Source organism: Sorghum bicolor, chromosome 1 (assembly GCF_000003195.3).
Source record: "Sorghum bicolor cultivar BTx623 chromosome 1, Sorghum_bicolor_NCBIv3, whole genome shotgun sequence".
In the NCBI taxonomy this organism is placed as follows: Eukaryota; Viridiplantae; Streptophyta; class Magnoliopsida; order Poales; family Poaceae; genus Sorghum; species Sorghum bicolor.
In genome coordinates this window covers 54,759,185-54,831,273 of record NC_012870.2, presented here as the reverse complement: position 1 = coordinate 54,831,273, position 72,089 = coordinate 54,759,185, and positions in this window count along the sequence as shown.

Below are 72,089 nucleotides of genomic sequence, written 5' to 3'. Positions count from 1 at the left end.
GCGCACGGATATCGGTGAGCATTTCACCCGGGAGGTTATCCAGAGTTATCGTATTTATATTTTTACCACTGGGAGAAAGGGTGCATCTGACTAACCAAATCTATTGCTATTACCCCTTTAGGCTACAAAGAATGTTTCTCGATGTGAGTGATATATAGAGAAGACTGCAACCGTAGTCTCGTTCTAACCTTGGTAAGCATGATCTACTGTTCTATTGTGGAGGCTCATGAAATCTAGACAACACAAAGGATGTTCGACCCGCACCTATAAACCCTACCCGTCCTGCTAACAAGATATGGGGTACAAAGGTAACTCGGAAATGTCACGTTCCTCGCTACTACCACGGTCCAGCTAGTCAGGGGATATCTATGAGTACCCTAGCCTAAACACCACGTTTACGCTAGCAATGATTACTCTAATACTCAACCGGAAGAGGATTAAAGTAAACTCATAAACCAAAGAACAATAAAACAAGAACTTACTAGAATTAGAAGTCGAATTACTGAAGAATCTTAGAAGCAAGCCTCGGGTTAGGAGACTTGATCCCGTAGGTACAACTCGGAGTAGACACCGACAGGCCGGCCTTCCTCCGATCTACACCTCCACTCTATCTCTCTCAATCTAGTAGAAACTAGAAGATCTATTTCTACTTACATTGGTTGCTAAGCCTAAAAAGAAATATTATTTAGAGAAGAGGTTTTCCTTCGAGGGCACCCCTCAATCTCTATGATAACTTCTTGTCTTCTCCAGGGGCCAGGGGCCTTGCTTATATAGTCCTCCTCCTCTGTGTGTTTTTGGTTCTGCAGGCGATGTGGTGCTAAACTTTCCACCATATCTCATTAAAATGCACATAGGCCTTAATGGACCAAAATCTGATTTGGGCCCAATTAATCCCGCAGCTCTTTTATGTGGAGTCCTTCTTTTATTAATATCTCTTGATTCCGAACTCCAAATATAGCAAATAATATATGCATTTCGATCAGCTCGACGAGATCTTTGCAATGGTGTACTCCATTCTGTGATTGGTGGAAACACCTGGGCGGGCGCCCAAGGGGGGTGGGCGGGCGCCCTGCCCCCGGGCCCGTTTGCCTTCTCGTTCGTTCCCGTGGCTTCTGGAGTCTTCTAGATGATAGAAAATTGTGCGGCACATTAATATCTCTATGTAATCCCGACGTGTGGGTCTTTCTTCCATATTTCCTGATAACCCCCTGTAGAAATAGACAAACACCAAAACTCGTGGAATTCTGTCAGATAAAACCCTAAGTCTAGATGTTGATTTCATTTGGATCCTTTTCTTTGTTTATTTGATGATTATATTTGGTACTTAAGGACCGTCAACAGCCATCATGGGGATCAACAAGTCTCGGCTAAGAAATGACGCAGCACCATTCCACAGAGTGGTGCCTGGGCACCGAGCCCATCCCCTCGACCAGATCGACCTGCCTGTCTGTTTCGGAACCCCCAACAACTTCATGCGCGAGATCCTCACCTTCGACGTGGTCGGGTTCCCAGGGACCTACCATGCAATCTTGGGAAGGCCATGCTACGCCAAGTTCATGGTCATCCCCAACTACACCTATCTTAAGCTCAAGATGCCGGGCCCAAATGGCATCATCACCGTTAGCACGACAAGCCAGCACACCTATCAATGTGACATCGAATGCATTGAGCAGGCCGAGGCGATAGTCGAGACGGTGTCCCTCATCACCAGCCTCGACAACATTGATCAGGACATCCCCGACCCCGAGCATCACACCGGAAGCTTCGAGCCGGTGAAGGAGACCAAGCTTATCTTCCTCGACCCCGAGGCCACCGAGGGCAAGGTGTTGAGGATCAGCACGAGCCTCGACCCCAAATAGGAAGCAGTGCTCGTTGACTTTCTCTGGGCAAATGTCGATGTATTTGCATGGAGTCTCTCGGACATGCCGGGCATACCGAGGGAGGTTGCTGAGCACTCCTTGGACGTCCGAGCCAGCACCAAGCCCACGAAGCAACGCCTACACTGATTCGATGAGGAGAAACACCTGGCCATCGGGGAGGAGATCCACAAGCTATTGGCGGCTGGGTTCATCAAGGAGGTATTCCATCTCGAGTGGTTAGCTAACCCTGTACTAGTCAAGAAGAAGAGTGGAAAATAGAGGATGTGTGTAGACTATACTAGTTTAAATAAAGCATTTGCTAAGAACCCTTTTCCATTACCTCGTATCGATCAAATAGTTGACTCTACTGCAGGATGTGAAACTTTATCTTTTCTTGATGCATACTCCGGGTACCACCAAATCAAAATGAAAGAGTCCAACCAGCTCGCGACTTCTTTCATTACCCCTTTTGGAATGTTTTGCTACGTTACCATGCCATTCGGCCTTAAGAACGCAGGGGCAACATACCAGCGATGTATGCTCCAGGTCTTTGGAGACCTCATAGGAAGAACGGTAGAGGCATACATGGATGACATCGTAGTCAAGTCTAGGAAGGCAAGTGGCCTTGTAGCTGACCTAGATGAGACCTTCCGATGCCTCAGAGCCAAAGGAATCAGGCTGAACCCCAAGAAATGTGTTTTCAGTGTCCCCCAAGGCATGCTCCTCGGGTTCATAGTCTTTGAGCGGGGGATCGAGGCCAACCCCGAGAAGGTCTCGGCCATCACCAACATGGGCCCAATCTACAACCTGAAGGGGGTACAGAGAGTCATGGGATGCCTTGCGTCCCTCAGTCGGTTTATCTCTCGCCTTGGGGAGAAAGAGTTGCCTCTGTATAGGTTGCTTAGAAAATCTGAGCACTTTTCCTGGACCCCCGAGGCTTAGGAAGCGCTTAACAAGCTCAAGGCTTTGCTCACTAACCCCCTTATCTTAGTGCCCCTGCCGAGGGGGGGCCACTACTCCTTTATGTCACAGCCATCGACCAAGTGGTCAGCGCAGCTATCATGGTCGAAAGGAAGAAAGAAGGGCACGCCTTGCCGGTCTAGAGGCCGGTATACTTCGTTAGCAAGGTGCTTTCTGACACTAAGACCCGATACCCCCAAATCCAAAAACTACTCTACGCAGAAGTCCTAGCCCGGCGCAAGCTCCGCCATTACTTTGAGTCTCACCCAATCTCGGTGGTCTTGTCTATCCCTCTGGGAGAGGTGATCCAAAACCGAGAAGCTAATGGCAGAATTGCAAAATGGGTTATAGAACTCATGGGTGATGGAATCACCTACAAGCCTCAGAAGGCCATAAAATCCCATGTCTTCGCCAATTTTGTGGCTGAGTGGATGGGGACCCAGCTCCCTCCACCCTAGATCCAGTCTGAGTGCTGGACCTTGTACTTCGACGGGTCTCTGATGAAAACCGGGGCTAGTGCAGGCCTCATCTTCATCTTGCCCCTTGTAGTAAGGATGCGATACACAATCTAATTCCACCTCCCCGCTTCAAACAACTTGGTAGAGTACGAGGCCCTTGTTAATGGCCTCCACATCGCGATCGAGCTCGGGATCAAACGACTTGATGTCCGAGGTGACTCAAGGCACATCATTGACCAAGTCATGAAAGAGTCAAGCTGCCATGATCCCAAGATGGACGCATACTGCAAGGCAGTCCGACACTTGGAAGGAAAATTCGACGGCCTCGAACTCAACCATGTGTTGAGAAAATTCAACGAAGCCGCCGATGCACTTGCAAAGATGGCATCCGAGCGGGCTACGGTCCCCTCGGATGTCTTTGTCAGTGACCTCTACAAGCCCTCTGTCGACTACGAAGAAGACGGAGGCTCGAACCACCCCTAGCTGACCCAGCCTCAAGTTCCAAAGCCACCACGGCTCCCGAGCCAGAGGCTATGGACATCAAAATTGAGGAACCCGCACCAGATGACCTACCAGACTAGAACTTTCCTTTCCTACAGCGTCTTGTCAACGGGACCTTGCCCTCGGACCAAGCCCAAGCATGAAACTGGCTCACCGTGCCAAGGCTTTTGTTCTCATCAACAGCGAGATGTACAAGCATAGCCCCTCGGGCGTCCTTATGTGCTGTGGCACCCGCCATGAAGGAGGAAAATTCCATCAGGAGATACACTCGGGGGCTTGCGGTCATCATGCGGCACCTCAGACGCTAGTAGGGAATACCTTCCGACAAGTTTTCTACTGGCCCACCGCTATGGCAGATGTTGGGAATATGCCCTAGAGGTAATCATAGAGATGATGATATTACGATTGTATCCAGGACATATATTATGAGTTCAGTGAATATCCATTATAGACAAACTTGTATTGATTAAGAATTATGTGAATTGTTTGTGAAACTCTTTTACTTGTATGGTTATTCTAAAGTTGTCCCTGATCAGAGTTCATGTAAGGATACACATGAACACTAGGTTAGCCATGTATTAGTTGATGACTTTGTTTCACAAGTCATAGACATAGAGATGTCAAACTAATAATGTGGGCACATGTATGCCATGGGGCTAGACTAACCCAACATGAGATGTTCTTATAATCTCTTTATACATCATGTACGTTATGTCCTTAGACCTGAGATTGTCGTATGTTCTCAAGATGTGAAACGACCTACTTAGGGACTATTAAACGCTACTCCGTTATAGGGTAGTTATAAAGGTGGTCTTCGGGTTTGTCAGGGAACATGCTGTGAGACACAGATGATCAAGATGGAACTTGCCCCTCTCTATGTGAGAGAGATATCACTGGATCACTCAAGTGATTGGATCAACAAATGCTTGGCCGTGCTTGGGTTAAGTGTAACCCACGAGTTGAACCAAATATCGTGTGGCAAGGGAATAACATGTATATGTATGTAGTGGTTCGTTTGATATGATCTTTGCGTACGTATAGGAGTTGTCACGCCTTGCTAGAGACCGCTATCAACTATTGGGCGAGTAGGAGTACTCGGCCTATGTCTATATGCATGTGAACCCTGAGGGTCTCACGCTTAAGGGGCTGGAAACCTAATTTGGGTTGCACCTGAATTAGACAAGGCTTAGGGTTTCTAATTGGGCCCCCGATTTGGGGCTGATTGGAGGACACCTATATAATAGAGGGAGGGGGTGTGGCCAAGGTTAATCCCACGCCGTTAGGCAGCCTCCGTCGCTCACCCATGCTCGTGCGTTTTGCTCCTCATGGACCTAGCAGTCCGAAGGCGCAATGCTTCTTTCCTGCACGTGTGGGATACCTCAGAGGTGTTTCATCTGGAGCACAAGGATGAACCGTGGGAGAGAGATTGGTGTGGTGGACGACCACGCAACTGCACGACACTGCTACTACGCGCACAACTACACCGAGTCGCTTCCGCTGCATCTACGTGTCTAGTGGTAATCCTGTGATCTATAACTTGTGGTTGATCCTTGTTTATGAGGTCGAAATTTTTTGTTTCCTAGCTAGTGTAGTGTCCTCATAATCCTTCAGTAGATGCCACTAATATCATTCGGACCAGTGAGGGATGCTAGTTCTATGCACGGCAGATCCACCTCCCGGCCTAGGCTCTACAAACGATCCCCATTACCTGGCCCTTCGCTGTCTGGGGCCTCGACCTTGCCGGGGCCCTGCAGAAGGCCCTCGGAGGCTTCACCCACTTGCTTGTCGCAATCGACAAGTTTTCTAAGTGGATTGAGGTCCGACCCATCACCAGAATCAAGGCCGATCAAGCCGTGTTATTCTTCACAGACATTATCCACTGATTTGGAGTGCCTAACTCCATTATCACAGATAAGGGCACATAGTTCACAGGTCAGAAGTTCCTAGACTTCTGCGACAGACACCACATACGTGTGGACTGGGCAGCAGTGGCTCATCCAAAGACCAATAGGCAGGTAGAACGTGCCAATGGCATGATCATCCAAGGTCTCAAGCCTAGGATCTTCAACAGGTTAGACAAGTTTAGAAGAAGATGGCTCAAAGAGCTACCGACCTTCATCTGGAGTCTACGGACTTCTCAAAGCCGAGCCACAGGCTACACCCCGTTCTTCATGGTCTATGGGTTCGAGGCCATCCTCCCCATGGACCTTGAGTACGGGTCACCAAGGGTGCAAGCATATGACAAAAATAGCTACAAAACATTCCAAGAAGACACATTGGACCAGCTGGACGAAGCTAGGGATGCAGCCCTCCTACACTCGGCTAAGTACCAGCAGGCTCTCTGGTGCTACCATGCTCGACGAGTCCGAGGCCGAGCCTTCAGGGTCAGTGACTTGGTACTGAGGCTCAGATAGAGCAACAAGGGCCGCCAGAAGCTCACACCTCCCTGGGAAGGACCCTTCGTCAACGCCGAAGTTCTCTGAACCGGCACTTACAAGCTCGCCAATGAGGAAGGGGAGGTTTACAACAACGCGTGGAACATAGAGCAGCTACGTTGCTTCTACCCTTAAGTTTTGTAAAGAAATCATTTGTACTTACTTCGAAAAAGTAATAAAGATATGAACCATGCTTATATCAGTTTTTCTTAGAGAGCGAGCCTCGGCTCTACCACGCAGAGTCCGGGCCTCCCTCGGGGGCTACATGGGGGAACCCCCTATTGTCACAAACTTCTGCATAAGTTAGAGTTTCCCCGACCCGAGCCATATTTCCCTTCCTTAAGAAACTAAAAACCACAAACCGATCTCTTAGTCTTAAGTAGGGACGAGCCTGAAAACCGTCTACGCCCATGGGCTAAGACACTTTCTACTCACCCCTTAGGATCGAAGATAGGTTCGTTTGGATTTTAGAAAAAGTCCATTATAGGGTCTAAAAAACATTAAGAAATGGGGAAGAAACTTGGGCTCGGAACGCTCTAACCAAGAACTCAGACCCTTAATGGCTCGCCTCACCTCGCGCTGTCGAGGCCAGGTCGGCCCCAAGGAAGAAGAGAAGTGCAAAAAATTCTTAAGAAAAACATTCATATTTCATATAGATATTAAGTTTACAAAGTAAGGCCCTACTAGCCTTCAATGTTTACAAACTACACTAATTATTTACAAGGGCTCTATGGCCCTGCGTTGTTAGGCTCTTGTACACCAAGGGGGGAGCTCGACTTCAGCGTCAAAGAAGGCGACTAAGGTATCTCCTAGGGCCTCCACAGCATCGGAGAGCTTCTAGACTTTCTCTCGGGCCTCCTCCTCGTCGTCGGGGACGACATAGCCCTCACTCACCGCCGGCAGGTTAATGCCGACTTAGTAGGAGCTCACCACAGCCAAGGCCTTCTTCACCCTGGTGTGGAGGGCGTCCCTCAGCCTCTCTCCGACCTGGGAGTATAGAGCCTCGACGCGCCCGCGCAGGGAAGACCCTGACAGGCATGCCTCGACCCCGAGCCCCTCGCATGCCGAGGCAACGACGGCCTCTAGAGCCGTGCGTTCCGCCGCCTCAGCATCAAGGGTCTTCTATAGAGTGTCGGCCACAGAGACCGCCTCGGCCACCTTACCCTCCAACTCTACAGAAAAAAGTCAAAAATAAGATGCAGGTCTACACGCTAACAAAGAAGGTAAGGTTACAACCATTACCTTCCGCTCGTTTCATGCTTTCCTCCGCCCGATCCCGCCACTGAGAGGCCTCGCATTGAGCCTCGGGGTGAGCAAGGTCTCCACCCGGATGACCTCATCCTTATATCTCTCGGCGGCGGCGCTCTGATCTTGAGACTCTTTGACAAGGTCGCTATTGACGGTCCTTAAGTATCAAATTTAATTATCAAATAAATAAAGAAAAGGATCCAAATGAAATCAACATCTAGACTTAGGGTTTTATCTGACAGAATTCAACGAGTTTTGGTGTTTGTCTATTTCTACAGGGGTTATCAGGAAATACGGAAGAAAGGCCCACACGTCGGGATTACATAGAGATATTAACGTGTCGCGCAATTATCTTACATCTAGAAGACTCCAGAAGCCACGGGAACTAAGCAGAGGCAGAACGGAGCCTGGCCCAGGGCGCCCACCCTGGAGACCAGGGCGCCCGCCCCCCTCTGGAGTCCAATCAGGACTCTCTTTCGGGATCAAGCTCCACCGACCTAAAGGATCAAGGATAACCGTTCAATCAATGTCGGTTTGATCCGACGGCCCATATTCACTTGAAAGGACTATAAAACCAGATCCCCTGGCCCCTAGAAGAGAGGACCTCTCAACCCTAATTCATTATTCATCAAGGGAGAAGAAGCCTCTGATCAAGCCTAGAGCCACCACATAAATTAGATCTCTAGATTAGCATAGCTACATAGGATTAGAACTAGAAGGAGTCAATCTTCGATTGGTTTCCGGATCTGTCAAGAGGATTCTTGGTAATTCTCTATTGTTCTTCAATTGTTCATCTTTGTTCTTCAATATTATGAATATGACTTTGTTCTACTTCAATATATTGATTATGACTTTGCTCTACTTGTTTATATTCGCAATTATATTGTTCTTAGTTTATCATAGTTATATACTTGTCTTAGTTAGATTGGATCTATATACATGTTTAGGATCGTATAGCGTTTATCCATCGGATCCATGGGTAAATGATAGATATTGTATAGGTGTGGTGCTTATACCGTATTTATCTGCGATTGTACCCTATATGCCAGATCGTGGGGTAGTTCGTGGTAGTGACAGCTCCATTGATTCTTATATAGTCCCCCTCTCGTGTATTGGGCTGGCAGAGCAACATTATTACAGGGGAGTGATTACGATGTTTCTCATATTCCTTGCTAATATCACTATGCATGGGCGTAGTCTTGTCTCACAATGATTGCTAAGTATAATTGCACTAACTATGATATGCTAGACTGTATAGTTAAGAATAACTTAGGAAATATTCTTGTAGTTCGTCCTAATTCCATGCTAATGACTTGCTAGAATATCTAATTGAGGTGCTTATCATATTTATATGTGGCTAAGTTATGCTTATCAGATTAATTATCTTTGTCACTATTCATTACTTTATATATCCTTTAATGTGACACTTATCCCTGTATGAAAGAGTTAGATAAATGTTCTCAATTATACATGCAATGATAGATACTCAATCTTATATTCCATTCTATAATCAACATTGATGATTACTAATCCCTTCCCAGTGGTAAAAATATAAATAACGATACCTGGAATACTTCCCGGTTAAAATGCTACATCGGTATTAATCTGTGCGCTTGCAGATCCCATTTGTTATTTATTTAGATGAGCAATTGCATATTTCAATACCGCATCTCTCATGTCATGCTGGGGGTGACAACTTGGCTTAAGTGGTATGAGGGATAGGTTTGGCATTTTTGGCGCCGTTATCAAAATTAGGAAACTAAGTCTACTTTTGGTAATGACGTTAAGAATACCCAACAAGCATTTTTGGCGCCGTTGCCGGGGAAGGTTGATTACTAATCAGGAATGAATATAGGATTTTGAGTTATCATTCGCATCACTAATATGATTGAGCTTATCAATTCTCTCATACAGTTTTACCCCGATATTTTTCTATTTTTATCTTATGCAGGGTAATGTATGAATAGAAGACATCTTCGAGAAAATTTTATTGACAATCTCGAAGCGTTATTCAGAAAAACAAGAGCCAAGCTCAAGAAGAGATCATCAACACTACAGCAAGAAGCTTCATCCAATCAAGAAGATCACCGGAACTTGTCTTCAGAGTTCGAAGCCATGGCGAGCAAATCGATCCGTGAGTTCTCAGCTCCCACTACGGACAACATCCGCACTGGACCTGCTGCAGAGATCGACGGCAGCTTTGAGCTCAAGCCTGAACTTATCAACATGGTGCAATCCAACCAATTCTATGGGAAGGCACATGAAGATGCTAGTGCTCATCTTCAACACTTTCTGGAGATTTGCAGCACATTCACCATATCAAGAGTCCCCAGAGATGCTATACTACTTCGCCTCTTCCCATTCTCACTGTTAGGTAGAGCGTTACAAAGGAGAAGAATACTACGTGGGCACTCTGCTCCACGAACTTTCTGGCTAAGTTCTTTCCCATGGGCAAGACCAATGCTCTCCATGGGAAGATTACAAGTTTTCAGCAACAACATGATGAATCCGTTCCAGAAGCATGGGAGCGCATCCAAGACTACATCCTAGAATGTCCCCGTCATGGAATGGAGAGTTGGCTACTAATGGAGACATTTTATCATGGGCTCGGCAATAATGCTCGAGAGACCATGGATGCTGCAGCTGGAGGAGCATTCCTATCACTCACCATATCACAAGCCACAACTCTTGTGGAGAAGATGGCGTCCAACCAAGGCTGGAATGAAGAAAGGACCCAGACACGCAAGGGAGGTGGAGGTATGCATCATCTCAAGGAGGTATACATGTTGTCTGCTAAGCTAGACCTGCTCATGAAAAAGCTCGATGATAGAGCTGGAGATAAGAAAGAAGTTATGCACATCTACGACTCTCACATGACTTGTGAGGAGTGTGGAGATACTGGACACTCAGGCAATCACTGCCCTGAGATGCTTGAGGATGTGAACTACATCAACAACAACAACTACTACTACTACAATCGTCCTCAACAAAATCAAGGTTGGAATCAACAAAGACCTAACTACTCAGGTAATTATCAAGGTAACAATTCTTACAACAATAATAATAATTTTCCACCTCTGAGAGAGTTAGTGTCTAATCAAGGAAAGCTAACGGACAATCTATCTAAGAAATTGGCATCTAATGATAAAATGTTAGAAAATATAAATAATAGAATGGATAATTTCTCTACTGCTGTTGACACCGTTTTTGGACACGTATCTTTTGACACGTACCTGGGGATTAGTAAAGCATAGATCGGCAGATGAAGCAACGGTAACTAATCTGCAGGGAAGTTGCCGATGAAGGTGGTTGCCGATGAAGAGGCAATTGAATGTGACTAAGTCCAAAGGTGGTGACGTGTTCGTGCCGATGATCAGTATTAGTGTTTGCCGATGGCCACAACAGGAGGTCTGCCGATGACTATGAAGGAAAGCGTGGAGATTGTCGATTGATCTGTGGCGGTGCCCTGGTCGGTTACAAGGGGTAGTTTTATATTTTCCTTAGTTATTAGAATTCGTTTTGTGTACGGGTTTCGTTTAGTTTGAAATTTGAGTCCTAGTCATGTCTGGTTGTAGCTCTTCAGACAGGGTATAAATATAGACCCTAGGGCAATGTAATGAGACAATCTATCAATCAATCAAACACAAGTTTTTACTCATATTTCCGCATCTACTTTTTCGACGACTTCATCATATTTTCTTTTTACTACGAGTTCTTTGGAATTCGTCGACTTAAGCTCGGTGTGTTCTCAAGTTCCGCGTGATCACCTCTTGGCCGTGACATCCGGGCGCATCGCTGTTGTCGGGACCAAAGTGGTCGAGTTACCACCTTTGTCGATTGTAAGGTCAAATCGGCTGGCACGCCTTAACGTTTAAATCGGGTATTAGCCCTTTGTGTTTGCAGATTAGTTTTGCATCAACACATCTTTTGGCACGCTCGGTGGGACCAGATTCAAGATCAAGATCGACATGGCGAATACCGAGTTCGATCTGGAGAACGTCATCCCTGTGACGGAAGCCAATCTCAGAGATGAGCAGAAGCAAGCTATTGCAAAAGCTATGGAGGACTACAAGCAGCAATGTTTGAAATCATTCAGCATCAACAGGAGTGGCGAGGTGATCCAGAAGGAAGCACTGCCGGCACCTCGGCAGATTACTTTTGAAGCCAATCCTAGTAAACTTCAAGACATGGTTGACAATGCTATTAACCGTGACTTGATCAATCAAGCTGTTGTGCTGTCCAATACGGTTTTCAATGCCGTGGCTAGAACTTTCAAAGAAGGACAATTGCCACCCAATTATGTGGGCCCTGCCTATCATCAGCCAGGATCACCAGTGGTCACAGCACCATCGGCTACTACGGCCGCTGTGGGTATAGAAACTACTACTCCTCCAAGCACACTAGGACTCACTAATGTGCAATCTACGCCGATGACGACCAATCCATCAACTTCGGATGAGCAAATCAAGCTTGCCACAGATCTATTGGCATCGGCAATGTCGGGATCTGTTCCTCCTAATTGGTGGGGTTACGGTATGCCCCCTGAGATGATGTTGAAGACTCCTGGAACATCTCAAGTGGCTGACTTGACAGGCAAGGCTCCTATGGCATCGGCACCTCCAAATCCGCCGATGAATCAGAGTCCCCGGTATACTACAACTACTACCGCAAGACCTTACACCGGGAATTCTCAAGCTCCAACGTTCCAGATGCCTAACGCATCGGCAGATTCAATGCCGACGCAACAGAGGTTTATGACACAACCAGGGTATGTCAATTCAATGATGATGCCCAATTTCTAGCCATCGGCAGGGTTTGTGCTGATGAATGCTCACAGTGGATGGACGGGGCAGTTAGTCTTTCCACAGATGCCTCAGTAGAATCATCAGGCTCTAGGGTTTCAACAAGGCCAAATTCAACCCGGGTTTCAGAATCAAGGGTTGGCCAACCAGCCGATGAATCTGGGTCAGTAGATTGGTGGTCAGATGGTTAACCCCATGTTCCATGCAGATCGTACACCCCAGAGACATGTGGAAGCATATCAGCAGGTGCCGAATCCGCAACCACCTCATCGGCAAGACGCCGATGCTTATTGGGCCGATAAGATAGCTGAAGTAATGAGGGACCAATTTGGGATAAAACCCAAAGTCAACACTTACTCTTATTGGACACCGTATCCTCCTGCATACGATTTAATTCCACTTCCAAATCGGTACAAGGTACCAAATTTCACTAAGTTTTCTGGACAGGATGATACATCGACTATGGAGCATGTCAACAGGTTCATCATCCAATGTGGGGAAGCTGCTAACAGAGATGAATTGAGGGTTCGTCTGTTTTCATCATCTTTGTCTGGATCGGCTTTTACCTGGTTTATTTCGTTATCTCCCAACTCAGTGATCACTTGGGCTGATCTAGAGAAGCAGTTCCACAAGTACTTCTTCTCTGGAGTTCATGAGAAGAAAATTACCGATTTAGTCAGGTTGAAGCAACGCAATGATGAATCGGTTGAAAGTTTTGTGCAGAGATTGCGGGAGATCAAGAATAAATGCTATAGTCTGGTTCTAGATGATCGGCAGCTTGCTGATTTGGCTTTCCAGGGACTGTTGCCACATATCAGAGACAAGTACGCTTCTCAAGAGTTCGAAAGTCTGAGTCACTTGGTGCAAAGGATTTCTGACCAAGATATTAAGCCTTTTGAGCCTAAGAGAGCATGGAATAAAAAGGTATCATTTGTCGATGAAGCAGCAAGCTCAGATTCTGATGAGGAGCCAGTCATCGGCTTAGCAGAGTGGGTGAAGAACAAAAAGCCGATGTCTTGCCCTTTTGGGCATAAGGAGCCAGAAAAGTTTGCATTTGACATTACCAAGGCCGATAGGATATTTGACTTTTTACTTCAGGAAGGGCAAATCAAATTGTCGCCTAATCATGTGATTCCATCGGCTGAAGAGTTAAAAAAGATAAAATACTACAAGTGGCATAATGCAACCTCTCACAGCACCAATGAGTGCAAGGTTTTTAGGTAGCAGTTGCAATCGGCTGTAGAATCTGGGAGAATGAAGTTTGATAATTCCAAAGCTCAGAAACTGATGAAGATCGACCAACATCCTTTTCCAACAAATATGTTGGATGCTAAGGGAAAAACCAAGGTTTTGACGTCGTAAGCAGCTGAAAGAAGTTCATCGGTGGATCCTCAGCATCAGATTACTGCTGTCGATGCCAAAGGAAAGGGTTTAATCTAGGAAGGAACGAGCTCAAGAAGGCCTCCCCGATTTGGCATTGTGATAACTCATAGAAGGCATCGGGAGACTTGGCAGCAACGTGAGGATCGGTATCGGCGCAAGGAGGAAGATTATCGTCGGGAAGAAGAAAAACGCCGACAGGAGTGGAATCGGCACAAGGATCACTGGAACTGCCCATTCTTTATCCATTGCTGGGAGCAGAACATTAAATTGCCCACTGTTAGGGATTGCCCTGAGTGCAATGGTTATGATCGGTATGACAGATCTAATCGGCAATATCAGAATGATGATCGACGTTTTGATGGGCCGATTAGGGAAAGAACTTCAGTCCATGATCGGTTGGGGGGCAGGCTCAGTGTGCATGACAGGCTTGGTGATCGTGTGGCATATTTTCCCAGGAACCAAGAGGAGCTTGAAGAGATGGCCAATGCTCGAGTTCCCGATGAGTTCATATTCTGCAGAGATGCCAATACCTATCGGGTGGAGTCAAGGGAAAGTCGTCGTCCATCGGTAAGGCAGCCACAGCTTCCTCCATGGTGTCCAGAGGGGTTGACTAGGACACAGAAAAGGCGGCTGCAGCGCGAAAGACGAGAAGAGCTAAACAAAGGCGAGAATTTTGTCCAATCTGGAGATCAGCAGCAACCAGATCCTAAGGGAAAGGGGTCATCGGCAGATGTTAACATGGTATTTATGTTGCCGATGGAGTTCCTTGCGCCATCCAGTGATGATGAGGAGCTGGATTTTTCCGACCAGATAGCTCAGTTGTCTTTGGATCCGATGACAGCTATCTTTGAAAAGTCTACCGACAATGAAAGGCAGCATCTTAAAGCTCTGTTTGTCAAAGGAAGAGTTGATGGGAAGCCAATGACCAAGATATTAATTGATGGTGGGGCTGCTATTAACATCATGCCGTATGCAGTCTATCGGAAGCTTGGGAAAGGAGATCAAGACTTGACCAAAACCGATATGATGCTGAAAGACTTTGAAGGAAATGTGTCTCCGGTTAAAGGGGCAATATGTGTTGAGTTGACCATCGGCAACAAAACCTTACCGACAACTTTCTTCATGATCAGTGGAAAATGTGCTTACAATTTGCTGCTAGGGAGAGATTGGATTCATGCCAATTGTTGCATCCTGTCTACAATGCACCAATGCTTGGTTCAGTGGGTAGGTGACAAGATTGAAATTGTCCCGGGAGATTCTTCTTATGTCATTGCATCGGCAGAGGCGGACACTTATGAAAGGACCAGGTGTATCTCAGGAGAAATTTGGGAGAAGAATTTCCTCAAAGTTGCCGATTATGAAATTCCACCGATCCAAGCAGTCGGTTCTGATGAGGAGTTTTAATGGATAGGTTCACCGATGATGGAAAATTAGGCCAGGGGTTTACATCGGCTGATGATTTAGTAGAGGTAGATATAGCTAATGGTGATAAGCCTAGACCTACTTTTATTAGTTCTAAGTTAAATTCTGAGTGTAAGCAACAGTTAACTGATTTGTTAAAGGAATATAAAGATTCCTTTGCTTGGGATTATACCGAGATGCCTGGTTTAGACCGATCTATTGTTGAACATCGGTTGCCCATCAAGTCTGGGTTTTGGCCACATCAACAGCCAGCTTGCCGATGTAATCCTAATATTTTTCCTGATATTAAGGCCGAAATAACCAAACTTATCGAAGCTAAATTTATTCAGCAGTGTCGGTATGCCGATTAGATTTCCAATGTTGTTCCAGTTTACAAGAAAAATGGGAAGCTTCGAGTTTGCATTGATTTCAGGAATCTCAATAAAGCTACCCCGATGGATGGTTACCCAATGTCGGTTGCCAATTTACTAGTTGATGCTACAGCTGGGCATCGGATCATAAGCTTTATGGATGGCAATGCAGAATATAATCAAATATTCATGGCTGAAGAAGATATTCCAAAGACTGCATTTAGATGTCCTGGTCATGTTGGGTTGTTCAAATAGATAGTCATGACCTTTGGCTTGAAAAATGCTGGTGCTACCTATCAGAGGGCTATGAATTTTATCTTTCATGAGTTCATCAGCAAGCTGGTGGAGATTTATATTGATGATGTGGTGGTTAAGTCTGGAGATTTTATAGAGCATCTTGCCGATCTGCGAAAAGTGTTAGAATGTACAAGGAAACATGGCCTAAAGATGAACCCTAACAAGTGTGCATTCGGCGTATCGGCAGGGCAATTTCTTGGTTTCATGGTGCATCAAAGGGGAATTGAAATTAGCCGAAGATCCATTGATGCTATTAACAAGATAGTTGCTCCTACCAACAAAACTGAGCTCCAATCTCTGATCGGCAAAATAAATTTTATCAGGCGGTTTATTTCTAATTTGTCTGGTAAAATTCGTGCTTTTAGTCCTTTACTTAAATTAAAGGCCGATCAAGAGTTTATATGGGGAAAAGAGCAACAGTTGGCTCTGGATGAAATCAAGAATTATCTAACAAATCCTCCAGTTTTAATTCCACCTCAGCAAGGAAAGCCTTTCAGATTATATTTGTCTACCGATGGGATGGTCATCGGTTCGGCTTTGATTCAAGAATTTGAAGGGAAGGAGCGTGTGATTTACTATTTAAGTAGAAATTGATTGATGCTGAGACCAGGTATTCGGCCATTGAAATTATGTTTATGCCTATATTTCTCATGCATTAAGTTGAGGCACTATTTATTATCGGCCGAATGTACTGTTATATGCAAAGATGATGTGGTCTGATATATGCTATCTATGCCGATTATGAGTGGCAGAATCGGTAAGTGGATTTTGGCGCTGTCGTAATTCGATCTGCGGTACGAATCGGCTAAGGCGGTTAAAGGACAGATCATGGCCAATTTTGTGACTCAACATCGGAGTACAGTGGAAACTTTGGAAATTGTACCTTGGACGCTCTTCTTTGATGGATCCACGTGTGACCGGGGGGCAGGGATCGGCATAATGTTAATTTCCCCTCAGGAAAGGAAGTATGAATTCTCTTTGCCGATTGTTGCCACGTCAACAAATAATCAAGCCAAGCATCAAGCTTTAATCAAGGGATTGGAGTTGTTAAAAGAAATTCATGCTGATGCTGTTGAAATCTTCGGGGATTCTATGCTGGTTATAAATCAATTGGCTGGAAGCTATGAATGCCGAAGCGAAGTTCTGATAACTTATTACGAAAGGAGTATGCAACTGCTAAGGGAATTCAGAGATTTCCGATTAGAGCATGTTCCTCGGTTACATAATGAGGAGGCTAATCGTTTGGCGCAGCATGCTTCAGGGTATCAACCCATTTTGAACACGTTATCGGCAATCAGTGCCGATGATTGGAGAAAGGAAATCATTGATTATTTAAAAGATCCATCTAAGAAGGTTGAAAGGCGTGTTCGGTTTCAAGCTACTAAGTATGTGCTCCTCGAGGATGAATTATATTATCGGACAATTGATGGAGTTCTTCTCAAGTGTTTAGGTGATGATGAAGATAAAAGTTTGATAGGAGAGATCCATGAAGGAGTGTGTGGAGCACATCAGTCGGCTTTTAAGATGAAATGGATGATTAGGAGGAACGGGTATTATTGGCCAACCATACTCGAGGATTGTTTTAAATATTTCAAGGGATGTCAAGGATGTCAGAAATTTGGTAACGTTCAAAGGGCACCTGCATTGGCCATGAATCCCATTATTAAACCTTGGCCGTTCCGGGGATGGGCTATTGACTTGATCGGCCAGATTTATCCACCATCTAGCAAAGGACATAAATTCATCTTGGTTGCTACTGATTATTTCACCAAGTGGGTTGAAGATATTCCTTTGAAGAAAGTTACATCGGCCAATATGATTGATTTTGTAAAAGAGCATATTATTTACCGATTTGGTATTCCTCAAATAATTACTACCGATCAGGGTACTATGTTTACATCAGGTGAGTTTGATGAATTTGCAATCGGTATGGGGATTAAAGTGTTGAATTCTTCTCCTTATTATGCTCAAGCCAATGGACAGGCCGAAGCATCCAACAAAGGAATTATTAAACTCATCAAACGAACGATTGAAGAAAATCCTAGGAGATGGCATACGTTGTTGAATGAAGCTTTATGGTCGTATCGGATGGCTTGTCATGGGTCGACCAAAGTTTCGCCTTATCAGTTGGTGTATGGACATGATGCTGTGTTGCCATGGGAGATTAAGACCGGATCTAGGCGACTATCTTTTCAAGATCAGCTGACTGCCGATGACTATGCTACTTTGATGAAAGATGAGTTGGATGATTTAGCAGGGCATCGGCTGAGAGCTTTGATGAGTATAGAAGAAAATAAAAAGAGAGTTGCCAGATGGTATGATAAGAAGGTGAAGGCTAAGGAGTTTGCTGATGGAGACTTGGTATGGAAAGTAATCTTACCGATCGGGACTAAAAGTTCAAAGTTTGGGAAGTGGTCTCCCCATTGGGAGGGTCCCTATCGGATAAATCGATCTGCTCCCGGCAATGCCTATATTTTAGAAACTCTTGAAGGAGTTGGATTTCCCAGGGCATTGAATGGCAAATATTTAAAGAAATATTATCCTTGCATATGGATTGATGCATGAAAGTTTAAGTGCCGATAACATTCCTATCGGCTGGATCAAAGTGTATCTGGGGCCGAACTCAATGTTTTAAAAGGGTGTCGATAACAGTCCTATCGGCTAGACCAAAATAATCAGGAGTGTTTGAAAGAAAGGGGCAAAACACACCGCCGATGAAGAGTTCATATGTTTAGCAGATCCTGAATCGTCGATTTGGCGCGCAGACGAATCTGATTGGCTTCTTCTATCTCCTTCATGTCTTCATCGGTAGAGCCCGCCACTGGCTTCAGTTTCTTCTTCATCTGCAGTGTCTTACGGGCTTGGACGTTTCGCTCTTGTTCAAGTGTCTTGATCATCTCGGGCAGCTGGCTTTCTTCCTGTTGAGCTTGGGACAGAGCTTCTTCTACTTGCTTAAGTTCCGCTAACAGAGCTTCCCTCTTTGCCGATAGGTCAGAGATCTTCTGTTTCAGCGTGTCTCTGGAGGATTTTAGAATGTCGATGCTTTTATGCTTTTCATCGGCAAGATGCTTCACTTTCATCACCTCCTCTGAGAGCTGGGCGTAAGTGGCTCTATTGGCAAGGCGCTGAGCGACCTTTTGGTACTGCAGCTGACGACTCTCTAAGTGTGCAGCCTGAAAAAGAATCTCCTCGGCATCGGCAGGGATTTGACCTCTAAGAGCCTTAAATAGAGCCTTGGCTGGATCAGATTCATCGACCAATTACGCTGTATATTGATGAAGCAGGGCTGACAAATTCTCCAGCTTTGCTCTGATCTCTGCCGATGAGATCCCAATCGCTTGGGAAGAACTTGCTTCTTCGCCTTCGCCATCGAAAATTTCAATAGCGAAGGAGAACAGACTGTCAGGAGAATCTTGTTCCTGAAAGAGGACATGAGATGGGTTATTTGATGACAAAATATTAGTAAAATACAGAATGATAATCAAATAACTTACTTGCTTCATAGCGATGTCTCGCCTCTGGCTAGTTGAAGCCGACGATACTATGGGTTGATCGGCTGGAGTTGCCGATGTAACAATGTCAGCTGAAAATTAATAGAGGTAATTATAAAATGGAAAAGTAGGTTTATCGGTAATAATTTCATAGAGAGTATGTTACCTTGAGGGGGTGCAGTACTTGTCTGAATCGAGGAGACTACCGATGCTATGATCAAGCTTGCTGGATCGGCGGTCTGCTCGTGTACATCAGCCCGATGTTTCTTCTGGCTGAGGTTCTTCTGGCTAGAGTTCTTCTGTTTGGGATTCTTCTTGTAGCTGAGGAGGAGATGATGCTTGTTGTATCTGAGCTTCTAGAGAAGAGGGGGATGATTCCACCGGGATCGGTGACCTTGGAGGAGGAGAAGGCGTTGCTGTTCTCTGACGCTTCGCTTGTGTTCTGGTACTCTTGGAACCTTTTCTCTTTGGTTGGCAGGACTGGGGGGCATTGGCAGTCGTACTTCTAGTCTTTGCCGATTTTCCAGTATGCTGATACAACAATGAAAGTTTTATGAGTACAAGTGTAACAGGGTATCGATGAGGTTCTGATTGGAATAATAAAGGTTACCGATGAAGTTCCCATGCTAGCCGATGTGTCCTAAAAAATTGTGTGAATGTAAGAATGGAATCGATATAAGTTGAGCAATTTAGAAATTTACCTTGAAAGCTTGTGCCAAAGCGGTGGCAGCTAACGACGGGGATGTTTTCGTTCGCTTGGTGGTGATTTTCTTGAGACGCGCACCCCAGTGCATTAAAGCAGCCAAGCTTGGAGCATTGTTGCTGATCAAAGAGATCGGGCCCAATGGAAGGAGTTCAATCGGCCTGCCACTTTTGCTAACTAATGGTGGCGTATCATCAACCTATACAAAACAAAGAAAGTAAGTTACCGATAGAAAATAAGAGTGAAAGGATTGAGACATCGGTTAAAATGGTTACAGTATTATCGGGGACCTTGTATTTGGGGTCGATCATACCACGATATGTGAGGGCCGATCTGCAGAACAGATGCTCTTTCCACTCTTCCCACCATTGTTTGTATGCCTGAGTAATGAAGAGAGCTGGGATCCAAGCTGATAGATCAACATCTGTATCAGCGTTTGGCGGAAGTTGAGCTATCCTGATCCATTCAAGATTGCTGGTGATGGTCTCCCTTGGTTTTACCACATCGGCGTAGCAAAGTGCAATCGGCAGTTGGCCAAAAGCCAGTTGGCGAGCTAGTGCCGATGGGTTATAAAACTCATAGGTCAGGTTGGAAGCTTTCCCACTACCAAAGAAATTCACTGGTATGGCCCTTGGGGTGATAATTGCCATTATCACATCACGGTCCTTGTTGAGAGCATCATTGAAGGGATGGAAAGTCAAGGGAAATCTGGTGTCTGGATCTTCATAGGGCATCCATGCCCCCTGTTCCCTAGTCAGACCTTCATAGAGAGTTTGAAAGAATCGGCTAATCTGGTCTTCATTACCACCAGTGCCGGGTAAGACTATGGCAGCTTCGCCAAAGTTTAGAGGGGAACGAGTTGCTGATTCTTCTTCATCCAGTTCATAATCCTCGGCTATGTCCCTGGGGAAGCGCTGTGCAAAAAGGTCGAATTCAAGGCGCTTGTGCATATGGAGACTAAGCCACATGTTGATAAACCACCAAGGACCCCCTAAGTTGCCGATGGGTTGACTGAGCAGAAGTTTCTTGGCTACCTGGTGGAGAAGGTGATAAGTAGAGCCAAGCAGGTATCGGCCAAGAGGAAATCGGCCGCCATTGGCTAATCTTTCTGCTGCCGATAAGTAAACAGAGGTTGGTCCTGCCGATCGGCCACAGAACACAAACTTGTCCAGCCACATATTCAAGAAAGTGGTCTGTTCTTTTGCACTGACGGGTCCTGTTTTTCGGTACTTCTGAATGTACCCAGACCAACCGCTGATAGTGCAAGTTTCCACCTTAGCGCTCGGTTTGGTGTCAAATAGATGACTGTTATCGGCAGTGGATATATCTAAGCCGGTGAGCATAAGTACATTGGCAAGTGTGGGAGAAGCAGGGCCATGGCCAAACACAAAAGCGTTGAGCGTGTCTGACCAAAAGTATGAGGCAGCAATTAGCAGTGACTCATTCCTCTCCATATCGGCAAGGGACAACCTGATGCACTGGTCTAATTTTCGCTCGTCCCATTGAACCTCATTTCAGTGGCTGACTCTCAAGAACCAATCCTTCCATCCCTTGGTAGGACTGGGCCAGGAACAGAAGGCATCTTTCCATAGATCTAGGGAGAAGTTTTCGGCTCTAAAGGGAATTCTGTTTGTCTCTGCGTTTATCAGATCGGTGGGATCTGGGTTTCTTAGCGGGCCAAGACATTGGAAGTGAGGTTGATCGGTAGGAATAACGATTTTATCGGCCAAATCCTAGAAGTTTTTAAGGATAAAAAGAAGAACAAAAAGAAAAAAGGAGTATTCAGTAGGACGAATTGCGGATGAACAGGAGTACAGTAAAAGTGCAGGAGAAAGGGTGGTAAGCTGACCTCAGGAACAACGAAGTTGATGGCCATCTCCTCGTAGGGAAGAAGATCGAAGACTTGGGGGTTGGTGAAGAAAGGCCTTTGTTGAAGTTCTTGGAGTCCTCGGGTAGCGCCGCTGCCAGGAAAGTAGATTTTTGGGCTGTAGAATGATGAGATGAAGGAGTACCGAAGAAGGAAGTATTTATAGGACAAATCGGGTAGGGGCAAATCTGACTTATCTCTTTGCCGCATCCGTGAAATCCGAGGGTATTCAAGTGGATATGGTAACTGTTCGCACGGTAATCGAGGGATTGCGCAGGTGATTTGACAGCAAGCGGTCATGATTTTGGAGATATTTCACTCTACAAGATCTCCTGGTCGGTCCATCGGCAGTTCTCTCTAATGGTAATGTTGCCGATGGGCGCATAAAGTGGAGAGATTCGGTTCGAGAGGTTGAGGAGTTCGAGGAATATGCAAGAGAATCGGGCCAAGGTTGTTGGGATTTGACGAACGGTTACCAAATTGGGAGAATTAATTGCGGAAAGGCACCATTACTGCAGAGAATTTTGGAGCATTAATGATTTTATACTCCGAAATTGGGGGGCATGTGTTGACACCGTTTTTGGACACGTATCTTTTGACATGTACCTGGGGATTAGTAAAGCATAGATCGGCAGATGAAGCAACGATAACTAATCTGCAGGGAAGTTGCCGATGAAGGTGGTTGCCGATGAAGAGGCAATTCAATGTGACTAAGTCCAGAGGTGGTGACGTGTTCGTGCCGATGATCAGTATTAGTGTTTGCCGATGGCCACAACAGGAGATCTGCCGATGACTATGAAGGAAAGCGTGGAGATTGCCGATTGATCTGTGGCGGTGCCCTGGTCGGTTACAAGGGGGTAGTTTTATGTTTTCCTTAGTTATTAGAATTTGTTTTGTGTACGGGTTTCGTTTAGTTTGGAATTCGAGTCCTAGTCGTGTCTGGTTGGAGCTCTTCAGACAGGGTATAAATATAGACCCTAGGGCAATGTAATGAGACAATTTATCAATCAATCAAACACAAGTTTTTACTCATATTTCAGCATCTACTTTTTTGACGACTTCGTCATATTTTCTTTTTACTACGAGTTCTTAGGAATTTGTCGACTTAAGCTCGGCGTGTTCTCAAGTTCCGCGTGATCACCTCTTGGCCGTGACATCCGGGCGCATCGCTGTTGTCGGGACCAAAGTGGTCGAGTTTACCACCTTTGTCGATTGTAAGGTCAAATCGACTGGCACGCCTTAACGTTTAAATCGGGTATTAGCCCTTTGTGTTTGCATATTAGTTTTGCATCAACAACTGCCATCAAAAATCAAATTAGCTTTAATAAAATGATTGAATCTCAATTAAATCAAATAGCTGCTGCTGTTCCTACTACTAACCCCGGTATACCATCACAACCGGAAGGATTAGAATCTGCAAATCTTGTAGACATGTTTGATGCAGGTAACTACTGGAGTAACCCCGTCACTGAAGTTACTACTGACCTTCTGCCGGTAAAGAGAGGCGATCCAGGACGCCTCGTCATCCCGATCTCCATCGGCATGGTGGACTTCCCAGAAGCACTCTGTGACTTTGGCTCTAGTGTCAACATTATGCCTAGGGTACTCTATGAAAAAATCTTTACATATCCTTTATCAGAAACAACCATGTGTTTGAAGTTTGCAGATCAGGCGTTAAGTTTCCCAAAGGGAATATTGAAGAACCTCTATGTCTGAGTTGGTACCTTGTACGCCCCAGTAGACTTCGTGGTGATAGAGACCGGTAATGATGAGAGGGCACCCATCATCTTAGGAAGGCCATTCTTAAACACCTTGGGAGCTGTCATCTACGCTAGTGCTGCCAAGATCAGTTTCTACATCAAAGGGAGGAAGGAGACGTTTTCCTTCAAGAACAAGACTACACAAATCCCAAATCAATCTCGACATGAACCAAGGAAGAGGACCAACAGGAGGAAGAGGAATAAGCAAGTATGGACCGAGTCAGCTAAGATGGTCACTGCAGTTCATGAAGGACAAGATCATCGACTTAAGTCATCGTTTCTGACCAAGAAGGACGACCCAGGAATGTCAAGCATCTATTGCTCCATTAATGGGTACAACTTCTACAAGACACTTTGCGACACCGGATCGGGCATCAACATAATGGCCGCAGTCACCTATCGGCTCCTGTTCGGAACCATGCCCCCAAAACCAACATACATTCAACTCCAGATGGCAGATCAGACGTTTCGAGAAGTTAAAGGAATAGTAACTGATGTCTCTGTCAAAATAGACGATCATTTTGTCTACACAGACTTTTAGGTTATTGACATGGGAGAAGACGAGTACGATCCACCCAACATCCTTGGAAGACCGTTCCTCAGCACCGTTAAAGCAATCATCTTCATTGGAACTGGAGAAGTCCATATGCCTTCCCCTCAGAGAAGGTACGCCGCTATTTTACTGACCCTAACTATATCGTTGAAGACTCTAAACAGGTCAGAAAACGACGCAACCGCAACCAGAGGAGGCAGATCATCAAGGATGGATGGGCAGATTACGAAGGAGAAGTGATAAGGTCAGAAGACATACAGTTTAAACAGAATTATCCAGAGAAGACCGTAGCACCGAGTTAGGTATGGAAAGAGAAGATAACTATAAATGAAGAGGAGGCGCTGCCAGAAGCACCGACTATGCCACCCAATGAATCCTAGGACAACTAGAAAACGGAGAGTCCCGTTCGGAGGACTTAAAAACACCGAACGCCTTGCCAAGAGGTAAACTTGGTAGCTATCCTTTCCCTTTCAATTATTTAAACAGTTTACTTAGTTAATCATGTTCATACTATCTTAAAAAGAAAATAAAAATATTAAAAAAATAGTAAGCCCCATGTGAGTATACGAGTGGCATGAAACCCATAAGTACATTCACTGTGGTGGCATAAAAATAAAATAAATATTTCTTTCCTGCCTTATAAAACAAAAATATAAAAATAGAGAGTAACATTTATTGAGGAGGCTCAACATGATAAAGGCTAGATATTTATGCTAAAACTTACTCAGTTCCACAAAGCTTTGTTGTTTATTTGAGCTCCACAAAATCTAAGAATCGAGAAGACTAGCAGACGGAGGACATTCTAATCGCTGTCAAGATACTGCCGACTTTCAAATACACCTCTGCCACCTGCTAGCTACATCAAAAGAAATTACGTCAAAATTCAGCTTGGGGGAGAGCACCCCCATTTATCCTGCTAAGTATTCCTATCTATCTTTATACTTATACTACATTATAATATAAATATACATAACTATGGAAAACCAAATAAAGATTTTATGCTTATATATATATATATGTCTTTTGCTTAGTGTGTTTAGTAAATAAATAAAGTGGCTATGCTAAACTGAATCTTAATAATAAAACTCTAGCATGATGAATAGTTGCTCTGCCTAATTTTCAAATTTAAAGATCTCTCTCAAGTTTAGACATAACTGTTATAATTTAAAGCTTGCTCTAAACCAAAACTTGTGGGAAGAAAACTTGATCTGAAGTCTAAGTTGTTAACGGATATGATATGGGAAGATTGAGGTGCTGTTTATCTGTTCCTAGAGATGCTAGAATTCTGAAGAATTTTATCTTTGAAAATCTTTAAAATATTGCATGATGAGTTCCTGTATGATGAGAGTTTAAATTCCTACCACAGCCATATATACATGCTTGCTAGACTTTGAGCCACACATTTACTTTTTACTACTTATGAGCATTGAGTGTGGTCAAGCTGTGTAGACCCTTAGGAGCTTGTCATGTGGTTAAATCAAGATTCACTTACACGATTCACTCACACATGCTGCTTCTACTCCGGAAGTACGCATCCACATATATCCACCCATTTCCATCTCCAGAAACACCCAAAAATATTCTACTCCTAATCTGAGAGAGAATAGCCAAAAATATTTATGTTTTTCCCCTGTGAAATAAATGCTCCAATTATCTTGGTTACTACCACTTGCTATATTATTTCAAGAGATGAGTGCTCTATAAAAGAACGAGGAAATAAAAAGGAGCAAGTGCCCGGAACCTCAAAAGAAAAGAAAAAGTGAGACGAGAGGTAAAAATGGACAAGTGTCTGACAGTAGAATTAAGGGTACAAGATACCCACCTGAGAGGAAAGAAAAATAAAAGATAGAGCATCTCATTCTCCTAAAAAAGTTTCAAAGAGCAAGAAAGGTATGTATCCCCTCAAAGAGCAAAAGTAGAATTAGACTTTCACCATTGTTATCACCATCATCACCATACGCCATTCATTCGCCACACATGCACATCTTGATTTGACTTATTGATTTGTTTCTTTGGATCTATGGTTTGATTATACAATAAATATCTTGTGAGTATGTATACTTTATCTCCCACCTATGAGCTCCAGATATTAAAGCCTTATTAGAGTAGGATGAGAGAGAAGGCAATGTCATTATGCCTTATACCACAAATACTACTGTTGGTGCAAAAGTAGATCTGCAAACACAAAGGGCTAATACCCAATTCAAACGTTGAGGCGTGCCAGCCAATTTGACCTTACTATCGGCAAAGGTGATAACTTGAATACTTTGGTCCCGACAATAGCGATGCGCCCGGATGTCACGGCCAACAGGTATTCACGCGGAACTCGAGAATACGCCGAGCTTAAGTCGACGAACTCCTGAGAACTCGTAATAAAAGGAAAATATGACGATTGTGTAAAAACTTGTGTTTGATTGATTGATAGATATCTCCTTACAAGGCCCTAGGGTCTACATTTATACCCTGCTCAAAGAGCTACAATCAGACACGACTAGGACTCGAATTCCAAAATAAACAGAATCTGTATACAAAACGATTTTAAATAACTAAGCAAAACATAGAACCACCACCTCGTAACCGACCGGAACACCGCCACAGGTCAATCGGCAACTTCCACGCTCCCCTTCAGAGTCATCGGCAGTCTTCTTATTATGGCCATCGGCAAACACTAATATTGATCATCGGCAAGAACACGTCACCACCTCTGGACTTAGTCATATTCAATCGTTTCTTCATCGGCAACTATCCTCATCGGCAACTCTTCTGCAAGTTAGTTACCGTTGCTCCACGTACCGATCTATACTCTACTGGTCTCTGGATACGTGTCAAAAAACGGTGTCAACACATGCCCCCCAATTTCAAAGTATGAAATCATTAATGCTCCAAAATTCTCTGTAGTAATGATGCCTTTCCGCAATTAATTCTCCCAATTTGGTAACCGACCGTTTAAATCTGAACAACCTTGGCCTGATTTTCCTGCAGGTTTCTCGAATTCCTCAACCTTCCGAACCGGATCTCTCCACTTTATACGACCATCAGCAATATTACCGTTAGAGGGAACTGCCGATGGACCGACCAAGAAATCCCGCACAGTGAAATATCTCCAGATCATGACCGCTTCCTGTCAAATCACCTGCGCAATCCCTTGATTACCATGTAAATAGTTACCATATCCACCTGAGTATCCTCGGATTTCACGGATATGGCGAAGAGATAAGTCAAATTTGCCCTTGCCCGTTTTGTCCTATAAATACTTCCTTCTCGGGTACTCCTTCTCCATCGCATCATTCTACAGCCCCAACTCTGCTTTCCTGACGGCGGCACTATTCGAGAGCTCCAAGAACTCCAACAAGAACTTCCTCCAACAACTCCCAAGTTCTCGATCTTCTCCCCTGCGAAGAGATGGCCATCAACTTCGTCGTTCCTGAGGTCAGCGTACTGCCCTTTTTCCTATACTTTTATCGTACTCCTGTTCATCCGCAATCTGTCTTACCGAATCCTTTTTCTTTTTGTTCTTCTTTTTACTCCCAAAAATTTCTAGGATTTGGCCGATAAAATCGTTATTCCTACCGATCAACCCCATCTCCAATGCCTTGGTCCACTAGGGAACCTAGATCCCACCGATCTTATAAACGCAGAGACAAACAGAATCCCTTTCAGAGCTAAGAATTTTTCTTTAGATCTATGGAAAGACGCCTTCCGTTCCTGGCCCAGTCCTACCAAGGGATGGAAGGATTGGTTTCTGAGAGTCAGTAATTCAAATGAAGTCCAATGGGGTGAACGGAAATTAGATCAGTGCATTAGACTGTCCCTTGCCGATATGGAGAGAAATGAGTCGCTACTGATAGCTGCCTCATACTTTTGGTCAGACACACCCAATGCTTTTGTGTTTGGCCATGGCCCTGCTTCTCCCACACTTGCCGATGTGCTTATGCTCACCGACTTAGATGTATCCACTGCCGATACCACCCACATGTTTGATATCAAACCCAGCGCTAAGGTGGAAACTCGCTCTATCGGCGGTTGGTCAGGGTACATCCAGAAGTACCGAAGAACAGGCCCTGTCAATATAAAAGAACAGACCACCTTTCTGAAAAGGTGGCTGGATAAATTAGTATTCTGTGGACGATCAGCAGGACCAACTTCAGTTTACTTATCGGCAGCAGAAAGATTAGCCAATGGCGGCCGATTTCCCCGTGGCCGATACTTGCTTGGCTCGGCCTATCACCTCCTCCACTAGGTAGCCCAGAAACTACTACTTGGTCAACCCATCGGCAACTTAGGGGGTCCCTGGTGGTTCATCAATATGTGGCTCAGTCTTCACATGCACAAGCGCCTTGAGTTTGACCTCTTTGCACAACGCTTCCCCTGGGACATAGCCGAGGATTATGAACTGGGTGAAGAAGAATCGGCAACTCGTTCCCCTCTGAACTTTGACGAAGCCACCATAGTTTTACTTGGCACAGGTGGCAACGCAGACGAGGTTAGCCGATTCTTCCAAACTCTGTATGAGGGTTTGACCAGAGAACAGCGGGCATGGATGCCCTATGAAGATCCAGACACCAGATTCCCTCTGACTTTCCACCCCTTTAATGACGCTCTCAACAAGGATCGTGAGGTGATGATGGCAATTATCACTCCCAGAGCTATACCGGTGAACTTCTTCGGCAGTGGAAAAGCTTCTAATCTGACTTATGAGTTCTACAATCCATCGGCACTAGCTCGTCAACTGGCTTTCGGCCAACTGCTGATTGCACTTTGCTACGCCAATGTGAAAAAGCCGAGGGAGATCATCACCAGCCATCTGGAGTGGATCAGGGTAGCCCAGCTTCCACCAAGCGCCGATACAGATGTCGATCTATCAGCTTGGATCCCAGCCCTCTTCATTACTCAAGCATACGAACAGTGGTGGAAAGAATGGAAAGAGCACCTGTTCTGCAGATCGGCTCTTACATACCGTGGCATGATTGACCCTCAATACAAAGTCCCCGATAACACTGTAAGTATTTCTAAACCGATGTTTCAATCCTTTCACTCTTACTTCCATCGCTAACTCACTCTCTATGTTGTATTACAGGTCGATGACACACCCCCATTGGTCAGCAGGAGTGGTAAGTCGATTGAGCTCCTTCCATCGGGTCCGATTTCTTTGATCGGCAATAAAGCTCCATCCTTGGCCGCTATAATGCATCGAGGTGTGCGTCGCAAGAAAGTCACCACTAAGCGTACGAAGGTATCTCCATCGGTAGCTGCTTCTACTTTAGCACAAGCCTTCAAGGTGAATTTCCAAATTCTTTTACTCATACCGATTCCACTCTTATACCTATCACACTTGTACTCATAAATTTTCACTGTTATATCAGCACACCGGTACATCAGCAAAGACCAGAAGCACAACTTCCGATGCCCCCTAGTCCAGTCAACCAAAGAGAAAAGGTGCCAAGAGTACCAGATCACAATCGAAGCGCTAAAGAACAGCAACGCCTTCTCCTCCCCCAGTATCTCCGATTCCAGTAGAGTCATCCCCTTCTTCTCCAGAAACCCAGACTCAGCAGATTCCGTCTCCCCCTCAGTTACAAGAAGAACCCCAAGTGGAAGAACTCCAGCCAGAGGTACCTCAGCCAGAAGAAATACCGACTGATGTACACGAGCAGACCACCGATCCAGCAAGCCTAATCATAGCATCGGTAGTCTCCTCGATCCAGACAAGCACTGCAACCCCTCAAGGTAATATACTTTCCATTTACTACCTATGAACCTATTTTTCCACTTTATTAATCACTTCTATCAATCTTTCAGCTGACATAATTTCATCGGCGATCCCAGCCTATCAGCCCGTGGTTCCATCGGCGTCATCTAGTCAGAGGCGAGAGATAGCCCTAAAACAAGTGAGTTATCCAATCTCTACTTTCATTGTCATCAGTACTTAATCATGGAATAACTTATTTTGTTTTCTTCCTAAGGAACAGTATTCTCCCGACAGCTTGTTCTCCTTCGCCATCGAGATCTCTGAAGATGAAGGCGAGGAGGCAAGTTCTTCTCGAGCTATTGGAATCTCATCGGCAGAAATCAGAGCAAAGTTAGAAGAATTATCAGCCCTTCTTCACCAAGACACGGCCCAATTGGTCGACGACTCCGATCTGGCCAAGGCTCTATTCAAGATCCTCAGAGGCCAAATTCCTACCGATGCCGAGGAGATCCTTTTCAAGGCTGCTCACTTAGAAAGTCGGCAGCTTCAATATCAAAAGGCCGCTCAGCGCCTTGCTGATAGAGCTAATCACGCCCAACTCTCAGAAGAGATGATAAAAGTGAAGCTCCTTGCTGATGAAAAGCACAAGAGCATCGGCATCTTGAAATCCTCAGGAGATGCGCTGAAGCACAAGATCTATGATCTATCGGCAAAGAGAGAAGCCCTGTTGGCAGAACTCAAACAGGTAGAAGAAACTTTGTCCCAAGCTCAACAAGAAGAAAACTAGCTGCCTGAGGCGATCAAGCTCCTTGAACAAGAGCGAAATGTCGAAGCTCGCAAAGCACTGCAGATGAAGAAGAAGCTGAAGCCAGTGGAGGGCTCTGCCGATGATGACATGAAGGAGATAGAAGAAGCCAACCAGATCTGTCTACGCGCCATATCGACGATCCAGGCTTTGTTAAACATGTGAATTCTTCATCGGCGACATATTTGCTCTTTTCTTTTAAACACTCCTGATATTTTGGTCTAGCCGATAGGATTGTTATCGGCACCTTTTGAAACATCAATTCCGGCCCCAGATACACTTTTGATTCAGTCGATAGGAATGTTATCGGCACTTCAACTTTCATGCATCAAGGCATATGTTGGGGTAATATCTCTTTAAATATTTGCCGTTCAATGCTCTGGGAAATTCAACTCCTTCGAGAGTTTCTAAGATATAGGCGTTGCCAGGAGCAGATCGATTTATCCTATAGGGACCCTCCCAATTGGGAGACCACTTCCCAAATTTTGAACTTGTAGTCCCGATCGGTAAGATTAGTTTCCACACTAAGTCTCCATCGGCAAACTCCTTAGCCTTTACCCTCTTATCATACCATCTGGCAACTCTCTTCTTATTTTCTTCTATATTTATCAAAGCCCTTAGCCGATGTCCTGCTAGATCATCCAACTCGTCTGTCATCAAAGTAGTATAATCATCGGCAGCCAATTGATCTTGAAAAGATAGTCGCCTAGACCCAGTTTTAATTTCCCAAGGTAGCACTGCATCATGTCCATACACCAACTGATAAGGCGAGACTTTGGTCGATCCATAACAAGCCATCCGATACGACCATAAAGCTTCATTTAACAACGTATGCCACCTCCTAGGATTTTCTTCAATCTTCCGTTTAATAAGCTTGATAATTCCTTTGTTAGATGCCTCGGCCTATCCATTAGCTTGAGCATAATAAGGAGAAGAATTTAATACTTTAATTCCCATACCAATTGTAAACTCATCAAACTCCCCTGATGTAAACATAGTACCCTGATCGGTAGTAATTGTTTGAGGAATTCCAAATCGGTAAATAATATGCTCTTTAACAAAATCAATCATATTGGCCGATGTGACTTTCTTCAAAGGAATAGCTTCAACCCACTTGGTGAAGTAATCGGTGGCAACCAGGATGAATTTATGTCCTTTGCTTGATGGTGGGTAAATTTGGCCGATTAGATCAGTAGCCCATCTCTGGAACGGCCAAGGTTTAATAATGGGATTCATGGCCGATGCGTGTGCCCTTTGAACATTGCCAAACTTCTAACATCCTTGACACCCCTTGAAATATTTAAAGCAATCTTCAAGTATGGTTGGCCAATAATACCCATTCCTCTTAACCATCCATTTCATCTTAAAAGCCGACTGATGTGCTCCACATACTCCTTCATGGATTTCCCCCATTAAACTTCTAGCTTCATCATCACCTAAGCATTTGAGAAGAATTCCATCAATTGTCTGATAATACAGTTCATTTTCAAGGAGCACATACTTGGCGGCTTGAAACCGAACACGTCTCTCAACTTTCTTGGATGGATCCTTCAAATAATCAACGATTTGTTTCCTCCAATCATCGGCACTGATTGCCGATATTGTGTTTAACATGGGCCGATATCCCGAGGCATGTTGAGCCAACCGATTGGCCTCTTCATTATGCAGTTGAGAAACATGCTCTAATCGGAAATCCTAGAATTCCTTTAACAGTTGCATACTCCTTTCGTAATACGTTATTAAAACCTCAATTCAGCATTCATAACTTCCAGCTAGCTGATTTATAACTAGCATAGAATCCTCGAAGATTTCAACAGTGTCAGCACGAACCTCTTTTAATAACTCCAACCCCTTAATTAAAGCTTGATACTCAGCTTGATTATTTGTCGATGTGGCAACAATCGGCAAGGAGAATTCATACTTTCTTCCCTGAGGGGAAATTAACACTATGCCGATTCCTGCCCCCCGGTCACACATGGATCCATCAAAGAAGAACGTCCAAGGCACAATTTCCAAAGTTTCCACTGCACCGCAATGTTGAGTTACAAAATCGGCCATAATCTGTCCTTTAACCGTCTTAGCCGATTCGTAGCGCAAATCAAATTCCGACAGTGCCAAAATCCATTTACCGATTCTGCCACTCATGATCGGCATAGATAGCATATACCTGACCACATCATCTTTGCATATAACAGTGCATTCGGCCGATAGTAAATAGTGCCTCAATTTAGTACATGAGAAATATAGGCATAAACACAGCTTCTCAATGGCCGAATACCTGGTCTCAGCATCAACCAATCTCCTGCTTAAATACTAAATCACACGTTCATTCCCTTCAAATTCTTGAATTAAAGCCGAACCGATGACCATCCCATCGGTAGACAAATATAACCTGAAGGGCTTTCCTTGCTGAGGTGGAATCAGAACTGGAGGATTTACCAAATAATTCTTGATTTCATCTAAAGCCAACTGTTGCTCCTTTCCCCATACGAACTCTTGATCGGCTTTCAATTTGAGTAAAGGACTGAACGCACAAATTTTACCAGACAAGTTAGATATAAATCTCCTGATAAAATTTACCTTGCCGATCAAGGACTGGAGCTCAGTTTTGTTGGTAGGAGCAACTATTTTATTGATAGCATCAATGGATCTCCTACTAATTTCAATCCCCCTTTGATGCACCATGAAACCAAGGAATTGTCCTGCCGATACACCGAATGCACACTTGTTAGGGTTCATCTTCAAACCTTGCTTCCGTGTGCATTCCAACACCTTTCTCAAATCGGCAAGATGTTTTGTGAAATCTCCAGACTTAACCACCACATCATCAATATAAATTTCCACCAGCTTCCCGATGAACTCATGAAAGATAAAATTCATGGCCCTTTGATAAGTAGCACCAGCATTTTTCAAGCCAAAGGTCATGACTATCTATTTGAACAACCCAACATGACCAGGACATCTAAATGCAGTCTTTGGAATATCTTCTTCAGCCATGAATATTTGATTGTATCCTGCATTGCCATCCATAAAGCTGATGATCCGATGCCCAGCCGCAGCATCAACTAGTAGATCGGCAACTGGCATTGGGTAGCCATCCATCGGTGTAGCTTTATTAAGATTCTTGAAATCAATGCAAACCCGAAGCTTCCCATTTTTCTTGTAGACCGGAACAACATTGGAAATCCACTCGGCATACCGACACTGCCGAATAAATTTAGCTTCAATAAGTTTGGTTATTTCGACCTTAATATCGGGAAGAATATTAGGATTACATCGGCGAGCTGGCTGTTAATGTGGCCGAAATCCAGACTTGATGGGCAACCGATGTTCAACAATTGATCGGTCCAAACCAGGCATCTCAGTATAATCCCAAGCAAAGCAATCTTTATATTCCTTTAACAAATCGGTTAACTGCTATTTACACTCAGAATTTAGCTTAGCACTAATAAAAGTGGGTCTAGGCTTACCACCACTACCTAAATCTACTTCTACCAAATCATCGGCCGATGTGAATCCCTGGCCTAATTTTCCATCATCAGCGAACCTATCCAATAAAAACCCTCATCAGAACCGACTACTTGGATCGGTGGAATTTCATAATCGGCAACCTTGAGGAAATCCTTCTCCCAAATTTCTCCCGAGATACACCTAGTCCTCTCATACGTATCCGCCTCTGCCGATGCAATGACATAAGAAGAATCTCCCGGGACAATCTCAATCTTGTCACCTACCCACTGAACCAAGCATTGGTGCATTGTAGATGGGATGCAACAATTGGCATGAATCCAATCTCTCCCTAGCAGCAAATTATAGGCACCTTTTCCACTGATCACAAAGAAAGTTGTCGGTAAGGTTTTGCTGCCGATGGTCAACTCGACGTAGATTGCCCCCTTAACCGGAGACACATTTCCTTCAAAGTCTTTCAGCATCATATCGGTCTTGGTCAAATCTTGATCCCCTTTTCCAAGCTTCCGATAGACTGCATACGGCATGATGTTGATTGCAGCTCCATCATCAATTAATATCTTGGTCATCGGCTGACTATCAACTCTTCCTTTAAGATGCTGCCTTTCATTGTCGGCAGGTTTTTCAAAGATAGCTGTCATCGGAACTAGAGCCAACTGAGCTATCTGGTTGGAAAACTCCAACTCCTCATCATCACTGGATGGCGCGAGGAACTCCATCGGCAACATAAATACCATGTTAACATTTGCAGATGGCCCTTTCCCCTTAGAATCCGGTTATTGTTGATCCCCAGACTGACCAGAGTTCTCGCCCTTGCTTAGCTCTTCTCGTCTTTCGCGCTGCCGTCTCCTCTTCTGTGTCTTAGTCAACCCCTCTAGACACCATGGGGGAAGTGGTGACTGCCTTGCCGATGGACGACGATGTTCCCTTGACTCCATCCGGTGAGTATTAGCATCCATGCAAAATATGAACTCATCGGGAACTCGTGCATTAGCCATCTCTTCAAGCTCTTCGTGGTTCTTGGGAAAATATTCAACACGATCACCAAGCCTATCATGTACACTGAGCCTGCCCCCCAGGTGATCATGAACTGACGCTTTCCCCCCTAATCGGCCCATTAAATCGCCGATCATCATCGTGATAGCGCCGATCGGATCTGTCATACCAATCATAACCATTGCACTCAGGGCAATCTCTAACAGTTGGCAACTTGATGTTCTGTTCCCAGCAATGGATAAAGAATGGGCAGTTCCAGTGATCTCTATGTCGATTCCACTCCTGTCGGCGTCTTTCTTCTTCTCGATGATAGTCTTCTTTCTGACGTCGATACCGATCCTCACGTTGCTGCCAAGTCTCCTGAGGCCTTCTATGAGTTATCACAATACCAGATCGGGGAGGCCTTCCTGAGTTAGTCCTCTCTTGGATCAATCCTTTTCCTTTGGCATCGGCAGCAGTAATTTGATGCTGAGGATCTACCGATGCACTCCTTTCAGCTGCTTCCGACGTCAAAACCTTGGTTTTTCCCTTAGCATCCAACATATTTGTTGGGAAAGGTTGTTGATCGATCTTCATTGGCTTCTGAGCTTTGGGACTATCAAATTTGATTCTCCCAGACTCAATAGCCGATTGCAGCTGTTGTCTAAAAATCTTGCACTCATTGATGCTATGAGAGGTTGCATTATGTCACTTGCAGTATTTCATCTTATTCAACTCTTCAGCCGATGGAATTACATGATTGGGTGACAATTTGATTTGACCTTCCTGAAGTAGAAAGTCAAATATCCTATCGGCTTTGGTGATATCAAATGCGAACTTTTCTGGCTCTTTATGCCCAAAAGGGCAAGACATCGGCTTCTTATTCTTCACCCACTCTGCCAAGCCGATGACTGGCTCTACATAAGAATCTGAGCTTGCTACCACATCAACAAATGACACCTTTTTGTTTCAAGCTCTCTTAGGTTCAAAGGGCTTAATATCCTGGTCTGAAATCCTCTAGACCAAGTGACTCAGGCTCTCGAATTCTTGAGAAGCATATTTGTCCCTGATATGTGGCAACAATCCTTGGAAAGCCAAATCGGCTAGCTGCCGATCGTCCAAAACCAGACTATAGCATTTATTCTTGACTTCCCGCAATCTCTGAACAAAACTTTCAACCGATTCATCATTGCGCTGTTTCAATCTGACCAAATCGGTAATCTTCTTCTCATGGACTCCAGAAAAGAAGTACTTGTGGAACTGCTTCTCTAGATCGGCCCAAGTAATCACTGAATCAGGAGGCAATGATATAAACCAGGTGAAAGCCGATCCAGATAAAGATGATGAAAACAGTCGAACCCTCAATTCATCCCTGTTAGCAGCTTCCCCACACTGGATGATGAACCTGTTGACATGCTCCATGGTCGATGTATCATCCTGTCCAGAAAACTTAGTAAAATCCGGCACCTTGTACCGATTTGGAAGCAGGATTAAATCATATGCAGGAGGATACGGTGTCCGATAAGAGTAAGTGTTGACTTTGGGTTTTATCCTGTCGACACCGTTTTTGGACACGTGCGAGAGGGACTAGTAGAGTACAGATCGGCAGGAGGAGCAACGGTAACTAGACTGCAGAAGAGTTGCCGATGAGGGAGGTTGCTAATGAAGGGACGATTGAGTATGGCTAAGTCGAAGAGTGGTGGTGCGTTCCTAACCGATGACTAGTATCAATGTTTGCCAATGGCTATAGCAGGAAGATTGTCGATGGCTCTGCGGGAGTTGCCGACTGACCCATGGCGGTGTCCTGGTCGGTTACAAGGGGATAGTTTTGTGTTTTCCTTGGTTATTTAAATCGTTTTGTATACGGATTCTGTTTAATTTGGAATTCGAGTCCTAGTTATGTCTGATTGTAGCTCTTTGAGCAGGGTATAAATGTAGACCCTAGGACCTTGTAATGATCTATCTATCAATCAATCAAACATAAGTTTTTACTCATATTCCAGCATCTACTTTTCGACGACTTCGTCATATTTTTCCTTTTTATTACGAGTTCTTAGGAGTTCGTCGACTTAAGCTCGGCGTATTCTCAAGTTCCGCGTGAATACCTGTTGGCCGTGACAGCTGGGCGCATCGCTGTTGTCAGGACTAAAGTATTCGAGTTATCACCTTTGCCGATAGTAAGGTCAAATCGGCTGGCACGCCTTAACGTTTGAATCGGGTATTAGCCCTTTGTGTTTGCAAATCAGCTTTTGCACCAACACATCTTTTGGCACGCTCGGTGGGACCTGAAATCAAGACCAAGGTCAACATGTCGACTACCGAGTTTGACTAGGAGAATGTCATCCCCGTGATGGAAGCCAATCTCAAGGATGAGCAGAAACAAGCTATTGCAAAAGCCATGGAGGACTACAAGCAGCCATGTTTGAAGTCTTTCAGCATCAACAGGAGTGGCGAGGTGATCCAGAAAGAAGCACTGCCGGCACCTCGACAGGTTACCTTTGACGCTAATCCTGGTATACTTCAAGACATTGTTGATGGTGCTGTTAACCGTGCCTTGATCAATCAAGCTGGTGTGCTGTCCAATACGGTTTTCAATGCCGTGGTTAGAACTTTCAAAGAAGGACAATTGCCACCAAATTATGTGGGCCCTTCTCATCATCAGCCAGGATCACCGGTGGTCACAGCTCTATCGGCTGCAGCGGCCGCTGCAGGCACAGAAACCACTGTCCCTCCAAGCACGCTAGGAGTCACTAACGCGCAATCTACACCGATGACGACCAATCCATCGACTTCAGATGGGCAGATCAAGCTTGCTACAGATCTATTGGCATCAACGATGTCGGGATCGGTCCCTCCTCCTAACTGGTGGGGTTATGGTATGCCCCCAGAGCTAACATTGAAGACACCTAGTACATCTCAGACGGCTGATGTGAGAGGCAAGGCTCCTATGGCATCGGCACCTCTAAATATGCCGATGAATCAGAGTCCCCAGTATACCACAACTACTACTGCAAGGCCTTACACTGGGAATTCTCAAGCTCCAACGTTCCAGATGCCTAATGCATCGGCAGATCCAATGCCGACACAACAGAGGTTTATGACTCAGCCAGGGTATGTCAATTCAATGATGATGCCCAATTACCAGACATCGGAGGGTCTATGCCGATGAATGCTAATAGTGGATGGCCTGAGCAGCAAGTCTTTCCACAAATGCCCCAATAGAATCATCAAGCTACAAGGTTTCAACAAGGCCAGATCTACCCTGGATTCTAGAATCAGGGGTTGGTCAACCAGCCGATGAATCTCGGTGGTCAGCAGTTTGGTGGTCAGCAGATCAGTGGTCAGCGGATTGGTGGCCAGATGATTAACCCAATGTTCCATGCAGATCGCGCACCACATAGACACGTGGAAGCATATCAGCAGGTCCCAGATCCGCAACCGCCTCATCGGCAAGATGCCGATGCTTATTGGGCCGATAAGATTGCTGAAGTAATGAGAGACCAATTTGGGATAAAACCCAAAGTCAACACTTATTCTTATCGGACACCTTATCCTCCTGCATATGATTTGATCCCACTTCCAAATCGGTACAAGGTACCAGATTTCACCAAGTTTTCTGGACAGGATGATACATCAACCATGGAGCATATCAATAGGTTCATCATCCAATGTGGAGAAGCTGCTAACAGGGACGAGTTAAGGGTTCGCTTGTTATCGTCATCATTATCTGTATCGGCTTTCACTTGGTTTATATCATTACCTCCCAACTCAGTGATTACTTGGGCTGATCTAGAGAAGCAATTCCACAAATACTTCTTTTCTGGAGTCCATGAGAAGAAGATCACCGATTTGGTCAACTTAAAGCAACGCAATGATGAATCAGTTGAGAGTTTTGTGCAGAGAATACGGGAGGTCAAGAACAAATGCTATAGTCTGGTTTTGGATGATCGGCACTTAGCCGATTTGGCTTTCCAGGGTTTGTTGCCACACATCAGAGACAAGTATGCATCTCAAGAGTTTGAAAGCTTAAGTCATTTGGTGCAGAGAATTTCTGATCAAGATATCAGGCCTTTTGAGCCCAAGAGAGCATGGAACAAATAGGTATCATTTGTGGATGAAGCAGCAAGCTCGGACTCTGATGAGGAACCAGTCATCGGCTTGGCAGAATGGGTAAAGAATAAGAAGCCGATGTCTAGCCCTTTTGGGCATAAAGAGCTAGAGAAGTTCGCGTTTGACATCACTAAAGCCGATAGGATATTTGACTTTCTACTTCAGGAAGAGCAAATCAAGTTGTCACCCAATCATGTGATCCCATCGGCTGAAGAGTTGAAGAAGATGAAGTACTGCAAGTGGCACAATGCAACTTCTCACAGCACCAATGAGTGCAAAGTTTTCAGGCAACAGCTGCAATCAGCTATTGAATCCGGGAGAATCAAATTTGATAGTTCCAAAGCCTAGAAGCCGATGAAGATTGATCAACACCCTTTTCCGACAAACATGTTGGATGCTAAGGGGAAAACCAAGGTGTTGACATCGGAAGCAGCTGAAAGAAATGCATCGGTGGACCCTCAGCATCAAATTACTGCCGCCGATGCTAAAGGAAAAGGCTTAATCCAAGAAGGAAATAGCTCAGGAAGGCCTCCCCGATCTGGTATTGTGATAACTCATAGAAGGCCTCGGGAGACTTGGCAGCAACGTGAGGATCGGTATCGACGCCAGCAAGAAGACTATCATCGGGAAGAAGAAAGACGCCGACAAGAGTGGAATCGGCACAGAGATCATTGGAATTGCCCGTTCTTCATCCATTGCTGGGAACAGAATATTAAATTGCCTACTGTTAGAGATTGTCCTGAGTGCAATGGTTATGATTGATATGACAGATCCGATCGGCGCCATCACAATGATGATCGGCGATTTAATGGGCCGATTAGGGGGAGAGCGTCCGTTCATGATCGGCTGGGGGGCAGACTCAGTGTACATGATAGGCTTGGTGATCGTGTTGGATATTTTCCCAGGAATCAGGAAGAGCTTGAAGAAATGGCTAATGCACGAGTTCCCGATGAGTTCATATTTTGCAGGGACGCCAATACACATCGGATGGAGTCAAGGGAATATCGTCGTCCATCGGCAAGGCAGTCGCCACTTCCCCCATGGTGTCCAGAGGGGTTGACCAAAACACAGAAGAGGAGATTGTAGCGCAAAAGACGAGAAGAGTTAAGCAAGGGCGAGAACTCTGGCCAATCTGGGGATCAGGAACAATTAGATCCTAAGGGGAAAGGGCCATCGGCAGATGTTAACATGGTGTTTATGTTGCCGATGGAATTCCTGGCGCCATCCAGTGATAACGAGGAGTTGGAGTTTTCCGACCAGATAGCTCAGTTGGCTCTGGATCCGATGACAGCCATTTTTGAAAAGCCTGCCGACAATGAAAGGCAGCATCTTAAAGCCCTGTTCGTCAAAGGGAGAGTTGATGGTCAACCGATGACCAAGATATTGATTGATGATTGGGCTGCTATCAACATTATGCCATATGCAGTCTATCGGAAGCTTGGAAAAGGAGATCAGGATTTGACCGAGACCGATATGATGTTGAAGGACTTCGAAGGAAACGTGTCTCCGGTTAAGGGGGCAATATGCGTTGATTTGACCATCGGTAGCAAAATCTTGCCGACAACTTTCTTCGTGATCAGCGGAAAAGGTGCTTATAATTTGCATCCCATCTACAATGCACCAATGCTTGGTTTAGTGGGTAGGTGACAAGATTGAGATTGTCCCGGGAGACTCTTCTTATGTCATTGCATCGGCAGAAGTAGATACCTATGAAAGAACTAGGTGTATCTCAGGAGAGATTTGGGAGAAGGATTTCCTCAAAGTTGCCGATTATGAAATTCCACCGATCCAAGCAGTCGGTTCTGATGAGGAGTTTTAATGGATAGGTTCGCCGATGATGGAAAATTAGGCCAGGGATTGACATCGGCCGATGATTTGATAGAAGTAGATATAGGTAGTGGTGATAAACCAAGGCCTACTTTTATTAGTGCCAAGTTAAATTCTGAGTGTAAGCAGCAGTTGACCGATTTGTTAAAGGAATATAAAGATTGCTTTGCTTGGGATTATACTGAGATGCCTGGTTTAGACCGATCAATTGTTGAACATCGGTTGCCTATCAAGTCTGGATTTTGGCCACATCAGCAGCCAGCTCGCCGATGTAATCCTAATATCCTTCCTGATATTAAGGCCGAAATAACTAAACTTATCGAGGATAAATTTATTCGGCAGTGTCGGTATGCCGAGTGGATTTCCAATGTTGTTCCCGTCTACAAGAAAAATGGGAAGCTCCGGGTTTGCATTGATTTCAGGAATCTCAATAAAGCTACACCGATGGATGGCTACCCAATGCCGGTTGCCGATCTGCTAGTTGATGCTGCGGCTGGGCATCGGGTCATTAGCTTTATGGATGGCAATGCAGGATACAATCAAATATTCATGGCTGAAGAGGATATTCCAAAAACTGCATTTAGATGTCCAGGTCATGTTGGGCTGTTTGAGTGGATAGTCATGACCTTTGGCTTGAAAAATGCTGGTGCTACTTATCAAAGGGCCATGAATTTTATCTTTCATGAGTTCATCGGCAAGCTAGTGGAAATTTATATTGATGATGTGGTGGTCAAGTCTGGGGATTTTGCAAAGCATCTTGCCGATTTGCGAAAGGTGTTGAAATGCACAAGGAAGCATGGTTTAAAGATGAATCCCAACAAGTGTGCATTTGGTGTATCGGTGGGGCAATTCCTTGGTTTCATGGTGCATCAAAGGGGATTGAGATTAGCAGAAGATCCATTGATGCTATCAACAAAATAGTTGCTCCTACCAACAAAACTGAGCTCCAGTCCTTGATCGGCAAGGTAAATTTTATCAGAAGGTTTATATCTAATTTGTCTAGTAAAATTCGTGCTTTTAGTCCTTTGCTCAAATTGAAAGCCAATCAAGAGTTTATATGGGGGAAAGAGCAACAGTTGGCTTTAGATGAAATAAAGAATTATTTGGTAAATCCTCCAGTTCTGATTCCACCTCTGCAAGGAAAGCCCTTCAGATTGTATTTATCTACCGATGGGATGGTCATCGGTTCGGCTTTGATTCAAGAATTTGAAGGAAAGAAGCGTGTAATTTACTATTTAAGCAGAAGGTTGATTGATGCTGAGACCAGGTATTCGGCTATTGAGAAACTGTGCTTATGTTTGTACTTCTCCTATATTAAGTTAAGACATTATTTGCTATCGGCCGAATTCACTGTTATTTTCAAAGATGATGTGGTCCGATACATGCTATCTATGCTGATCATGAGTGGCAGAATCGGTAAGTGGATTTTGGCACTCTCAGAATACGATCTGCGTTACGAATCGGCTAAAGCGGTTAAAGGACAGATTATGGCCGATTTTGTGACTCAACATTGTGGTGCAGTGGAGACTTTGGAAATTGTACCTTGGACGCTCTTCTTTGATGGATCCACGTTTGACCGAGGGGTAGGAATCGGCATAGTACTAATTTCCCCTCGGGGAAGGAAATATGAGTTCTCCTTGCCGATTGTTGCCACATCAACGAATAATCAAGCCGAATATCAAGCTTTGATAAAAGGGTTGGAATTATTAAGAGAAGTTCTTGCTGATGTTGTTGATGTCTTCGGAGATTCTATGCTGGTTATAAATCAATTGGCTGGAAGCTATGAGTGCCGAAGCGAAGTCCTGATAACTTATCACGAAAGGAGTATGCAATTATTAAAGGAATTCAAAGATTTCCGGTTAGAGCATGTTCCTCGGTTGCATAATGAAGAGGCCAATCGGTTAGCTCAGCATGCCTCGGGATATCAGCCCATGTTAAACGCAATATCGGCAATCAGTGCCGATGATTGGAGGAAAGAAATCATCGATTATTTAAAGGATCCGTCCAAGAAAGTTGAGAGACATGTTCGGTTTCAAGCTACCAAGTATGTGCTCCTTGAGGATGAGTTATATTATCGGACTATGGATGGGATTCTTCTTAGGTGCTTAGGTGATGATGAGCCTAAAAGTTTAATGGGAGAAATCCATGAAGGAGTACGTGGAGCACATCAGTCGGCTTTTAAGATAAAGTGGATGATTAGAAGGAATGGGTATTATTAGCCGACCATACTTGAAGATTGCTTTAAATATTTCAAGGGGTGTCAAGGATGTCAGAAATTTGGCAATATTCAAAGAGCACCTGCATCGGCCATGAATCCTATCATCAAACCTTGGCCGTTCCGAGGATGAGCAATTAATTTGATCGGCCAGATTTATCCGCCATCCAGCAAAGGACATAAATTCATCTTGGTTGCCACCGATTATTTTACTAAGTGGGTTGAAGCTATCCCTCTGAAGAAAGTTACATCAGCCAATATGATTGATTTCGTGAAAGAACATATTATTTACCGATTTGGAATTCCTCAGACAATTACTACCGATCAGGGTACTATGTTTAGATCAGAGGAATTTGATGAGTTTGCAATCGGTATGGGAATTAAAGTATTAAATTCTTCTCCTTATTATGCTCAAGCTAATGGGCAGGCTGAGGCATCTAATAAAGGAATTATCAAGCTTATTAAACGGAAGATTGAAGAAAATCCTAGGAGGTGGCATACATTGTTAAATGAAGCTTTATGGTCATATCGGATGGCTTGTCATGGGTCGACCAAAGTTTCACCTTATCAGTTGGTGTATGGACATGATGCAGTGTTGCCTTGGGAAATTAAGACTAGGTCTAGGCGATTATCTTTTCAAGATCAATTGGCTGCCGATGATTATGCTACTTTGATGACAGACGAGTTGGATGATCTAGCAGGGCATCGGCTAAGAGCTTTGATGAGTATAGAAGAGAATAAGAAAAGAGTTGCCAGATGGTATGATAAAAAAGTAAAAGCCAAGGAGTTTGCCGATGGAGACTTAGTATGGAAACTAATCTTACCGATCGGGACTAAAAGTTCAAAATTTGGGAAGTGGTCTCCCAATTGGGAGGGTCCCTATCGGGTAAATCGATCTGCTCCTGGCAATGCTTATATCTTAGAAACTCTCGAAGGAGTTGAATTTCCCAGAGCATTGAACGGCAAGTATTTAAAGAGATATTACCCCAGCATATGGCTTGATGCATAAGAGTTTAAAGTGCCGATAACATTCCTATCAGCTGGATCAAAATGTGTCTGGGGCTAAAATCAATGTTTTAAAGGATGCCGATAACAGTCCTATCGGCTAGACCAAAATATCAGAAGGGTTGGGAAGAACAGAGCGAGTATGTTGCCGATGAAGAGTTCACGCGTTCAACAGCGCCTGGATTGTCAATATAGCGCGGAGACGGATCTGGTTGGCTTCCTCTATTTCCTTCACGTCATCATCGGCAGAGCCTTCGACTGGTTTCAACTTCTTCTTCATCTGAAGTGCTTTGCGGGCTTGGATATTTCGCTCTTGTTCAAGAAGCTTGATCGTTTCAGGCAGCTGGCTTTCTTCTTGTTGGGCTTGAGACAAGGCTTCTTCCACCTATTTGAGTTCTGCCAATAGGGCTTTCCTTCTCGCCGATAGATCAGAAATCTTTTGTTTCAATACATCTCCTGAGGATGTCAGGATGCCGATGCTCTTGTGCTTCTCATTGGTAAGGTGCCTTACTTTCATCATCTCCTCAGAGAGCTGAGCATGAGCAGCTCTGTCGGCAAGACGCTGAGCAGCCTTTTGATACTGCAGCTGACGGCTCTCTAGGTGTGCAGCTTGGAAAAGGATTTCTTCGGCATCGGCAAGAATTTGGCCTTTGAGCGTTTTGAACAAGGCCTTGGCCGGATCGGAGTCATCAACGAATTGGGCTGTGTCTTGATGAAGGAGGGCTGATAATTCTTCTAACTTTGCCCTGATCTCTGCCGATGTGATTCCAACTGCTCGAGAAGAACTTGCCTCCTCGCCTTCATCCTCAGAGATGTCGATGGTAAAGGAGAACAAGCTGTCAGGGGAGTCCTGCTCCTGAAGAGGAAAAATAAAATGAGTTATTCTATGATCAAATATTGATAAACAATATAGATAGAGATTGGGCAACTCACTTGCTTTAAGGCCATCTCTCGCCTCTGACTAGATGACGCTGATGGAACCACGGGCTGATGGGCTAAGATTGCCAATGAAACTGTGTTAGCTGAAAGATTGACAGAAGTGATTAGTAAAGTGGAAAAAACAGGTTCATTGGTAGTAAATGAAAAATATGTTACCTTGAGGGGGTGCAGTACTCGTTTGGACCGAGGAGACTACCGATGCTATGATTAGACTTGCTGGATCGGCGGTCTGCTCGTGTACATCAGCCGATATTTCTTCTGGCTGAGGTTCTTCTGGTTGGAACTCTTCCACTTGAGGTTCTCCTTGTGGCTGAAGAGGAGAAGGAATTTGCTGTGTCTGGGCTTCTGGAGAAGAAAGGGATGATTCTACTAGGATTGGAGATACTGGGGTGGAGAAGGTGTTGCTATTCTTTGGCGCTTTGCTTGTGATCTGGTACTCTTGGCACCTTTTCTCTTTAGCTGACTAGACTGGGGGGCATCGGCGCTTGTACTTGTAGCCCTTGCCGATGCACCGGCGTGCTAATACAACAATGAAAATTTGTGAGTACAAGTGTAACAGATGTAAGAATGGAATCGGTATGGATGAAAGAATTTGAAAATTTACCTTGAAGGACTGTGCTAAAGTAGAGGCAGCTACCGATGGAGATGCCTTCGTACGCTTGGTGGTGACTTTCTTGAGGCGCACACCTCGATGCATTATAGCAGCCAAGGTGGGAGCGTTGTTGCCAATCGAGGAGATCGGACCTGATGGAAAAAGCTCGATCGGCTTGCCACTCCTGCTAACCGATGGGGGTGTGTCGTCAACCTATAATATTACGCAGAAAGTGAGTTACCGATGGAAATGAAAAAGAGAAGATTGAAACATCGGTGTAAAAATACTTACAGTGTTGTCAGGGACCTTGTATTGAGGATCAATCATGCCACGGTACGTAAGAGCCGATCTGCAGAACAGGTGCTCTTTCCATTCTTCCCACCATTGTTTGTATGCCTGAGTGATGAAGAGGGCCGGGATCCAATCTGATAAATCGGCATCTGTATCGGCATTTGGTGACAGTTGAGCTATTCTGGTCCACTCGAGAAGACTAGTGATGGTTTCCCTGGGTTTTATCACATCGGCATAACAAAGTGCAACAGCTGACCGAAAGCTAGTTAACGGGCAAGTGCCGATGGGTTGTAGAATTCATAGGTCTGGTTGGAAGCTTTCCCACTGCCGAAGAAGTTTACTGGTATGGCTCTTGGGGTGATGATTGCCATCATCACATCGTGATCCTTGTTGAGAGCATCATTGAACGGATGGAAGACCAAAGGAAATCTGGTGTCCAGATCTTCATAAGGCATCCATGCTCGTTGTTCTCTGGTCAGGCCCTCGTACAGAGTCTAAAACAATCGGCTGACCTGGTCTGCGTTACCGCCTGTGCCAGGCAAAACTATGGCAGCCTCACCAAAGTTCAGAGGAGGACGAGTTGCCGATTCTTCTTCATCCAGTTCATAATTCTCGGCTATGTCCCTGGGGAAGCGTTGTGCGAAGAGGTCGAACTCAAGACGCTTGTGCATGTGGAGGCTAAGCCACATATTAATGAACCACCAGGGGCCCCCTAAATTGCCGATGGGTTGGCCGAGCAGGAGTTTCCTGGCTACTTGATGGAGGAGGTGGTAAGCTGAGCCAAGCAAGTACCAACCGAGGGGAAATCGGCCACCATTAGCTAATCTCTCTGCTGCCGATAGGTAGACAGAGGTTGGTCATGCCGATCGGCCACAGAATACAAATTTGTCCAGCCACATGTTTAGGAAGGTGGTTTGTTCCTTTATGTTGACGGGCCCTGTTCTACGGTACTTCTAAATGTACCCAGACCAACCGTCGATAGAGCGGGTTTCCACTTTAGCGCTAGGTGTGGTGTCAAATATGTGACTACTATCGGCAGTGGATACATCTAAGCCGGTGAGCATAAGCACATCGGCAAGAGTTGGAGAAGCAGGGCCATGGCCGAAAACAAAAGCATTAAGAGTGTCTGACCAGAAGTATGATGCAGCAATCATGAGTAATTCATTCCTATGCATATCGGCAAGAGACAACCTGATACATTGATCCAGTTTTCGCTCACCCCACTGAACCTCATTCGAGTGGCTGACTCTCAAGAACCAATCCTTCCATCCCTTGGTAGGACTAGGCCAGGAACGGAAGGCATCTTTCCACAGATCTAGAGAAAAGTTCTCAGCTCTAAAGGGGATTCTGTTTGTTTCTGCGTTGATCAGATCGGTAGGATCTGGATTCCCTAGCGGACCGAGATATTGGAGGTGTGGTTGATCGGTAGGGATGACAATTTTATTGGACAAATCATAGAAGTTTTTAAGGATAAAAAGAAGAACAAAAGAAAAAGGAGAAGAATGTTCAGTAAAATGAATTGCAGATGAACAAGGGTATGGTAAAAATACAAGAGATGGGGTGATGAACTGACCTTAGGAACAGTGAAGTTGATGGCCATCTCCTCGCAAGGAAGATGATCGAAGACTTTGAGGTTGGTGGAGAAGGGCCTTCGTTGGAGTTCTTGGAGCTCTCGAACAGTGCCGCCGCCAGAAAAGCGGAGTTGGGGCTGTAGAATGATGCGATGGAGAAGGAGTACCCGAGAAGGAAGTATTTATAGGACAAAACGGGGCAAGGGCAGATCTGACTTATCTCTTCGCCGTATCCGGAAATCCGAGGATACTCAGATAGATATGGTAACTGTTCGCACGGTAATCAAGGGATTGTGCAAGCGATTTGACAGGAAGCGGTCATGATCTGGAGATATCTCACTGTGAGGGATTTCCTAGTCGGTCCATCGGCAGCTTTCTCCAACGGTAATATTGCCGATGGGCGAATAAAGTGGAGATGTCCAGTTTGGGAGATTGAGGAATTCGAGGGATCTGCAGAAAGATCGGGCCGGGGTTGTTCGGCTTTAACAGTCGGTTGCCGAAATTGGAAGAATTAACTGCGGAAATGCGTCATTAATGCAGAGAATTTTGGAGCATTAAGGATTTCATACTCCGAAACTGGAGGGCATGTGTTGACACCGTTTTTGGACACGTGCGAGAGGGACCAGTAGAGTATAGATCGGCAGGAGGAGCAACGGTAACTAGACTGCAGAAGAGTTGCCGATGAGGGAGGTTGCCGATGAAGGGACGATTGAGTATGGCTAAGTCGAGGAGTGGTGGCGTGTTCCTAACCGATAACCAGTATCGATGTTTGCCGATGGCGATAGCAGGAAGATTGCCGATGGCTCTGCGAGAGTTGCCGACTGACCCATGGCGGTGTCCTGGTCGGTTACAAGGGGATAGTTTTGTGTTTTCCTTTGTTATTTAAATCGTTTTGTATACGGATTCTGTTTAATTTGGAATTCGAGTCCTAGTCGTGTCTGATTGTAGCTCTTTGAGCAGGGTATAAATGTAGACCCTAGGACCTTGTAATGATCTATCTATCAATCAATCAAACACAAGTTTTTACTCATATTCCAGCATCTACTTTTCGACGACTTCGTCATATTTTTCCTTTTTACTACGAGTTCTTAGGAGTTCGTCGACTTAAGCTCGGCGTATTCTCAAGTTCCGCGTGAATACCTGTTGGCCGTGACATCCAGGCGCATCGCTTTTGTCATGACTAAAGTATTCGAGTTATCACCTTTGCCGATAGTAAGGTCAAATCGGCTGGCACGCCTTAACGTTTGAATCGGGTATTAGCCCTTTGTGTTTGCAGATCAGCTTTTGCATCAACATATCCCAAATTGGTCTCTCATCACTTCAGCAATTTTATCGATCCGATAAGCATCGGCATCTTGCCGATGGGGTGGTTGTGGATCTGGCACCTGCTGATACACTTCCACATGTCGTTGAGGCACACGATCTGCATGGAACATGGGGTTAACCATCTGACCACCAATTTGCTGAGCCAGATTCATTGGCTGGTTGATCAATCCTTGATTCTGGAACCCGGGTTGGATCTGGCCTTGTTGAAATCCAACAGCCTGATGACTCTGCTGAGGCATGTGTGGAAAGACTAACTGCCCAGGCCATCCACTATTAGCATTCATCGGCATAGGTCCTGCCGATGACTGGTAATTGGGCATCATCATTGAATTGACATACCCTGGCTGAGTCATAAACCTTTGTTGCGTCGGCATTGAATCTGCCGATGCATTAGGCATCTGGAATGTTGGAGCATGAGAATTCCCAGTGTAAGGTCTTGCAGTAGTAGTTGTAGTATACTGGGGACTCTGATTCATCGGCATATTTGGAGGTGCCGATGTCATAGGAGCCTTGCCTCTCATATCAGCCGTTTGAGATGTACCAGGTGTCTTCAACATGAACTCTGGGGGCATACCAAAACCCCAAGAATTAGGAGGAACAGATCCCGACATTGCCGATGCCAATAGGTCTGTAGTGAGCTTGATCGACTCATCTGATGTTGATGGATTGGTCGGCATCGGCGTGGATTGCGCATTAGTGACTCCTAATGTACTTGGAGGAACAGCTGTTTCTGTGCCCGTAGCGGCTGTAGCAGCCGATGGAGCTGTGACCACTGGTGATCCCGGCTGATGATGGGCAGGGCCCACATAGTTTGGTGGCAATTGTCCTTCTTTGGAAGTTCTAGCCACGGCATTGAAAACCGTATTGGACAGCACACCAGCTTGATTGATCAAGGCACAATTAATAGCACTATCAACCATGTCTTGAAGTCTACCAGGATTGGCTTCAAAAGTAACCTGCCGAGGTGCCGACAGTGCTTCTTTCTGGACCACCTCGCCACTCCTGTTGATGCTGAAAGACTTCAAACATTGCTGCTTGTAGTCCTCCATGGCTTTTGCAATAGCTTGCTTCTGCTCATCTTTGAGATTGGCTTCCGTCACAGGGATGACGTTCTCCAAGTCGAACTTAGTAGTCGACATGTCTTGATCTTGAATCTGTCCCACCGGGCGTGCCAAAAGATGTGTTGGTGCAAAAGTAGATCTGCAAACACAAAGGGCTAATACCCAATTCAAATGTTAAGGCGTATCAGCCGATTTGACCTTACTATCGGCAAAGGTGATAACTCGAATACTTTGGTCCCGACAACAGCGATGCGCCCGGATGTCACGGCCAAGAGGTATTCACGCGGAACTCGAGAATATGCCGAGCTTAAGTCGACGAACTCCTGAGAACTCATAATAAAAGGAAAATATGACGAAGTCGTCGAAAAGTAGATGCTGGAATATGAGTAAAAACTTGTGTTTGATTGATTGATAGATATCTCATTACAAGGCCCTAGGGTCTACATTTATACCCTGCTCAAAGAGCTACAATCAGACACGACTAGGACTCGAATTCCAAAATAAACAGAATCCATATACAAAACGAATTTAAATAACTAAGGAAAACATAGAACCACCACCTCGTAACAAACTGGAACACTGCCACAGGTCAATCGGCAACCTCCACGCTCCCCTTCAGAGTCATCGGCAGTCTTCTTGTTATGGCCATCGGCAAACACTAATATTGATCATCGGCAAGAACACGTCACCACCTCTGGACTTAGTCATATTCAATTGTTTCTTCATCGGCAACTATCCTCATCGGCAACTCTTCTGCAGGTTAGTTACCGTTGCTCCACCTGCCGATCTATACTCTACTGGTCTCTGGATACATGTCAAAAAACGGTGTCAACAACTACATATCTTGAGAGAAGGCATATACCATCACTGCCTTGGTAAGGATCCAGAAATACCACAAAAGAGAGATCTAAGAGAGTCATACAAGGAATCTCTGAGTTTTATTTGAAAATCTGCAAAAAACTCTAAAGCTATAGCTGATCAAGAATAAGAGACATGGCACTTGACTAGACTGTTCTATCTTTTAACTACTCAAGACAGAAGTGACGGTTACAAGTCCCATAGTGAAAGGTAAAATGAATAAGTTTTAAGTCTTGACAGTTTACACTAACTCAGAGATGAGATATTATTTAAAAGCATGTGTACCGTCAACTTTTAAAGGCATTACAACAACTTCTGATCCATCGCTGAGATTATCCTTGCTCAGGGACGAGCAAGAGGTAAGCTTGGGGGAGTTTGTTGACGGTCCTTAAGTATCAAATTTAATTATAAATAAACAAAGAAAAGGATCCAAATGAAATCAACATCTAGACTTAGGGTTTTATCTGACAGAATTCCACGAGTTTTGGTGTTTGTCTATTTCTGTAGGGGGTTATCAGGAAAAACGGAAGAAAGGCCCACAAGTCGGGATTACATAGAGATATTAACGTGTCGCGTAATTATCTTACATCTAGAAGACTCCAGAAGACACGGGAACGAAGCGGAGGCAGAATGGAGCGTGGCCCAGGGCGCCCGCCCCCCCTCTGGAGTCCAATCAGGACTCTCTTTCGGGATCAAGCTCCACCGACCTAAAGGATCAAGGATAACCGTTCAATCAATGTTGGTTTGATCCGACGGCCCATATTCACTTGAAAGGACTATAAAACCAGACCCCCTGGCCCCTGGAGGAGAGGACCTCTCAACCCTAAATCATTATTCATCAAGGGAGAAGAAGCCTCTGATCAAGCCTAGAGCCACCACATCAAATAGATCTCTAGATTAGCATAGCTACATAGGATTAGAACTAGAAGGAGTCAATCTTCGAATGGTTTTCGGATCTGTCAAGAGGATTCTTGGTAATTCTCTATTGTTCTTCAATTGTTCATCTTTGTTCTTCAATATTATGAATATGACTTTGTTCTACTTCAATATATTGATTATGACTTTGCTCTACTTGTTTATATTCGCAATTATATTGTTCTTAGTTTATCATAGTTATATACTTGGCTTAGTTAGATTGGATCTATATACATTTTTAGGATCGTATAGCGTTTATCCATCGGATCCATGGGTAAATGATAGATATTGTGTAGGCGTGGTGCTCATACCGTATTTATCTGCGATTGTACCCTATATGCTAGATCGTGGGGTAGTTCATGGTAGTGACAGCTTCATTGATTCTTATATAGTCCCCCTCTCGTGTATTGGGCTGGCAGAGCAACATTATTACAGGAGAGTGATTACGATGTTTCTCATATTCCTTGCTAATATCACTATGCATGGTTGTAGTCTTGTCTCACAATGATTGCTAAGTATAATTGCACTAACTATGATATGCTAGACTGTATAGTTAAGAATAACTTAGGAAATATTCTTGTAGTTCGTCCTAATTCCATGCTAATGACTTGCTAGAATATCTAATTGAGGTGCTTATCATATTTATATGTGGCTATGTTATGCTTATTAGATTAATTATCTTTGTCACTATTCATTACTTTATATATCCTTCAATGTGACACTTATCCTTGTATGAAAGAGTTAGATAAATGTTCTCAATTATACAAGCAATGGTAGATACTCAATCTTATATTCCATTCTATAATCTACATTGATGATTACTAATCCCTTCCCAGTGGTAAAAATATAAATAACGATACCTGGAATACTTCCCGGTTAAAATGCTACATCGGTATTAATCTGTGCGCTTGCAGATCCCATTTGTTATTTATTTAGATGAGCAATTGCATATTTCAATACCGCGTCTCTCATGTCATGCTGGGGATGACAACTTGGCTTAAGTGGTATGAGGGATAGGTTTGGCATTTTTGGCGCCGTTATCAAAATTAGGAAACTAAGTCTACTTTTGGTAATGACATTAAGAATACCCAACAGTCGCGACCTTTTCCCAAGAGTCCCGAGCCTCGGCTTCAAGTTTAGAACACTAAACCGGAGGTCAGTGGATATGCTGCATTCTTTTGCGAGCTCCCCCTCAGTCGCATCCCGAGCGGCCCTCTCATCTTGCTAGGCCGCCCATGCATCCCATTCCCATTGGAGGAAGTCTGACTTCTCATGGGACGTGGCCATGAGCGCCTGCGAGTTGAACATCGCACAAAAAACTCAACAAAAAAGCTACGACGAAAATATGCCCCAAAAAGGGGGAGGGCACTCTTACCTGGGCAAGCTTGTACATGTCCTGGCTCACGAGCTCAGACGCCCAATTGATGGCCTGGACACTGGTGCGGCCGCACTCCTCGAGGCCCTACTAGAGGTATGCCTCGGAAGGGTCATCAAGGATGAACTGGGCCCTCCCCTCTGGGTCCTCAGGGTTGGGCTAGATCACCGAGGTTTTACCCTAGGATGCGATGACCCCCCATCCATTCCAGGGACTTCTGGCTCAGTTGGTCCTTTCCCGTGGGGCTTGGTCGAGGCCGCCTTTTTGGAGGCTTCCTCGACGCGACCCACCTCGACCTAGCCGGGCCTCTGCGCCCCCTAGGTCAACATCTCTAGCTGGGTTGATGGCCCCAAGGGCCAAGACCATCACTTCCGGCCCCTGAGACCTCGGGGCCTCATCCTTCTCCACGTGGGGCTCCGGAGACTTCTCCTAGGACCCCTGATCTGCCCCCTCCTAGGGGCATTCTTCCTCCTCGCGGGTCAAGGGGGGCGGCGACCTAGGCCTTGCCAACCTAGGGGTCGACTGCGCCCCCCTCTTGACAGCCTTTAGGGGCACTAGCCCCACTATTGCTGCCTTCTGCTTTCGACTGGTAGAAAGGCAACAAGACAAAGGTAAGAATAAGAAAGAGAAAAACAAAAAAGAGGGAAGGTTCTTAGACAAGCCCTTACCTCGCCCGGGGCATGGCCCCCTTCTAGTAACTCGGCGCCCCCTGGGATCCGGGGGCTGCCGGGTGGGCGCCTGCAGCCGCCCCCGGGGTCGCGGTGGCCCCTACGACAGCTTCAGCCTTCAGGGTTCCCGCCCAGGCCTCCGCCTTTGCCCTCGTATTAGGACGAGGCTCGGTTGGGGCCTTCGGGCCCACGGGTGCTTCGGGCTCTTCGCCCGACGACTTCTCCCCTCCTTGGGGGCCCGGGGCTGCCGAACCCTCCTTAGGGGCTTCATCCCCGCCCTCGTCAACAATTATATAGGGGTGCCCTCTGCGCCCCTAGAAATCTAGGGCCCCCCGCCAGGGCCACCAACCCCCCACCGACTAGGGGGGACTTCTTCCTCCTCCTGTTCCAGGAGCTCGTTCAGCCAGTGGGAATCTCCCATGTCTTCTATCTCCGAGACAGAGGTCTCGGAGGACTCAGACTCGGGGAACCCCGCCTCCTCGGCCTCGTAGCGACGCTTGGCCGAAGCCTCCGCCTTCTTTGCTTTCTTCGCCTTCTTCGCATTCTTCTTGTCCTTCTGGTGCTTCTGCTCCTTGTTCCTAGCCTGGGTCTCCTTGTCTTCTAGGACCTAGGGAAGAGTGTATCTTATCACGCCCATTCCCTACGAGTGGACAGCAAGCCAAATAAAAACAAGGATGAAGAAGAAGCCAACAAAGCAAGGATGAGAGCGAAAATACCTTACTAGAGATATGTAGCCCCTCTCGGGGCGCATCGGGATGAACCGATAGTTCTTTAGCTCCGACGACACCATCCATGAGAGACGAAGAGCAATCTCTGCGGCGGACACCGTCTCCTCCAGCATCTGCGTCCCAACCAGGGATGCCTCGGGTGTCATCTCCCACATGAGCAACACCCGCTGCGCCAGCGGGAGGACGCGTAGCTTGTGGAAAGCGACTGCCACCTTGGCCGCGGTGACGCCCTCCAGCCTCAGCTTAGCTAGGCCGGCGAGGAGGGGGTCCAGCCTCTTGTGCTCCACCATGGGCGCGCTCCACCCCCACTTGTCGGGGCACTCGGTCAACATCTTTCTCGTGTACTCCGGGAGGAGGCTGTGGTCGTTCTGGAGGTAGAACCACCCATTCTGCAATCCCTGGTTCGACGACGGCATCAGGGTTCGGATATACAGGTGTTGACGGTCCTTAAGTACCAAATTTAATCATCAAATAAATGAAGAAAAGGATCTAAATGCAACCAACAACCAGACTTAGGGTTTTATCTGACAGAATTCCACGAGTTTTGGTGTTTATCTATTTCTGCAGGGGGTTATCAGGAAATACGGAGGAAAGGCCCACATGTCGGGTTTACATAGAGATATTAACGTGTGCGCCAATTTTCTATCATCTAGAAGAGTCCAAAAAGCACGGGAACGAGCGGGAGACCGAGCGGGCCTGGGGGCAGGGCGCCCGCCCTGGCACCTTAGCCAATCTGGCTTTGCCTCATGGATTATGCTCCACCGACCTAAAGGATTAAGGAAAACCATGCGATTAAGGTCGGTTTGATCCGACAACCCACATTCATTTGGAGGGGCTATATAAGCAGGCCCCCTGGCCCCTAGAGAAGGCATTCTCACCTCTGAAACCCTAATTCATTCATTCATCCAAGGAGGAGAGTCTCTGATCAAGCCCTAGAGCCACCACATCAACTAGATCTCTAGTTTAGCATAGCTACATAGGATTAGAACTAGAAGGAGTCAATCTTTGATTGGTTTCTGGATGTGTCAAGAGGATTCTTGGTAATTCCTCGTTCTTCATTTGTTCATCATTGTTCTTCAATATTATGAATATGTCTTTGTTCTATTTTAATATATTGCTGATGACTTTGCTCTACTTGTTTATATTTGCAATTATATCGTTCCTAGTTTATCATAGTTATATGCTTGGCTTTGTTAGATTGGAATTATATACATGTTTAGGATCGTATAGCGTTTATCCGTTACATCAATGGGTAAATGATAAGTATTGTGTAGGCGTGGTGCCTATACCGTATTTATCTGCGATTGTACCCTATATGCCGGATCGTGGGGTAGTTCGCGATGGTGACACCTTCACTGATTCTTATATAGTCCCCCTCCCGTGTATAGGGCAGGCAGAGCAACATTATTACATGGGAGTGATTGCTATGTTTCTCATCTTCCTTGATAATATCACTATGCATGGGCGTAGTCCTCTCTCGCAATGATTGCCAAGTATAATTGCACTAACTATGATATGCTAGACATTATAGTTAAGAATAACTTAGGAAATATTCTTGTAGTTTGTCCTAGTTCCATGCTAATGACTTGCTAGAATATCTGTTGAGGTGCTTATCATTATCATATGTGACTAGTTATGCTGATCAGATTAGTTATCTTTGTCACCATTCATACTTTATCTATATTTATGTGACATTTATCCCTGTATGCAAGAGATAGATGAATGCTCTCTATTACACATGCAATGATAGATACTCAGTTCCATATTTCATTCCATAATCAACATTGGTGTTAGTAATCCCTTCCCAGTGGTAAAAATATAAATAATGATATCTAGAATACTTCTCGGTTAAAATGCTACATTGGTATTAATCTATGTGCTTGCAGACCCCTTTTATTATTTATCTTGATGAGCAAATGCATATTTCAATACCGCGTCTCTCATGTCATGCTGGGGATGACAACTTGGCTTAAGTGGCATGAGAGATAGGTTTGGCATTTTTGGCGCCGTTATCAGAATTAGAAAACTAAGTCTACTTTTGGTAATGACGTTAAGAATGCCCAACAAGCATTTTTGGCACCGTTGTCGGGGAAGGTTGATTTACTAACAAGGAATGAATACGGAATAATGAGTCATCATTCGCATCACTAATATGATTGAGAACATCAATTCTCTCATACAGCTTTACCCCTCTACTTTGTTATTTTTATTATTTTATGCAGGGTGATGTATGAATAGAAGACATCTTATAGAAAATTTTGTTGACGACCCCGAAGCGATAATCAGAAAAACAAGAGCCAAGCTCAAGAAGATCACATCGTCAACACTTCAACGCAAAGCTTCATCCAATCAAGAAGATCGCCAAAGTTTCATCTGGAACTTGTCATCCAAATTCAAAGCCATGGCGAACAAGTCGATCCGCGAGTTCTCAGCTCCCACTACGAACAATATCCGCACTGGACCTGCTGTGGAGATCGATCAGAACTTTAAGCTCAAGCCTGGGCTCATCAACATGGGGCAAGCCAAACAGTTCTGTCGGAAGGCACACGAAGATGCTAGTGCTCATCTCCAACACTTCCTGAAGATTTGCAGCACATTCACTATGTCAGAAGTCCTCAGAGACGCCATACTACTTCGCCTCTTCCCATTATCACTGTTGGGGAGAGCGAGGCAGTGGTTCTACACAACGAAGGAGAAGAATACTACGTGCGCACTCTGATCCACGAACTTTCTGGACAAGTTCTTTCCCGTGGGCAAGATCAATGCTCTCCATGGAAGATTACAAGTTTTCAGCAACAACATAATGAATCCGTTCCAGAGGCATGAGAGCGCTTTCAAGACTACATCCTAAAATGTCCCCATCATGGAATTGAGAGCTGGCTAGTGATGCAGACGTTCTATCATGGGCTCGGTAATAGTGCCCGTGAAACTATGGATGCTGCAGCTCGAGGAGCATTCCTGTCACTCACCATACCACAAGCCATAACTCTTGTGGAGAAGATGGCGTCCAACCAAGGTTGGAATGAAGAGAGGACCCACACACGCAAGAAGGGTGGAGGTATGCACCAGTTCAAGGAGGTAGACATGCTGTCTGCAAAGCTGGACCTGCTCATGAAGAAGCTCGATGACAAAGCTAGAGACAAGAAAGAAGTCATGCACATCTACGACTCTCACATGACTTGTGAGGAATGTGGAGATACTAGACACTCAGGCAATCACTGCCCTAAGGTGCATGAGGACGTGAACTACATCAACAACAACACCTACTACTACTACTACTACAACCGTCCTCAACAAAATCAAGGTTGGAATCAACAGAGGCCTAACTACTCAGGTAACTATCAAGGTAATAATTCTTACAACAATAATAATAATTTTCCACCCTTGAGAGAGTTAGTGTCTAATCAAGGAAAGCTAATGGATAACCTGTCTAAGAAATTGGCATCTAATGATAAAATGCTAGAAAATATAAATAATAGAATGGATAATTTTTCTACTGCCAACAAGAACCAGATTAGCTTTAATAAAATGATTGAATCTCAGTGAATCAAATAGCTGTTGTTGTTCCTCCCACTAACCCCGGTATACCATCATAACCGGAAGGATTAGAATCTGCAAATCTTGTAGACATGTTTGATGTAGGTAACTACTGGAGTAACCCCGTTGTGGAAGTACATAATGACCTTCTACCAGTCAAGAGAGGCGATCCAGGATGCCCTGTCATCCCGATCTCCATCAGCATGGTGGACTTCCCAGAAGGACTCTGCGACTTTGGCTCCAGCGTCAACATTATGTTCAGGGTACTCTATGAAAAATTCTTTACATGTCCTTTATTAGAAACAACCATGTGTTTGTAGCTTGTAGATCGGACACTGAGCTTCCCAAACGGAATATTAAAGAACATCTATGTCCGAGTTGGTACCTCGTACGTCCCAGCATACTTCGTGGTGATAGAGACCGGTGCTGATGAGAGGTCACCTGTCATCCTGGGGAGGCCATTCCTGAACACCTCAGGAGCTGTCATCTATGCTAGTGCTGCGAAGATCAACTTCAACATCAAGGGGAGGAAGGAGACGTTTTCCTTCAAGAACAAGACCGCACAAATCCCAGAGCAACCCCAATATGAACCAAGGAAGAGGACCAATAGGAGGAACAAGAACAAGAAACAAGTGTGGACCGAATCAGCTAAGATGGTCACTGCAATTCACGGAGGTCAAGATCGTCGACTCGATCAAGTCGTCTTTCCTGATCAAGAAGGATGACCCTGGTGTTCCTAGCATCGAATGCTCAATCAATGGATACTCCTTCTAGAAGACACTCTGTGACACCGGACCGGGCGTCAACATAATGGCCGCAGTCACTTATCAGCCGCTGTACGAAACCATGCCCCTACAACCGACATATATTCAGCTCCAGATGGCAGACCAGACATTCCAAAAAGTCGAAGGTATAGTAACTGATGTCCCTGTCAAAATAAACAACCATTTTGTCTATACAAATTTTTAGGTTATTGACATGGGAGAAGACGAGTACGATCCACCCATCATCCTTGGAAGACCGTTTCTCAGCACCGTCAAAGCGATCATCTACATTGGAACTGGAGAAGTCCACATGCACTTCCCCTCTGAGAAGGTCGCCGCTACTTTAATGACCCTAACTATACAGTTTAAGATTCTAAGCAGGTCAGAATGAGAAGAAGGCGACGCAACCGCAATCAGAGGAGGCAAATTATCAAGGATAGATGGGCAGACTATGAAGGAGAGGTAATAAGATCTGAGGATATACATCTTGAACAGAACTGTCCTAAGGAGACAGTAGCACCAAGTCAAGTGTGGAGAGAGAAGATAGCTGTACAAGAAGAAGAGGCGCCGCCGGGACTACTGTCTACGCCATCGCGCGAGTCTGAGAACACAAGGAGTCCTGTTCGGAGGACTTAAAAACACCGAACACCATGCCAAGAGGTAAACTTGGTAATTATCACTTTCCCTTCTATTATTTACTTAAAGTAGCTTGTTTAGTTAATCGTGTTCATACCATCTTAAATAGAAAATAAAAATGTTAAAAACAAGTAAGCCCCATGTGAGTATGCTCGTGGCATAAAACCCATAAGTACATTCACTATGGTGGCATAAAAAATAATAAAATAAATATTTTCCTTTGCTCTAAAAACGCAAATATAAAAATAAGTTTGTGATTCTACCAAAGAGAGTAACATTTATTAAGGAGGCTCAACATGATAAAAGCTAAGATATTTATGCTAACACTTAACCAGTTCCACAAAGCTTTGTTGTCTATTTGAGCTCCACAGAATTCAAGGATTAAGAAGACTAGCACACAGAAGGCATCCTAATCACTGTCAGGGTGCTGTCGACATTCAAATACACTTCTGCCACCTGCTAGCTACATCAGAAGAAATTACGTCAAAATCTAGCTTAGAGGAGAGCACCCCCATTTATCCAGCTAAGTGTTTCTATCTACATTTATACTATATTAAAATAAAAAGATACATAATCATGAAAACTCGAATAAAGATTTTGTGCTTGTTTAGTTTGCTTAATAAATAAATAAAGTGGCTATGCTAAATTGAATCTTAATAATAAACTCTAGCATCGATATGATGAATAGTTGCTTTGCCTAATCTTCAAATCTGAAGCTCTCTCTCAAGTTTAGACATAACTGTTATAATTTAAAACTTGCTCTAAACCTGAACTTATGGGAAGAGAACTTGATCCAAAGTCTAAGTCGTTAACGGATATGATATGGGAAGGTTGAGCAGTTGTTTATCTATTCCTAGAGATGCTAGAATTCTGGAGAATTTTATCTTTGAAAATCTTTAAAAATGTTGCATGTATGATGAGAGTTTAAATTCCTACCACAGCCATATATACATGCTTGTTAGACTAAAAACCACACATTTACTTTTTACTGCTTATGAGCATTGAGTGTGGTCAAGGTGTGTAGACCCTTAGGAGCTTGTCATGCGGTTAAAATCAAGATTCACTTGCACATTCACTCATACATGCTGCTTCTACTCCGGAAGTATGCATCCACATACATCCACTCATTTCCATCTCCAGATTCACCCAAAATTATTCTACTCCTATCTAGGAGAGAATAGCCAAAAACATTATCATATCCTTGTTATTCCCTGTGAAATAAATGCTCGAGATATTTTGGTTACTACCACTTGCTACATTATTCTAGGAGGGTGAGTGCTCTGAAAAAAGTGAATACGAGGAAATAAAAAGGGGCAAGTGCCCGGAACCTCGAAGAAAAGAAAAAGTAAGACGAGAGGTAAAAATGGACAAGTGTCCGACAGTAGAATTAGGGGTACAAGATACACACCTGAGAGAAAATAAAAAGAAAAATATAGAGCGTCTCATTCCCCTCAAAAAGCTTCAAAGAGCAAGAAAGGTATGTATCCCCTCAAAAGAGCAAAAGTAGAATTAGATTTTCACCATCGTTTACACTATTATCACCATACACCATTAGTTCACCACACATGCACATCTTGATATTGACTTATTGTATTGTGTCTCTAGATCCATGGTTTTACTATGCAATAAATGTCTTATAAGTATGTATACTTTATCTCCCACCTATAAGCTCCAGATATCAAGCCTTATTAGAGCAGGATGAGAGAAAAGACAATGTCACTATTCCTTATACCACAAATACCACATACATTGAGAGAAGGCATATACCATCATTGCCTTGGTAAGGATCCAGAAATACCACAAAAGAGAGATTTGAGAGAGTCATACAAGGAATCTCTGAGTTTTATTTGAAAATCTGCAAAAAAAACTCCAAAGCTATAGCTGATCAAGAATAAGAAACATGGCGCTTGACTAGACCGTTCTATCTTTTAACTGCTCAAGATACAAGTGACGGTTGCAAGCCCCATGGTGAAAGGTAAAATGAGTAAGTCTTAAGTTCTAACAGTTTACTCTAACTCAGAGATGAGATCTTATTTGAAAGCATGTGTACCGTCAACGTTCAAAGGCATTACAGCAACTTCTGATCCATCCCTGAGACTATCCTTGCTCAGGGACGAGCAAGAGGTAAGCTTGGGGAGTTTGTTGACGGTCCTTAAGTACCAAATTTAATCATCAAATAAATGAAGAAAAGGATCCAAATGCAACCAACAACCAGACTTAGGGTTTTATCTGACAGAATTCCATGAGTTTTGGTGTTTGTCTATTTCTATAGGGGGTTATCAGGAAATACAGAGGAAAGACCCACACGTCAGGTTTACATAGAGATATTAACGTGTGCGCCAATTTTCTATCATCTAGAAGAGTCCAGAAACTACGGGAACAAGTGGGAGGCCAAGCGGGCCCGGGGGCAGGGCGCCCGCTCTCGCACCTCAGCCAATCAGGCTCCACCTCACGGATTATGCTCCACTGACCTAAAGGATTAAGGAAAACTGTGTGATTAAGGTCGGTTTGATCCGACGGCCCACGTTCGTTTGGAGGGGCTATATAAGCAGACCCCCTGGCCCTTGGAGAAGGCATTCTCCCCTCTGAAACCCTAATTCATTCATTCATTCAAGGAGGAGAGTCTCTAATCAAGCCCTAGAGCCACCACATCAACTAGATCTCTAGTTTAGCATAGCTACATAGGATTAGAACTAGAAGGAGTCAATCTTCGATTGGTTTCCGGATCTGTGTTGGGTATTTTAAACGCAAACAGAAAAATCCGCAAGCGCACGGATACCGATGTAGCCTTCACCCGGGAGTATTCCAGAGTATCGATTTTCCATAGAGAACGTGAGTGTACTAATTAAGATCCAAGATCGCCCAAGGATAACTATATAATTATTTTTGGTGGGAAGAGAGGAAGTTTCCTGAGAGTTCTCTAGTTGATCTAAGAATCAAGAATTACTTCAAGATTATCTATTTCGGGACATCAGAACACTAACCACAGAAAGAGATGAGAAGGGGGCTAGGAAGCTCCGACTACGGTCCTACAAACACCGATCCAAACGTGGTGGAATACGTCGACCGTTAGGGCTGTCACTACCCTAAGGCTACCACAACAATCCGCAGGATTGGGTGCAATTCCAGGTAATTGCAAGACAAAACACCACGTCTAATCTATTAATTACTACTCTAATGTTTCAAAGATTAGAGCACTTGATGCAAGCGGGTATACAATAAATAACTTGAATGTAAATAAAAGTAATTAGAGAACTTAGGAGTTATGAATTGAAGAACCTGGAGAACGATGAAGAACGAACCAGTTGCTGCAAAAGTACAATGTTGAGGAAGATCCGACAGATCCGGCTCCTCCTCCTCCGCTCTCCTCTTCTCTCTCCCTATTTTCTAGATTACAACTAGAACTAACTAGAACTAGAACTAGAGGAACTAGAACTAGAACTAGATGAACTAGAACTAGATCTAGATGAACTAGAGGTAGAACTAGAAGAACTAGAGGGATCCTCTCTACTTGGATGAAGAATTGAAACCCTAGCTTTGATTCTGTAGAAGAGGTATGATCTCCAGGGGCCAGGGGGGTCTGGTTTTATAGTCCCTTCAAGTGAATCTGGGCCGTCGGATCAAACCGACATTGATCGCACGGTTTTCCTTGATCCTTTAGGTCGGTGGAGCATAATACGCGAAACGGGTCCAAATTGGACACTGTAGCTGGGCGGGCGCCCAGGAGAGTTGGGCGAGCGCCCTGCCTCCGAGCCCGATCGGCCTCCCGTTCGTTCCCGTGGCTTCTGGAGTCTTCTAGATGATAGAAAATTGCGCGGCACGTTAATATCTCTATGTAAACCCGACGTGTGGGCCTTTCTTCCGTATTTCCTGATAACCTCCTGCAGAAATAGACAAACACCAAAACTTGTGGAATTCTGTCAGATAAAACCCTAAGTCTAGGTGTTGGTTGCATTTGGATCCTTTTCCATGATTAATTGATGGTTAAATATGACCATTAAGGACCATCAACAATCTGTCAAGAGGATTCTTGGTAATTCCTCTACTGCTCTTCATTTGTTCATCATTGTTCTTCAATATTATGGATATGACTTTGTTCTATTTCAATATATTGCTTATGACTTTGCTCTACTTGTTTATATTTACAATTATATCGTTCCTAGTTTATCATAGTTATATGCTTGGCTTAGTTAGATTAGAATTATATACATGTTTAGGATCGTATAGCATTTATCCATTAGATCAATGGGTAAATGATAAGTATTGTGTAGGCGTGGTGCCTATAGCATATTTATCTACGATTGTACCCTATATGCCGGATCGTGGGGTAGTTCACGATGGTGACAGCTTTGTTGATTCTTATATAGTCCCCCTCCTATGTATAGGGCAGGCAGAGCAACATTATTACAGGGGAGTGATAGCTATGTTTCTCATCTTCCTTTATAATATCACTATGCATGGGCATAGTTCTGTCTCGCAATGATTGCTAAGTATAATTGCACTAACTATGGTATGCTAGACTTTATAGTTAAGAATAACTTAGGAAATATTCTTGTAGTTCATCCTAGTTCCATGCTAATGACTTGCTAGAATATCTGTTGAGGTGCTTATCATTATCATATGTGGCTAGTTATGCTGATCAGATTAGTTATCTTTGTCACCATTCATACTTTATCTATATTTTATGTGACATTTATCCCTGTATGCAAGACATAGATGAATGCTCTCTATTACACATGCAATGATAGATACTTAGTTCTATATTTCATTCCATAATCAACATTGGTGTTAGTAATCCCTTCCTAGTGGTAAAAATATAAATAACGATACCTGGAATACTTCCCGGTTAAAATGCTACATCAGTATTAATTTGTGCGCTTGCTGACCCCTTTTATTATTTATCTTGATGAGCAAATGCATATTTCAATACCATGTCTCTCATGTCATGCTGGGGATGACAACTTGGCTTAATTGGCATGAGAGATAGGTTTGGCATTTTTGGCGTCGTTATCAAAATTAGAAAACTAAGTCTACTTTTGGTAATGACGTTAAGAATGCCCAACAACAGGCTGGAGCATGACTGCCAAAGCTGAAGCGTGCAGCCACCGGCCTCAGGGGCCTCGTCTCCCCGCCTTCATTCCGGGAGGACATCTCCGCCTTGAATAGGTGGAGCCAGAGGTTCTAGTGGGGAGGAATCCCTAGGTACCCCTCGCACACCGTGGCGAAGATGACCACTTGCATGATGGAATTGGGGTTGAAGTTGTGAAGCTCCACCCCATAGTAGTGCACGAGGGCACGCATGAACCAGCTGGCCGGAATCCCAAACCCCTGGTCTAGGAATGCCAGCAAGCAAACCACGTAGCTTGGCGGCGGGTTTGGCTCCCTGTCATTCACCGAGGGAACAAGCCACTCCGGCATCTTCTCGTCCGTAATGGAACGAAGAAGTCCGCTCGATACTCAGGCCCTGAGTGCCACCTCCGTGACATTGCAAGGATGCCACAAGTCGTCACCAGCCATGGCTAAAGTGCGGAGGTGGACGAGCGAAGGCAGGGGCTTGGTGGTGGCATGAAGAGCAACTACAAGAGCACTTGGAGGCAAAGGTGAAAGGGGAAAGAACCGGGAACCCCCGCGGTGGCTTTTATAGAGAAGGCACACCACAACCCGCCCACCACGGAGCAAATCGAGGAGGAGGAAACAAACCGCCGACCGCCTCATTAACTAGGCGTGATAACCCAGGCGCCCAATTCTTTCGATTCTCACGCTAACCGCGCGCACGCACGCATTAGTTTCGTAGGCAAAACGTCCCATCTAGATTTGGCACAACGGCGTAGTCATTCCGACTCCCAACGCGAGTCGCCTTAAAAGGAGCGCCCCGCCGACCAGATCCGGGCGGTTCCTTCTAGGGTAAGGGCGCCCGACCCCCCTTTCTACGCCGAGGCCGATACCTCCTAAGGTAAGAACCTCGGGCCATGGCCTTTTACGGTCCAGAGGTTGCGAGACTGACATAACTAAAGTGGGTTCGAACATTCGCCTCAGGACAACCGAGCGAGGGATGAATGGGGACGAGCCCAAGAGAGGCCACGGTCCGAGCCTCGCAGAGGCTCGGAGCATCCCTAATAGTCGTGTCCGAGACCCATGCGGGTGTCGCGTGAGTGGAATCCCATCGAGGGAGGCATCGAGCCCTTGGAACCTATCGAATGGTCCCGACATCCACCATTGAAAGCCCTAGTTTGGTTTTGGATAATTGATGAAACCCTAAGTACTAACCTCTATGCTAAGTGTGTGTAGACTTAATGAGGTTGGTAGATGCCAAGTGATGGAGCAAGTGATGATCATGGTGATGATGGTGATGACCATAAGGTGATCAAGTGCTCAACTTGGAAAAGAAGAAAGAGAAAAACAAAACCCTATGGAGATCAAGGCAAAGGTATTGCTTAGGGTTTTGGTTTTGGTGATCAAGACACCATAGAGAGTGTGATCACATTTAGGATAGATAGCCATACTATAAAGAGGGGAATTCTTTGGCTAAGCGGTTATCAAGTGCCACTAGGTGTCATTGTTCATGAGCATGCATTAGAACCTAGTGAGCTAACTTAACTCCTTCAAAGAAAAAGTTTGTGAAAATGCTAACACACGTGCACTTGTTGGTTCACACGTTGTGGTGTTGGCACACTTTGAGAAGGAGGTGGAGTTTGAAAGGTAGAGAGAGGATGGGTTCCTCTCTCCCTCCCACCAAGCTTGCGAGGCGGGATTCGGCGCTTTTCGAGAAAATGAAGTGCATATTTTCTATTGCGCCGGTCGGAAAATTTGGAGAAGTCGCGGAGAAACACTCACCGGACACTGGCTTCTGGAGCACCGGACGCTGAGTCTGAGCGTCCGGTGCAGACAGTGCCTGGCCCAGCTAGGGTAAGGCACCGGACGCTGGCTTGAGCGTCCGGTGTGCGGGCGTTTTTCGACCCTCTCTGCGCATGGGTCCGGTGAGCACCGGACGCTTGGGGAGCGTCCAGTGGCTTGCGTTCGGTGACCCTACGAGTTTGCGGAGCTCTCTGCGCATGAGTCCGATGTGCACCGGACTTGTTCAGCGTCCGGTACTCTGCAGTTTACCGTTAGACTCTGACACGCGGCTGACGTTGGAGCACCGGACGCTGGTGTTGAGCGTCCGGTGCCCCTTTAAGAGCGTCCGGTGACCCCGTATTTCGCCCAGTGAAAGAGCCAACGGCTCTATTTGTTTGAGGGGCTATAAATACGTGTTTGGCCGGCTTGGGGCTTACACTCTTGGCATTCTTGACTACTAGACATCCTTGTGAGCCTAAGCAAACACCTCCCACTCATCTCCTTCATAGATTAAACATCTTTGTGAGATTGGGAGTGATTCCAAGTGCATTTGCTTGAGTGATTGCATCTAGTGGCACTTGAGGATCGATTTGGCTGCGATTTTCTTGTTACTCTTGGTGGTTGCCGCCACCTAGACGGCTTGGAGCAGCGGAGGAGCATTGGCACGAGTTGGTGATTGTTCGTGGCCATCTCCCAGTGATTGTGAGGGGTATTGTACCTTCCCCGGCAGAGAGCCGAAAGGTAACTCTAGTAAAGTGCTCGTGTCATTGAGTTACCTCACTTGTGGGTAGGTTCTTGTGGTGTCCTAGTGAGGACGAGGTTCGTGCTACACCTCTTAGCCACCGAACCACCAAGTGTTGGTCGACACAACGGGGACGTAGCGTGCCGGCAAGCACGTGAACCTCGGGAGAAAAATCTTGTGTCTCCTTTGTGTTTGTTGATTGGATTTCTCCCGGTGATTGGACTTCATAATATTGTGATTGGTTCATCCCCTCTACATGGTGGTATAAAGATCAAACTCTCTCTCTTACTTTCTTGCAAACTAGAGTAGCTTACTTCTTGTATAGAAACTTTAGGTAGCTCTCTAGTGTAAGTAGAGACTTAGTTCTTGTGTGCATAGTGATCATAGCAACTAGAATTGTTGGGTAGGTGGCTTGCAAACACCCATTAGAGCTAGAGCAAAAAGCTTCGCTTTGTTATTTACTAACCTCTTGCTCTAGTGTTTTTTTTGTAGAATTTTTAAATAGGCTATTCACCCCCCCCTCTAGCCATATTAGGACCTTTCAACCATGACTGCCCTCGTGTGTCTTGAGATGTGCCCACAAGGCCGCAAGCCAACCCCTATCGAACGGGGCTCGGACATGCACTTGGACCTACCCGCTAGTAGCTTGTTGACGGTCCTTAATGCTCACATTTAACCATCAACTAATCATGGAAAAGGATCTAAATGGAACCAACACCTAGACTTAGGGTTTTATCTGACAGAATTCTACGAGTTTTGGTGTTTGTGTATTTCTGCAGGGGGTTATCAGGAAATATGGAAGAAAGGCCCACACGTCGGGTTTACATAGAGATATTAACGTGCTGCGCAATTTTCTACCATCTAGAAGACTCCAGAAGCCACGGGAACGAATGGGAGGCCGATCGGGCTCGGAGGCAGGGCGCCCGCCCAACTCTCCTGGGCACCCGCCCAGCTACAGTGTCCAATTCGGACCCGTTTCGCGTATTATGCTCCACCGACCTAAAGGATCAAGGAAAACCGTGCGATCAATGTCGGTTTGATCCGACGGCCCAGATTCACTTGAAGGGACTATAAAACCAGACCCCCCTGGCCCCTAGAGATCATACCTCTTCTACAGAATCAAAGCTAGGGTTTCAATTCTTCATCCAAGTAGAGAGGATCCCTCTAGTTCTTCTAGTTCTACCTCTAGTTCATCTAGTTCTAGTTCTAGTTCTTCTAGTTCTAGTTCTAGTTAGTTCTAGTTGTAATCTAGAAAATAGGGAGAGAGAAGAGGAGAGCGGAGGAGGAGCCGGATCTGTCGGATCTTCCTCAACATTGTACTTTTGCAGCAACTGGTTCGTTCTTCATCGTTCTCCAGGTTCTTCAATTCATAACTCCTGAGTTCTCTAATTACTTTTATTTACATTCAAGTTATTTATTAGATTCCCGCTTGCATCAAGTGCTCTAATCTTTGAAACATTAGAGTAGTAATTAATAGATTAGACGTGGTGTTTAGTCTTGCAATTACCTGGAATTGCACCCAATCCTGCGGATTGTTGTAGTAGCCTTACGATAGTGACAGCCCTAACGGTCGACGTATTCCACCACGTTCGGATCGGTGTTTGTAGGACCGTAGTCAGACCTTCCTAGCCCCCTTCTCATCTCTTTCTGTGGTTAGTGCTCTGATGTCCCGATATAGATAATCTTGAAGTAATTCTTGATTCTTAGATCAACTAGAGAACTCTCAGGAAACTTCCTCTCTTCCCACCAAAAATAATCGTATAGTTATCCTTGGGCGATCTTGGATCTTAATTAGTACACTCACGTTCCCTGTGGAAACTCGATACTCTGGAATACTCCCGGGTGAAGGCTACATCGGTATCCGTGCACTTGCGGATTTTTTTGTTTGCGTTTAAAATACCCAACAAGCTTTCTGGCGCCGTTGCCGGGGAACGGTAGCTGTGCTAGTTTCGAACCAAGTCGTCCGTGTATCCTTTTTCTTTTCCTTTTTTACCACACTCACCTTACCATTTTCACCACACCAAATGGATTTCACTCTAAGCATTAATGAGCATGGAATTTATTTCATAGCCACTTCATTTACTCCATGCTCATATGCAACACCTTCACAATCCATTGGTCTCTCCAACATCACCACATTCGAGATCTCCAACCCCCACTTCCTTTCTATTTATAAAAACTTTAAAAGGGCGGTTGTCGATGCATATGTCTATAATAAATTTTGCAGATCTCGTTGAGTTGATCTTGATATAGGTCAGCGTTGGAGGGGAAACCACTTCATTGACATAAATTGATGGTTTCCCAAAGACAAGCTTAGTGTCCTAAAACAAGCACTGATCAGATTGTAACATGAGCTTTTAATTATTTGCATCATTACCTTGTGTTTTGAGCACATAAGGATAATTGTAAAAATATTCCTTCGGGTATTCTTGTCACTGACCTTTCCAGGATTGGAGCAAGAAGATCGGATGAATGACAAGCACAAGGTATGTCCAACCAACTATCATACAACATTGAATTAAATTCATCCAAACTTGAATTTTGCAAAATTCAGGCTTGGGGAAGTACTTTACATAAAAACATCCTTTGCCATGTTGCTACGTTGGTTATCCCTACCTTTGAGACATGCTCAATTTGTTAAATACTAATCACACTACTTCATCTCCACTTGAGTAGATCTCTATAAATGCTCTCATGGTACCTTTATTTGCTTTAGTATATGTCTAGGTTTGGAGCAGTTTCATTTATCTCTTAATTAAGCATGGTGCTTAGTTTAGGAATGATGGTCTTACTTCCAAAGGATTTTAAATTAAGTATGGTGCTTAGGTTAAAATGCCCTCCTAAATCAAATTAGACAAGGTGTCTAGGTTGATTTTTGAGTCGATAGTATGCTATAGTAGATATTGTATATTTTGTTGGACTAACCCCTGCAGGGAAACTTTCAATATCGACCTGGGAAGTCCTGAGATAAACTCACATTGGAGACAAAGAGAGACGCACATGAAGTTTAACAATTTACACAAGGAAGGCATAGCTCACAAGAGATGATCCATGGAGGGTGCCACAAACACGATGCACAACCGCTAAGAGAGGAAAGCTTCCACAAGGTGATACTGTACCATCACTCTTCAAGTAAGGTAACATCTTAAAGTACTTGACTATCACTTCTATAAGCTTCTCCTTGGTTCTGGCGTTCACATAAATAAAAGAGACAAACATGTATGATTTACAACTCTAGATTAACCAACCCAATCGATTCAATATGTTTAGTCCTTCCACCTTTGTGATCCCACACTCCTAATCATATGAGCTAAAATGTTGCACACTCAATCTTTGGAAGATATATATATAAAAAAAACATAAGTATAGATAGATTATCTTTCCATTATGTTGAGTGATCTGATTTGACGAATGTTTTAAATGCTACACTCATGATCTTATTATCCATCAACTGTGTCTTGCTCACTATGCTTAAGGATAGAGAAGAGCAAATACACTTTTGGTTCTGTTGGTGTTTTCCACCAACAGGGCCCATGCACTTGATCTCTACCTTGTCTCTATGAGCAGGTACATTTCGAGCAAAATATGAAGGACTTTTATAACTTCCAGACTCCACCAAGTGAAGAACCTAGATCTACGAGCACAAACACACTGGAGATACTGGACACTCAGGCAATCAATGCCCTGAGATGCTTGAGGACGTAACTACTGGAGTAACCCTGTTGTGGAAGTAATTACTGACCTTCTGCCGGTCAAGAGATACAATCCAGGACGTCCCGTCATCCCGATCTCCATCGGCATGGTGGACTTCCTAGAAGCACTCTGCAACTTTGGCTCCAGTGTCAACATTATGCTCAGGCTTGCAGATCAGACACTAAGTTTCCCAAAGGGAATATTGAAGAACCTCTACGTCCGAGTTGGTACCTTATACGCTCCAGCAGACTTCGAGGTGATAGAGACTGATACTGATGAGAGGGCACCCATCATCCTAGGGAGGCCATTCCTGAACACCTCGGGAGCTGACATCTACGCTAGTGCTGCCAAGATCAGTTTCTGCATCAAGGGGAAGAAGGAGACGTTTTCCTTCAAGAACAAGACTACACAAATCCCAGAGCAATCCCGACATGAACCAAGGAAGAGGACCAACAGGAGGAACAGGAACAAGCAAATGTGTACCGAGTCAGCTAAGATGGTCACTGCAGCTCAAGGAGGTCAAGATCGTCAACTCAAGTCACCTTTCTTGATCAAGAAGTACGACCCTGGTGTCCCAAGCATCGAGTGCACAATCAACGGATATTCTTTTCAGAAGACACTCTACGACACCGGATCTAACGTCAACATAATGGCCGCAGTCACTTATCAGCTCCTGCATGGAACCATGTCCCTACAACCAACATACATTCAGCTCCAGATGATTTTAAGGTTATTGACATGGGAGAAGACAAGTACGATCCACCCATCATCCTTGGAAGACCGTTCCTCAGCACTGTTAAAGCAATCATCTACATTGGAACCGGAGAAGTCCACATGCACTTCTCCTCTGAGAAGGTACGCTGCTATTTTACTGACCCTAACTATATAGTTGAAGACTCTAAGCAGGTCAGGACAAGAAGGAGACGATGCACCGCAACCAGAGAAGGTAAAATTATCAAGGACGGATGGGCGGACTATGAAGGAGAAGTGGTAAGGTCTGAAGATATACACCTTGAACAGAACTATCCTGAGGAGACCGTAGCACCGAGTCAAGTGTAGAGAGAAGATAGTTATACATGAAGAGCAGGCTCCACCGGAACCACCGACTACGCCATCCAACGAATCCCAGGACGACTGAGAAAACGGAGTCCCGTTCGGAGGACTTAAAAACACCAAACGCCTTGCCAAGAGGTAAACTTGGTAGTTATCTTTTTCCTTTCAATTATTTTAAAATAGTTTGCTTAGTTAATCAGGTTCATATCATCTTGAAAAGAAAATAAAAATGTTTAAAATAGTAAGCCCCATGTGAGTATGCTCATGGCATAAAACCCATAAGTACATTCACTGTGGTGGCATAAAAAAATGAAATAAATATA